Raw genomic sequence first — 60360 nt, forward strand, 5'->3', positions numbered from 1 at the left:
ATAAAGAGTTTGAGTTTGGTATTAGATCTTGTATCTTGTGTTGTGTTTCTGTTGTATGGTTAACTGATAGGGGCTAGGACATCCTTCAGGTATTCTCCTACTTTGTATTGTGTCAAATCTTCACTAGTGCTTTCACTCTTTGATAGTGTAGGTCTAACACTCAATGCATTGAATGCAACCTCAATCCTGGGCAAATCTCCACTTTGTCTCAAGCTTATCTTTGTTGTTTCCAATCTTCTAAGAAGAATCTCTCTTGTGAATTTTTTTTCTGCAAGGTATAACTTGTTTAACCATTACAATCTATTTATATGCAAGTGTCAAAGCTTTCAAGATCTTCCATACAATTTCATCTTTATCCTTCTTTCCATCACGAAGCTTAATTCCTACAAAAAATTCTAATATTCTACCAAAATAACTTATTACAGATTCATCTTCCATCATTTTAGCTTCTCAAAATAAACATATCCAATTCTGCAATCTAAGTTCCTTTTTAGCATGCTTATCACCTTCGTAAGTAGACTCCAAAGCTTTCCAAATTTCATATGATAATCTTAAAGATTTTACTTGACTGTACTCATTATCAGGAAGAGCTCTAAAAAGTGTTTCCCTAGCAAGTATGTTATAGATTAATAATTCTCTTTGTCTTTCAGTACAATCTTTAAGCTTTTCTTCTTCAATCACTTATTTGTTACTTTTAGTGATAAGCCAATATCCTAGACCCTTGCATAGCAAACATGTCTTCATCTTATTTTTCCAACTATTATAGTTGGTTCCATTAAAATTTAGACTATCCTTTTAGAAATGACTAGCTAGAGATATCCCTTAGTTATTAAGCTTTTCCTCCAAGGATCTAAGGCTTTGGTACCAATTGTTAGAAAGTAAAGTCCACGAAGATAATTGAGAGGGTGGAGGAGGGGTGAATAAGTTATCCAACTAAAATAAATTTGATTATCCTTATTCAATATGAAACATGTAATCAACATATACAATAACCACGAGAAGATAACCATACACAATAGCACTAGATTTGTTAGCTAGGGAAACCCTTGATTAGAGAGGAGACCCCTAGGGGGATGGTACCCACAAAATGATGTACTAATATATGTGTTCCTTGTAAGAGGATGGACCCTGTTAGGAGTCAATGAATTACATTAAGTACATATCAGTCCTTGTTAAGAGACTTTGAATCCCTATGAGGAGATTCCAACCCTGTTAGGAGTTATGGAAGGTAGAAGGACCCACTATCCAAATAGTTTCAGGGGTAAGACCACCAAACTTACTATCCAACTAGCCTTAGTAGAATTCCTTTTAGAATAATGCAAGATAATCAACTATCTTCTAGCACTCTCTGATTGATCCAATCCTTTCACTCACTTATTGTGCCTTTGTTGCACCAAACACTTCTTTGAACTCAATATTAGGTTTACAGGATCTCCTATCCAATTTTTCTCACTCACATTACATATAATCCCTTAGATTGCTTACTCGCTATATTTAATTTGCATATTCACACTTCATAATATCACACTTATAATCATAGAGGACTTATTTCCTTTGTACCAAGTCCAAACACTAATTATTGAGTTAGCCTTGAACCTTTACCGATTACAATTGCAATATAGGACCACATTGAGTTAATTCAATACACATTACATTACATCTTTTCACAGTTACATAATATTGTCACCTCATAGTCTTCACAAATCTTCACATGTGCAACATTTGATTTAGCATGATCCACCATGCCATCTTCAGGATGTCTTCTACCTCTATAAAATTGCACTTAACCAGATTCTATCTCTATTAGGAGATATAATCCAATTACTAGAAAGCGCTTCACATGAACTTTATCTATATATTGTCTTCAATATATACATATATGTATATATGTACATACATACATATATGTACATACATACATATATATACATACATACATATACATACATATACATACATATACATATATATACATATACATATATATACATATATATACATACATATATATATATATATGTATGTATATATATGTATATATATGTATATGTATGTATATGTATGTATATGTATGTATGTATATATATGTATGTATATACATACATATATATACATATGTATATATACACATGTGTATATACATATATATGTATATACACATATGTATATATATATATATATACATATATATGTATATATATATATACATACATATGTATATATATATACATATGTGTATATACATATATATGTATATACATATATACATATATACATATATACATATATACATATATATATATATATATATATATATATATATATATATATATATATATATATATATATATATATATATATATATATATATATATATATATATATATATATAGACACACACACACACACTCTTACTGGTCTACAACTAGTTAGTCTCCTAGCAAGTTGCTTTTCCTTGCCCAACTTCTGCTTTTACTACCTAAACTTGGTGAACTTAATGCTCTTCGTTATTTAAGAAAATTCAACCTCCACCATTTTGATTTGAAAAAATAAATAAATTAGAATGTTAGTAGCTCTAAGTGAATTAGTTATGGGCCTGTCTGTGTAGTTGCAAAGGCCTATGCCCTCATATACCATGCTATGTTTATGGTTCAACACTTTCTCCAAAACCTAAACAATATCTCTAGTCAAGCAAAAGTCAAGAGTTGTTGTTCAACCCTTGTTATGACTGCTATGGTATTTTGGTTTTATTATTAAGGTTCAATTTAGTACAACACATAATTAGCTTTAGTATTAGGGTTTATCTTTGTTTAGTATTAGAGCCAAGGCTCAATGTGTATTAACATTAGAGTCAGGGTTCAATTTTGTCTAGAATCTCAATAATTAATTTAGTGTCCTATAGAATCAACTTTATGACTAAAGCTAAACTTTGGGTTGTAGTTTATATTTAAGGTTATAATTTAATTAAATCGAGGGTCAATGTTCAATTTAGTTTTGTACCAGGTTTAGGAATATACATAAAACAATGGTTATGATTAACATTCAAAGTTGGTTAATGTTGGTATAAATAAGTATTTGCTTATTACACTTTACTTAAGTTTACTTAGGTTAATGCATTATTGTATTATATTGCATTATTTTATTATTTCTTAGGTGAGACACTTGGGAGTTTGTGTACTTTTACGAGTTGTCATGTTGACAACACAGAAGTAAGCAACTCTAATTCAGCACACAGTGTCTACAACACTGGAGTTTGCATAATTAACTGAGTTGTCATGTAGACAACACAATTATTTGCACTCCTATTTTAGCACATGGTGTCTAGAACATTATTTTGTGTGCTACACCTTTGTAGGCTTATCCTCTCATCATCGCACTTACTCCTGTGCTTAATGGAGGATAACCCACACCTAGTGGACATGTGCCTAATTGCATGACTTATCATGTTGCTGATTCCTATGCATTCTAGAGGCCTTTATATACAGACACTCCTAGTGTACTTACACATTGAATTGAATACATATCGATATTCAAATCATACTCTTTTTGGTGTATTGTTGTGCTTGTGCTTGAGTTCTTTGATCTTGGGTGAATTTTACCTTGAGGCAAATTCTTACAATGTTCAATTAGATCAAGGGCTATGATTGAATTTGGGTTTAGGATTAAGAATTAAGGCTATTTAGGGTTAGGATTCAATATGATTTCAAGTGCTAGATTTAGGGTATAATTTGCTTTAGTTTTATGAATAATGTTTAAGTGAATTTAGTGTTAAGATTTATTTAAACCATTTTAATGGAATTACTTTTTAAATTGTAATATAAATAAAATAATATTGAATAAAATAATTCAAACTTAGTATACATTGTATTTTTTAAATTGAAAGTAAGATTTTTAATTTTCTTTTATATTTATTTATCGATCAAATTGTTTATAGAATATAAAATAAAAGGAATAACATTTTATTAAATAATAATAGTGAATAAAAAAATGATACATTGATTAGAACAAAGTTATTTTGCATCAAAAAATTTAAAATTCCTTTGATTTTTAAATTTTAAAGTATTATATTCTTTTAATATTATATTCTTATGTTTAATATCTAATAATTTAGAATCTGATTTTTAAAAAATATAAATAAATTTTTTTTTTTCTTTCTCTTATTTTTCTTTTTCAATCGAAGTTATTTAAAGTCTGAAATTTGAAATTAATAATTATAATTCTTTTTTTGATGGGTAACATTTTAATTTTCTATTAATATAAAAAAGAGGAATTACAAATTTTGCCATATGCAAAGTTTGGCCAAAGTCCTCACAAACTTATATCTACCTAACCCCAAGGCCATACATATACAAAAATCGGGCATTAACACCTTGCCATAAACACTAACCACCCAAACCCACATAACCACAAAAAGGTAAACATTCAGGTGCCCAATGGGCTAACACTATCCACCTCCACTAGCCACCTGTGGCTAATCTTTGAACCAATGAGCCACCTTTCTCCCGCGTGAAGGTTGGAGTGGATCGATCATCTGACGCAGACCTCAGCCTTGACATCCCATGCAGAATGGCATCTCGGCGACACTTGCTACTACTTGCTCCTGCTTCTTCTATCAAGGAAACACCCACCCACATGCCTTTTACCATGGATTCTCCCCTTTCCTTTTGATTCTTCCTCACAATCCGATGTCGTAGGGGTTGTCTTGGAGCTAACACACTTTTGCACGATGTTGCTTTCTTGAATCCATGCTTATCCTTAGTTGACATCCAAATCCTCACCTGCAGGAAGTCCACTATCTTCCTCCATCCTTTCTCTACGTGTGGGACGTGCACACCTTTTGGGCTTTCCGAAGACTAGACAACCAGGGGTTGTACAAAAGTCTCCCCAACTCCAATTAATCTCCACAACTCTTGTCCCATCTCTAAGCCCACACTGAACACATCACATTCCATAATCTCTTCCAACCCCTACAGCCACTATGGGTTGACATAGGCTACCACCACCCTACATATTTCCTCCTCGAATTCACCCACCATTAGTGCCAATGCCACAAAAATTGAAGCCACATCCAAATTCAAGCATTGCTTCCAGAAAGAGTCCAGGTACTCTACATCGTGCATCTACTATATGCCCTCCAAAATTTTTGGATCATCGAACATAAAAATATTCTTCAAATGCTGGACTATTATTTTTCCTTTACAAGTTTGCATATGGTTCTTTGATCCCAACGCAAAATTTGCGGATTGCCCTATCTTTCCTCCTTAAATTCACTTGCTTCAAACAATCTAGAAGTAAGCACACGCTGGGGTGCCAATAAATTATTTCATACTTCTGACACCCATTGGAGATTGTGATCTCATGAATGTTGTAATTTCACGAATGCCATCGGGGGAATGGAATCACGATGAAAGTTGTACTCCCTAAATGATCAACAAGAATGCTTTTTTGGCCTCTTCATTGTAACTTCCTCTCTTTAATCTAATTTGAAAGTCTAAGGTCTTCATATATTTCATTCTGGATTTCTAGAGCTGCATTTGCATCCATAATGGCCAGCTTATTTGCCACCCTATTTGCTTCTCGGTAAACATGGGATGCCTTAAAATCTTCAAACTCCATTAACATGCATCTGATATGTTGAATGTATTTGTCAAGTTGCCATGCTTCTAGCTTCTCTTTCTTTATTCCATTAATGATTATCTCCGAGACCCCTTCAAGATGGACTCTTTGGATACTCAGTTTAGCCCCTAATACTAGAGCCTCTTTTGCCACAACACATTCTGCCACATTATTCATGCTATCGCTCAATTTTTTGGCCACAAAAGTAAGAGTGTTGCCCTTATGATACACAACCACACCCAGAGACCTCCGGATTTCCCCTGGTGGCTAGCCCTGTCAAAGTTTATTTTAACCCATCCATCCTCTGGTGGTGTCCAAAATACCTTATCCCTTTTCAGATTAGGATTAAACCTACTAAGCCCATTAACAAGCCTATAATTTTAATGAGTACAATTTAACTTAAAATAAAGCTTTAAAGGAATTAAAGAAAAAAGTTAAAGCACACAAAATCATGGTTAATGCTCATCCATTTGCTGCCTTCGATTAATTAAGAAATTGGCTAATCTCCATCAAAAAAGTACCAAAGACAAAACAAAGTCAAATTTTTCTTTTCTCCAGATTCACAAAAATGTAGTGATTTTTTTCCAATTTTTTCATTGTTTTTGACTACAAACTACACAGATCATGAAGATCAAAAGTTGAAATTTTGTAACAAAATCCATGATGTTTTTGGTCCTTTGAAAATTGGTGAAGTGTACAATTTTGATGGAGGATAGCCACGTCCATTAATTAATCTGATTAGTTGTCCAATTCCAACTCGTAATAATTAGTATTGAGACTAAGGGCCTGTTTGTTTCGCAGAATTAGCAAAACTGGGTTTTGATTCAAAACCTAGTTTTGTCAAAACCAGGTTTTGAAAAAAAGATTTGTCCTATTTGGTTAACCTGGAAGATGAGTGGGAAGATACATCTTCCACGTTTGGTTTGTAAAATTGGAATTGGAATTTATTTATTTTTCCATTTTTTCATAAATTTTAATTTTTTTACTTTTTTTTTTTTCTTAAACTGCAGGAATCGGGTGCAGCACGCCCCCCCTCCCTATAAACTGCAGTGCACTGGATAAAATTTTTAACGTGATCGGTAGCGCTGGCACAACACGCCCACCAGTACCACGAGGACGGGGGAGACTAGAACCCGTGACCAACCCCCTGCAACAAGGAAGATTTAGCCAATCGAGCTAGGGCCCCCACCCTACTTATTAAATTTGAATATTTTTTAATTTTTAATTTTTTTTCTATTTATTAATTTTTTATTTAATTTATGAATAAGGTTAATTTTTCCAAGTTATAAATAAAAGCTAAATTTTATTCTTTGACATTTTATCATACAAAAACTCCAAAAAACTAAAAAATGCTATATTGATCATACAAAAACAAGTTATAAATGAAATAGCATATTAATTTTATCTTTAATATTTACCATACAAAACATTTGCCCAATGTGACGGAACCCATAAACAAGTTTCAATAGAAGTCATATTTTAACAGTTATCCACATACGATCCAATTATGGTTCAAATGAAGAAGTCAATCTCTACACAAGATCATAAGTTTATGCGCATTTTCGCATATGATCCCAGTAAATAAGTCCAAACGTAATACAAAGAAAGCATCGTAGAAAGATAATTTCTGCCTTCATCATAGAAGCAACCATGGCCCTATCCACCTCTCGAGCCTTACATAACTTGCACTCAAATTCCTCGGTATGTTGTATAGTTGTAGCTAGTTCATCCTTGACTGGTGCATCCTTGACCTGGTCAAAGTATCTGCATCCATTATTCCCCTACAATACCAAATCTGCGTTAGTTCTTACAATAATATTAAATTTGATACAATATTTTTAAACAAAAATATATTAACCACCTTTTTTCTATTTGAACAGCACCAAAATTGACATTCGGGATTAGTTGGGGTGTTTGATGTCTTTAATAAGCACGAGACACCACAGTGTCACTTTGGCATAATCAGCATAGCCATCAACCTATTATAATTATTGCAATTTCAAATATTACATTATATAGATGAATATTATGAGGGAAGCATCAATATAATACACATACACATAATAAAGATTTAACATTTGGCAGATTATATTACAGACTAACTTATAACCCAACTGAGCTATTTCAAATAGCATAAGATATGGGGATGTGAAACTTTAGTAGTGCATCATATTCATGTATATAAATCTCGTACAAGAAACTATTGAAAACATATGCAACTAGATAGAGATATATCCAAAAACAATGAACTATACTAATAATGAAAAATAACATGCAACATAAAACATTGTACATATGTTCATCATGTTAACACAACAATTAAAAAAAAAGGCCAAATGAAAGAGATGATTAAAAAGGACATAGATTGTGCACATTCAGAGACAAAATAAAAGCACATGAAATACCAACCAAAATGGATATACTATCATAGGAAATGAAACTCAAGTACAATCCAACCAACTATAAAATGAAAAGCACATTCATAGACAAAATAAATAACTATGTAAGAAATTGATATTGTTAAAGGTAACAACACATAAAATATGAATATGATAATTATAAATCATCACTTTAATGCAATATGATTGTCAAAACATCAAAAAAGGTTTTTTGTGATAGTGAATGTAGCGTTGTCATGTCAAAAATAATCACATGAAATGTTAGAATAGTCTCAAGAGTTTTAATCCATGCTCAATCTATAGTCCCCCAAACTTCAGTTGTACATATCTTGCTCTCTCCCCTTCAGTCATTCTTAGGAATCCTTTGGCTCTTGCGCTTTCAAGCAAAAAGCTATCAAAAGCCTGTAGCATGTTATCTTCACTGAGATTGAGTATAACTTTGAGGGCATCATACACTTTATCATAAAGTGAATCTAAGTGTCCTTTATCCATTCTAATATTTTGAGTTTCCTTCAGACCAACATTTAAACAATTGATAGCATCAGATATAACATCCATGGAACCAGCCATGTTGGCCTTCTTTCTCTTTGCCTTCCTTGATGTATTAAAGTCCATGGAACAAATTGTTTTTTGGTTGCACTAGATTGATTAGAAGAATTCATGTCACTATCCAAATTAGTAGCGTTATCCATTGTTGTATTAAACTCCCCATCATCATCTAGATCAACCGCCTCATCCATAAGGTTCCCTTCTTCATTGTCATGCGTTGTTGCAGTTGTTGTCCCTTTAGCTATGTCATTGCCCACAATGTAGGCTAACTCATTGAAATACTGAAATGACTGCCTTTTATAAACTTTCACATTTTTGAAATCTTTTCGCTGCATGTTGGCATAATCAATGAATTAGTTTTGGACTAAATACTAAATAAGATAGCTTATACTTTAAATCATAAGAATTTTAAATAACATATTACCTTGAGAAGCTCATCCTAAACACTTTCATCAGCATCCATACATTGAGTGGCCTCGTTCCATGTGAAGCCACTTGTATTTTTTAATTCTTTCATAACTCTATAGGCAAGCTTCCATGTTTTTAGCTTATTTTTGAAATTATCTTTTGATAAATGAAGGTTCAATTCCGCATTGAACTTCCTTTCAATAGCAATCCACACATCTTTTCTAAATCTACTCTCTCCCGTTCTACCAAGGTGGACTTGCTCTTGCAACAATTCTAGATATTTGTGTTCCATTTCCTGTGTCCACAATACCTTCCTTGAACAAGAAGGTACATGGGTTGAATGAATTTCTCCATCCATGCTATTGACCAAAATTACAACTTGGAATAATGAGTCAAAATTGCATTAAAAAAATTGCAATCTCATTCATATTTTACTCAATTAGTGATAAACTGCATAGTGTTGTTATACTCAATCAACAGTGTATGAAATAGGAAGAGGATGACAAAGAGGTGAAACAAACACTTAAAAAGCATTTTGGAAGACTTCAAAGAAGCTGGAAAATATTTTATACTTACACTCTATGTTACAGTTTAGATCTAGTTTATGTTCTAATTAAATAATCAGATTATACAGTCACATAGCTGTAAGCTGTAAGGGCTCTGAAAGAACAAATAACACAGAAGACTTTTGAAAAACATGATGCCAGAAAATATATTATCTTCTTGAAGCAAAGTTGCTAGGAATAAAATGCTCCATACCTTCCCAAAATTATTTCTATAACTTGTGTAAATGTTAATCCATTGCCATAATCTATGATGAACCAAACAAAATAGGCTGGTACTTAATAACACAAAAAGAATCTGGTACTTAATAACCCAAAAAGAATAAGAGGCAAGTCTAGAATAGAGCAGAAACCCTCTCATAGAAAATGCAAATCATTACTTCCCTCGTGTACATATGGATTGTTGCAAACCAAAAAAACCAAGATCTTAGAATGGCAATCACTTTTATCATCATTTATTTCAACTTGTAATATAGTCTTGCTATGGTGTAAGAACCCCAACTTGGGAAGGATGGAACTCAAAAGGTCAAAAAATAATGTACGTAAGACTAGATTAAATAGTATTAACATTGGAAACCAGAAGAAAAATAAGTGCTAGTTTATTTCCATAAAGCAAATGATTTGTAATATATATGTGATTAGTATCCCAAATCGATAATATACAAGAGGAAAGTTGCCCTTCCTTACTACTTTAACGATAAGAAAATCCAACAAGTTAGGTTCATTTGCCAAATTCTTGGCAATATACATGTAGTTGCTCTACGCTTTCCTAGAACACAAATTCCTAAAGCCAAGAATCAAGCTATTGTTCAACTTGTAAGAATCTTACAATGGTTACAACATGCAAACAGATTGCAAGACATAGAGTAGCTATAACAATGGATTTGGTGCCAACATACCTCATCACATTCAACATTTTATCCACAGCTTCATGGCTGGCATAAAGAGGATTTATATCAAATATTTTTGTGAGCATTTGGATGTCAATAGGAATATATTCAGGTAAATTTTTTATAGTAGGTTGTTATTGTAATGGAGGAAGTCCATTCAATGCAAACATTACCTTGGTTTTGGTAACTTTAAGTTGTTATTTCTCTATTAAAATATTATGTTCTTTCATCTGTTTGGAAGATGAGTATGGTAGGAGATATTATGTTTTTACATAGTAGAACAACAGGACAAATAGAACATGACACAAATCACTTACATGTGAACAACAAGAAAAATATATGTGAACAACAGGACAAATTCATGTGAAAAACTTGAGATTACTGACTAAGTACATGTACACAACAGGACAAATACATCAAGACACAAATCACTTACATGTGAATAGCTTTTGAAAAAAAATACTATTATCATTAGGACAAAAACAATAGGACAGAAGAATTAAAACAATATTATAGAAGTTACCTTTAAAACATCACTGCATTATACAAGTTATATTTAAAACATATCAAGCCAAGAAGACCACAAAGTCATATCACAATTGACAAGACAATAAATGGCCACCCAGTTCATGTAGCAATGTTTGATCTAAAACATTCACTGACAAAGTGCAATGTTCATGTTTTCTTTGAGAAAACTATGCACGAGATTTGTAGTCTTCCCACATTCTTCATGCTATCTCATCTCGAAATTTTCCCCAATCATCCCTATCTTGCTCAGTCATTCCATACGTCTCAAGTATTGGTACATTTATCGCATTGCGATCATCATCCTCATCAATTTCAATTTCAAGTGGAACACCGTCCTCTATTGTAATTTAGTTGTGTAGAATGCAACATGATAAAACAATCCTAGTTTGTGTCATGATTTGATAAGATGTTGCATGCCTCTAGATAGGAAAACACTACTTCAAAATTCCAAATGTACGCTCAATTATATTCCTAAGTGAGGAGTGTCGGTGGTTATATAACTCCTGTGGAGTGTTTATTGGGTTCACTCTTGAAAACTCCTTCAGGTGATAACGTGTAGACCAAAAAGGGGCAAGAAATCCTGGTACATTTGGATATCCAGCATCCACTAAATAAAAATTTGCTACAAAAATGCACAAGTTGGGTTACTTTTATAATCATTACCTCATTTATCATAAAAATGACTTTCTAACCATTTACAAGATGATTTGACATACTGGGGGGAACTACTAGCGGATCTGATCTCGAGAGAGCTGAAGTAAGAACACGACTATCTATAGCAGACCCTCCCAACCAGCAAGAATGTATTGAAACTTATAATCAAATGAACATGCATACAACACATTTTGTGACAAGTGACCTTTTCTATCATGATATTTAGCTTGTATATCCACATTGACAGTAACTAGTGTGTGGGATCCATCAAGTGCTCGAATACAATCCTATAATAACCACTAGGATGTTCAAATGTGCAATAATATGATTAAATGCAAAGCTAACAAATATGTGGCACTAGGCAATTTACCTTGAAGTACAGATCAAAATGATCCTTCCCAACAATCTCTACAGGACTGTTAGGACTTGGGGGTACTAGATAATCAACATGGCGACTTAAGATACCCTTCAACACTCTATGTAAATATCGACTAATCATCTCTCCTGAGTGACCAAAGTTGTTAGCTATCTTATGATTCCTCAAATTATGGCCAAGGGTATGGAGTAACATCACTAGTTGTTCCTCTACTGTAATGTTTAGTGTATCTTCAATGCTTCCTTTTTGCCTTAGAATATTGGCTAGTTTAAAGAAAGCTCCCCTGCTCGTATGAATTTGATCATGGCAATTTGTCTCATTGGAGTGGAAAATTCTCTTATAAAAAGGAATTTCATCTCTTTGGCACTTACGCCTCTCTCTTCTACCTTCTTGTGCAGATTTTGCTATGACTACTGCAAGGTAGGCAAGAATAGCAGCAAGAACACGAATAAGCCTAGTCTTCTTAACAACGACTGCCTAGATTCTTATATCTTTAATAGGACCCATTAATAACCTGAAAATAAGTAACAAATGATATCAAAATGAAGGTGACACATTGACTTGTTGCTTCTTTGAAGAATGAAGAAGGTTATTTCTCAGATGGATGAATGGGAAAAGATTCCTTATATATCGCCCTCCGAGGATACATCTAATCTTGATCCCGAGGGTCACTTGATGGAGAAGAGGTTATACATAAATGAGCATAAGAAAAAAAGAAGACAACAACAGCAAAAAAATCCAATCTTGAATCTTAAGGACTATTAGGACTATGAAAAGAAACTGAATAGATGTCATAAATGAAGTGTCATTACTAAAGTTAACCGTAAAATAAAACTATGATGAATAGATGTCATAAATGAAGTGTCATTAGTTAAGTTAACCGTACAATCAATACTACTAAGTTCAGCTATATAGATTTAAAATAATGGAGTTCATTTTCTGATAAAAGAATATTAGCAGTTCTTAAAGAGAAACAAAATTGTTTTAGGGTTATATAGGAAAACTCGTTAGGTTATTTTGTTATCTTCATCTGATTCAACAATTTGAGTATCATAATCATCACAACACACTGATAGCTAAAAGAAGTATTTATGTGAAATATTTAACCAAACATGGATGATAAAAAACAACCTATATATAGGTCAATATCTCATGGAGGTAAAATATTTTCATTGCATAGCTGAAGTGCTTCATTAAAAAACAAACAATACTAAACCAGATATTCAAATGCATAGAACCATCTACATTTACACCAGTACCTAAGCATCTCAATTCTAAGTACACAATGACTAATTTCATAATAAAGCATTGAAAGAGCAGCAAACAAGTTGATCAATTCATTTTTCAAAAAATCATTTTCAGTAAATTAGTAATAGAGTATCTCTAATTATGAAGAAAATCAATATCAGATCTATCATCTAAGGTATTTTTTAGTTAGGCGACCAGTTTTATGGTTGGTGCTTGTTACTTGAACAACCACTTCATGAGATGAAAGTGATTTTCTTAACCTACATATAGAAATTTGCACTAAGAAAGGGAATATAGATGAGAAAAGCATCCCAATCAAAGATGAGAATGCCTCAAGATGATGAAACCAACTTCATCTCTTTGGAAGATCGTGTAGCAAGCATTTGACCATCTGTTGGGAAGCTGTATTGGAAAGAAAAGATAACACAATTCCAAATGAGCAATATAGGAGTTCAGCTGAAGAGCTGACAAAAAATTGACCACAAGCCCATTTGAAAGAGTAGTCCCACACCAACCAAACAACTCTAATTTCAACTCCATTCAAAGTAGCAGCCAAGATTAAAAAAACGTCGGATATGAAGTTGATGAAAATAATGAAGAAATTTCACAAAGTAGGTTGGCTTAGCATCACATAAACTTCAATTTATATAATTGAAAAATATAATTTCTTATGCAAGATTAGGAAAGGCTAGTCATGCATATAAAATTGGTTTGAGAATTATGTTTAAATTAAATTTGTATGCAAAAGAATTTTAAAAATTTAATCAAGATGCAGTTATTACCCTTTTTCATTGCTGAGAGAAAATGACTATTGAATGGTAAATTTCCAGGCAGAGATAAGGCCACAATGGCAAGCATGTACAGGTTAGTTCTAAACAAAGTTGTCCCAATGACCAAAACTGTTCTAAATTATGACATCTAGATTAAATATGCTAAATGGATTCATACTCATTTAAGGAGGCTTGTGTTGTTGGCCAAGCCAAAAGACATAGGTGAGGGTGGTCCCAACCCCAAATCTAAAAATTGAGAAGGGGGAATTTTCATTGTCCTATTCAATAACTTGAAAACAACAGGTTGTTCTAAAGAAAAGAGGTGAAGGTAGATAGAAAGGTAAAATACTAAAATATATGGTAGTACATTATTTCTAATAAACTAGAAAGATCCTAGAAACTGTAGATGAGATTTGTAGGAAAATAATCCACATCCATACAAAAGTAGGAAGAATTTGGGTATGAATGACCATTGTTATGGAGAAAGAGTAGGAGGCAATAGTTATGGTATTCGATGTGTGACTCTTCCTCCATTGATTTGTAGCCCAATCACTCCACTTGGGCCTTTTGATCCATTTGATTCTCCATCAAGTTACTATTATTATGGTTGTACTCCATCATCTAGCAATCAATCCTCACATTCGAAAAAGGAAGAACAAAAGTTTTCTTTTGAGGTTTCAACAATGAGTGTGAAGAGGCAACCAGAGTTGCTACCCCTGTTTCCCCTCCATTCTTCAACAGAGTCCACTCACTGATTTGTAGTTTCTATATGCAAGTGTAGTTAGTTTTCTTATGATTATTAAGAGAGTCAAGTGCCAAATAAACATATCCCAATAAAGTTGCAATTAGCAATGGCACTCTTCTATATCAGGTAGGGTGCATCCTTTCTTGATTGAGGATAGTTACATATAGGTATTTTTCCTCTTCTTGTTTGTGTATAATGTGTTTAGAATCACACTTGAGAGCTTCCTTTTTTCTAGGACATCAATATGAATGGTTGAGCAATATTCACTTATTTGTTTCTCATTCACATAATTGTCTCTCAGTTTATGTTCAAATGAAGAGTGGTTGATTTTGTATTCAGTTTATTGATTTAAAGTTGATGTCAATGAAACATCAATGAGAATGGAGAAATATATAGAGTCGAGATAAGATAAGAGCTATTACATATGTATATACTATATAAATAAAATAAAAGTAATAGTTAGTACAAAACTATAAGGGAAAAAACATTTATTAGGTTCTGCAGGCATCAAGAGTAATCATGCACAATGAAGCTGACATGCATAACAAGCAAACAACCAAATTCAAAGATAGGGATGTCCTCAATAGATTTGTCAAAATTTTCCACCAATCAGATACGTTTTTATTAGTGTTGTCTAGGACTAGGACTAGTTTGGCAACAAGGTGCTAAGTGCAAAATAAGAGGACCTGATATTTGTAGAAGTTGAGAAAACCAACTTCACAAATCCTCAAGAACACCTACATGCAAATATCTTGCAATGAAGAGAAGCCAAAAAATGGAAAAAGTAGAGCTTAGAAGTTCTCAAGAATGTGACAACGAAAATGTATTATAAGTTATGAAACAAAAAAATACAAAAGTTCAACCTTTTAAGGTGAATGAAACCCTAAAGGAAATAAAACTAGGTTTGCGCATTGTAATTAATATAAAATATTAATTATATGCACCTAAGAGAGCTAAAGCAACTAGAGTAATAAATAAATTACTCTAACACCCCCCCTTAAGCGAAGCTTAGGAAGAAGCTAACCTAGCAAAGCTATGAAAGTAGAAAAATGGGTCTCGGCAACAAGGCCTAATCAGGTACCCAATACAAGGAAATCTCTATAAACTAGAGACAAAGGAGAAAACCCAGTGGGAAAAACCCCTCTCCAAAAAGAGATGAAAAAACAATAGAAATAAAATGGCTCAAGAGACTCTCTCAAAACCATAAAAAACCCCCCCATGAGAGAGAGATGAGACATTAAAGCCCCCCCAGAATGATGAAGTCCCTGTAGAAATGAACGAACCAATGAAACTCCAATTCAGAAGAAACAAGGGCACAAAACAAGGAAACCACTGAATCACGGGAAGGCCTAACTGACGCTCAAAGGAGTAGACATGAGGATCCTGAAAAGGAATCCCCAATGCAGGTGTGCTGACATTGTCATGAAAGAGGAGATGAACATCCTCTATAGAATCCCCAACAAGTGCTCCTAAAGGCTTGATGAGTGGAGTTGGAGGGTCTGACTGAGCTGAGGAAGAAAAGACTTCAATGGAATGAGGTGTGGTGATCTCAGGAACAATACAAAGGTTCACGTGTCTTGATTGCACCACATGATGCTCTCACGAAAGAGAAGAAGTATGCTCCGATGATGGAGATGGTGGACCAAAGTGTGAGAAGGTGTAGAGACAGGTGGTATGATCAACTGTCTCTGAAGCAATAAGGCCTCCTTTTGCATTATTCCGAATGTAGACTGAATCTGTAATGAACTCAACTATCTTCCCTAATCCACTATGTGTAATTCGATACATTGAGAGAAGGTTGACAGAGAGAGATGGAACATACAATACATCATTGAATGTGCCATCTTGAATGCAAACTAAACCTTTCCCACAGACTATTAAAGCAGTGTTATTCCCCATGAGAATATGAGGAATCGGAGAAGCCTCAATAGAGGAGAGGACCCCTTGAGAAGATGCCATATGGTGAGAAGCACTTGAATCCAGTATCCAAGGGACTTGGGAAGGGAATGCAATGGAAGCCCGTAATGTATGACCCTGTCTAAAATTCAGTGAAGATGTCGAAGAGGTGGAAGAAGACTGAAAAGAAGACCCTGGTGAGGTAGAAGAGGATGGGGATGAAATAGAGCTCTTTTGAAGAAGGGCTTGAAAATTTGCAATATGTTTCTTGTAGCCATCAAATCTCTTCTGAAAATAATGTGCCTCATCATGAGCTCCTTTCTGACAATAGGAACAGGAAGGAGTCTTAGTTTTCTTTTTCTCCTTCTTCTTAGAAGAAGAATATGGACTAGTACAGTGCTGAGAAGAGGAATCAGATATCTACTTCAGCTTCTTCTCATGTGTATCCTTGTTAAGTAATGCTTGTGATGGTGAACCTGTAAGAGAATCCATCTGAGTGAGCTTGGACTACTCACTAGCTAACCTGTCACAAAATATTTCAAAAGAAGGCATTTGATGTTTTTTACCCAAGGCATCCATTTTTTTTTGTGTGTTGAAGGACCTCAAAAGGGTGCTGCATAACAGGTTGGTTCGCATCTAGGCAGGACCATAAGCCTCTTGACATGAGAAGCCTAGTCATCTGTGTCTTCCAGGTGTGATAGTTGTGTGATGTGAGTCGGATCATAGAAGGATCCGACATTGAGAGAAAGAAAAGACAAAAGTAGAAGGGTTTGATTCTGAAACAAATTACATAATAGAAAATGCTCCCCCCCACAACAAATAAAAACATCCCCCAAAACCAAAGCAACAACTATGGAAAAACACAAAAACTAAGAAAAGAACCTGGAATTCGGATGTAGAGAAGAGGAAAAAAAAGCCTCTACTTCAATGCCAAATTTGGAAGCTCAAAAAAATTCAGAATCAAATGAAACCACCACCATTGTCTCTATCTTTAAGGCATCTTTCTGGCACTTCTTTCGGATCGCAAAAATACATCTGTATGCTCAAGTTATGAACAAAAAACTGACTACAGGTCCAAAAAAGGAGCTCACTGGAAAATTACAGACAGTCCTAAATTTGACGCCCTTACAACCGTCACTAGGCTGTCGTTGGAATTTTTTTCAATGGTTGAAAAAATGACATCAGTGACTGAGAAGTGATGTCATTTGGCCGAAAAGTGATGTCATTGACCAGGAAAGTTGTACGACTGTCAGTAAATGACGTCAGTGAATTAGAAAATGACGTTAGCTTGAAATATCTATCACCCGTGCCAAAGTGGAGGAAATAAGCGCTTAGTTGGCGGAGGAGGCAGGTTCTGATTGTGCCGCTGGTGGGGGTGGTGGTCGGGTGGCCAAGCCCAGGTTGAGTTTTGGCAGCGCGGTCGGCGAGCGGCGCGGCGGTGATCGCGCGGTGGTCGCCCGGCTATGGCCATTTTTAACCCCCCCAATTTTTTCCTCGAAAAATGTGTCTGTATGATCTCCCAATGGGCTAAAAAAAATTCTCAGAGGCCAAAAATAGCAAGTTTTTTAATGTATTTTGACTACAAACGACCTTATGGATCCAATGGCGGTGTTCATTTGAGCCCAAAGTGCCCCGAAAATTCATCTTTCACCTTTTTGAAGAAAAACACTCCAAAAAGCTGGGGTTTTTGACTCTGGATCAAGGCTTCAAGAATCTTTAGATAAGGAAGTAGCAGGTTCGCTTTGATACCATGTAGAAGTTGAGAAAACCAACTTCACAGATCCTCGAGAACACCTGCATGCAAATATCCTGCAATGAAGAGAAGCCAAAAAACGAAAAAAATAGAGCTTAGAAGTTCTCAAGAATGCGAGAGTGAAAATGTATTCTAAGTTATGAAACAAAAAAATACAAAAGTTCAACCTTTTAAGGTGAACGAAACCCTAAAGGAAATAAAACTAGGTTTGCACATTATAATTAATATAAAATATTAATTATATGCACCTAAGAGAGCTAAAGAAACTAGAGTAATAAATAACTTACTCTAACAATATTTGTAGTGGCAAGATATAAAGTTTGAAAATGGGCTGTGATGAAATTTGATGTGCTTATCACCACTTGTCCTTAGCTGATAAGCTTTTGCTAGTTTCAATCACAACCAAGATGTCCTTGATTTGCATATGGTACGCAATTTGAAGCTGACCTTGGTAGTTGTACTAGTAGAATCTGTGTTTGATCTCATTTTAGTGGGTGAATCTAAAGATTGCATGTTTATGTTATGTTACTTTATAAAGTGTGCTTGCACAATACACCTTCAATTGTGATTGTTGTTCTCTCAGAGGACTCAAAAATTTGACATATGTGCTAAAATTCTCTGATTATTGCTTTTAGAATGAGTTTTCAATGTAGAAGTAGAAGTTATTTTAGCTGCATCTCTCTTGATCCGAAGAAAAAAGTCAGTTTTCAAATGCCAGGACACTAACCTCTTGAAGCACGATGATGTTTTCTTATTATGTTATTAATAATGAACAAGGCCTGATTTTGTGACATGGGATTGACCTAAAAAATGAAATAATGAACAAGTTATTTCTATATGCCTAATTTTTCAAGCACATGTTTTGATCTCTGCCTATTTACTGAAGCCACCTTATTGAGCAGATTAAAATTCTAGAATTGATAACAGAAGGGTTCAAATGGTACTGTAGTAAAGGAATCAGTCCTATTGGACTTTAAAAATTAGACAACATAAAAGCTCAAATAGGCTTGGACTCAAAGAAGTGTTTCTACTAGTTGATATCAATTACAAAACTAGTGTAAATTAATCTCGTTACAGTTGGAATCAATTAAAATATGTTTCTTTTTTGTTAAATTAATCTCGTTACAGTTGGAATCAATTTAAATATGTTTCTTTTTTGTGTACATGAGCTACATAGAGGAGATGTTGAGATTGAAATCAATCATTTTTTTTTTCATTTCCTTTGAACTATTAATTAATTTTCTCCCTAAACGCATGCTCTGAAGACTAAATATAATCCTATAGAACTCAAGTTCTATAATGAGTATCCTACTAACTCCAATAAGCTCCCTGAAATCCTTGAAATCTTCAATAGGTAGATGTTTCTATTCCACATGCTCAATTTCAATTTTGCATAGGCACTTCCTCAACACGAGATTCTCTTGCAAGCAAAAATTTGCACACTCCTCTTGCTTCATTGGAGATGCCATAAAATATGATAGGAGATAGCATGAGAATAAAGTTGTCTCATGAGGGACTTGTTCATACATTTGAGGCATAACATGTGAAAAGAGTGGTCTGATGGAGGACTCCAGAGGCACAATGATCTGGAAACAACATCAATGGGTTTCCCTCAAGCTACTATTTGTGAGGTGATTTATCTATTCTAAATTTTTGTATTGTGAGATTTTATATACCACAAGAGAGAGAGCATTTTTCATTGCGACTAAGTCTTTGAGTGCTCTCTATTTTCTTTTCTAATTTGTGTGCGATATTGTTTCTCATCAGAATTTACAACCAAATCGGTCAGGGAATAAATATAGAGAGTGTCAGTCTCTCTCCCTCTCTCCCTCTGTCATGTTTCTATTAAGGTTTTTCTATTTCAATATGATATATTTTAAGCCTGGAGTCAAAAGTTTGCTGCACGACTCCCTCCCTTACCTTCTGTCTATTCCTCTGTACTCTTAGTGGACTTCAAAGGTTACAAAGAGGGGTTTTATATTTAATGCAGCCTGTAGTCATAATAGAGAAATCATAACAAAAAAATCTAGGTGTAGACACAGATCCACAAACAAGTGTATCAGTCTTTCCACAGAAATGTGATAAAAGCGGGAAAACGGGAAAAATGTGATAAAAATGCGAAAAAACCTCCACCATTGTTAACAAAAAAGTGGAAAAACCTCCATTTAACTGAAAATAAAGATCTAAAGATGCTAAGAAACAAATTGTACCTGTAATGCTCTAGAGAATGGCAGATGAATTTCAAGAAGAAGACTGCAGATATTTCAGAGAATGGCGGATGAAATACCAAATGGTTCTAGGCTTATTTAATCTGCCTCTTTAATGCAAATACTTTTGGGCTTCTTTAATCCGCCTCTACAATACCTGCAAAAATCAGTATTGCCTTTCAAATACCCTTAAAAATCGACAAATCTAAGCAAATACCTGCAAAAATCAATAATGGCCACCAAATACTTGCAAAAATATATGATCTCGGATTACATAAAAGCATGGAACAAAATGAAAGAACCAGAGAATGTTGAAACCCTAACCAGAGTTGGATAATGGAGCCAAAAAAACACTTTGTTAAGCCATTGTTGAGGAGAAATTTCAAACACTTGCACGGGAGAGAAGATGCCATGAATAAAAACCCAAACACCTGCATAATAGTGGAAGAAATGGGAAATAACTTACCAAAACAATAGCTTGTGCCACAGAGAATGGACAAAACATAGTCCAATTGATATGGTGAAAAGTGAAAACCTTGCAGCAGGTCACGAGACTTCAAAAAAACATTCATTCTAATTTTCATCTAATCTCCAAAAAATGAAACTTAGAATTGAATTCTCAATTCCAGCTATTGAGATGGAAGACTAGAAATCTTGTTTTGACCAAAAATTAGAATACTGGAATTCTAATTCCGTTTTCAAAATTTCGCCCCAAACACCAACTTTGTCAAAACTAGGTTTCACGTATCCCAATTCCAGGCTAACTCCGTGAAACAAACGGGCTAAAAGAATAGTGTGCGCGAATGCATATGCATTCCATTTCACATGTAAACAAAGCAACAACAAATAAACCCATACATAATTTTGAAACCCATTTGTCACCTGGGGGTGTTCTATGCCGTTTAAACCCTAGTTAGGGTTTAATCCCGAAAGCATCGTTACAAGCTTTTTGCTCCCTCTGATCTAAAATTTATTGGTTTTCATCTCAAGGATTTATACCCTTCTGCCATAATGACTCCGTTCTTCAAATCATCAAGCGGATTGAATTTACGGAAGAAAAATGGTCGGTTTGCATTCAGCAATCAGAGAGCAAAGGCGTGACAGGAAGTCCGTAACTTCGGAAGTTGCTGAGCTCGATTCATTTCTTTCAGACGACCAATTTACGGATAAACCTGACACGCTTAGTTCATCATTGCAAGATTTTGAAGACTTGGATTTAATAGACGATTGGATATGCGAGCCCGATTCCTTTGAAATGGCTGATAAACAGGCAAGTTTTGATAAAGATGTAGCATCACCAAAAGAAATCAGTGAGAGAAAGAAGGCACGTGAAGAGTGTATCTCAATTTCTTCTGTAATAGAGGCCGAAGGTTCCTCACCCAGTGACGTAGACAATGTTGGTGTCATGATTGGAGAGGTTTGCTTGGATGGGGATAGAGATATTCTCTCCGAGCATACATGTGAACACACTGTAGTCCGAAATGAGTGCCCAGATGGTAAAGCTGGTACAAGCGGGTTTGGAGATGGAGAAATCGAGTGCCCCCGTGTGGATAGAGGTATTTTTTCAGAGAACACATATTTTGAGCATTCAATAGCTCAAAATGAACTCCCAGATGGAATAAGTGTTGTTCAAACAAAGAAAAGAGGGTGCGAAGATGGAAAAATTGGGTACCCCGATGGATCAAGTAGTCTATCTGAAAAAGATGGAGGAATCTTAGCGGGACTGTCAAAAGATGTGACTAGTTCTGGGTTTTCAGGAACTGATCTGCTTCTTAGAGTCAGGGCTAAGGAAGAATTTGTACAAAATGTCAGCTCAGTTAAAAGAACATGGAATAATATAGAAATGAGTGTTTACGAAAAAAGTGAGGCTAGTTTCGATTCTTTTAGAGAGTTCGAACACCGGGTAGATAATTTTGTGAAACGTGAGGAACTTCCAATAGGAAAATCATATAATGTGGAAAACAAAGGCAATGGTCTATCTGAGATTTTGACTCCTGATGGGGCGCTTAGGTTTAATGAAGAAAATGCTGACAATGCCAGTCCGATTCGTGGCAGAGGAGGCGACATCCCTGCAAGGAATGTTTTGAAAAACGGCCGGTTTGGCCTGGATGAGCATGGAGATTTTGAAAGTTGTGGAGGAAATGCCCAGTGCCCAAGTGGTGAAAGTGAGGAAGCTTTAATGGAGACATCGAAAACTTTGGCAATCAGTGGTAGCGGTGTGCCTGGGCTTTCAGTTAGTGGACATAATGAAGACCATGCCAACATGGTTCCGGGAATTGGGCACATCACTAAAAATGAGGTCAAAGAGTTTAAAAATACAAAAGTGTCAAGAATAGACTACAGTGATGTTGAGAGTGGGGAGATAGTGAGTGAAGATGATGGGGAAGAATGTACCGGTCTAGTGAAACCAGACTGTGATGACTGCATTGATATGGTCGAAGCAGAGAGGGAGCACTGTATAGATATGGTAGAACCAGAAGGTGAAGGTTCTGCTGGTATGGTGGAACCAGATAGTGACTATTGCTCCGATTCTTTGTTGAGTACTACTGATAGCGACTACAGTGAAGAAGATGAGTATATGGAAGGGGAAGGAGGAGGAAAAACTAAACTTGACAAAGGAAGAAAAAAATTACATGCAGGAAACTTGGATTATGATTTTGGCAGCAGTGACGAGGAGGTTCCCAAGGGACCTATACGGTCAAAGCACGAGCTTGAGGTAATTTTGTTTTATCTGCTTTGATGATATTTTCTGGACATTCATGTCCTGCAAAGAAAGCAATCATTTTTTTCCTGTTTGCTAAATCTTCTCTCAAAAAATTAATCGTTCCTTTTCTGTGTGCTAAATCTTTTCTCAAAAAATTAATCATTCCTTTCCTGTTTGCTAAATCTTCTCGCAAAAATTAATCATTTCTTTTAGTTGCTTTGATTATATTTTCTGGACTTTCATGTCCTGCAAAGAAATCAATCATTCTTTTTCCTGTTTAGTAAATCTTTTCTCTAAAAGCTAAGTAGGGATTTCGTATGTTTCTGAAAATTTTAATATGCAAATTTTGGTCTTGTATACTGGGTTCTGTCTTTTTTTCCACTGGGATGATGTGAATGTTTTCTGCGCTATTTAAAGACAAGGCTTTCAATAGTTTGCAAACATTAATTTTCTAATTGTTTATATCTGGTAATTATTTTGTTAGATTACTCAAAATCATGTTGATGCCATATTGCGCTAGAAGGTTCCTCTGAGCGCAGTTGCTGATATAAATACACGAGTTACTAAATGTATTTTGCCATTGATTGCATTAGCTTTCAAAACTGCTTCCTTGCCTTTTTTCACCACAGTGCAAATCCCTGCTGTCTGGGAATGTGCTTACCATGTTAGAGTTACCTTTGTGATGCCTATCTGACCATAACACACTTCTTTTATCAGGGATATCTTTAGTTACACAATGTACTGTAGTTATTGACTTTGCATGCAGAAATCTTTTTACAAATTTAATATGATGCAGGATTTACACAAGAAATTGGTGCATTAGTTATCCACCTCATGCTGATCCAGGAACTCTTAAAGAGTACTGTATTATACAGAGAACATAAAAGTTTTTAAAAGATTATTAGTAAATGTCTGATTAAACTTTTAACTGTTTTCTCACTCTTCTTGTGAATTTGTTTACTTCCTGCATAATTCAGTGCTTTCGGATTCAGGCAAACCATTTGTCCTGTTATAATTTTATGATTTTGTTGAAGTAAAAAGGTTTTACAAAAAATAAATAAATAAAAACATTTTTTACTGTTAACATTTGAGGAAATAAATTTGAAGTTAATATTTGTGATGATGAAAAGCACGTGTTTACGTTTTCAATTTTTTAATATAAATAATCTCTTTTTTTTTGATCAGTAAATGGCCAAAGCCTTGTATTATATTGAATAAATTAAATTAAATTTATTTATATAAATAACCTTTATGACAAGAGTAAAAGTTAGTTTATTCTGAATAATCAACTCAGAATGGACATTCGTAAGTTATTGAGCAAATGTAGCTTGAAAGTTGAGGGTAAATCCATACAACTGCTTAAGCATTAGGAGAATATATATGGTCAATGGGGGAAGTTCATAAATTGGGAATTTTAGTTGTTCTACTTGATTTCAACATCTTAGTCTTCTTGTTCTTTGAAGACTGGTTTTCCATAGTGCAGTTTGGGCAAGGGCTGGACCTCTATAGAATTAGTAGGAATTTATATATTTTTGGTAAAGAAAATTGATGCCATCTTTGGAAAATAGGCATTTGCATCTTCAAGTTTATGATAAGAGTACACAAATGTTATTGTGTCTTGAGTAGCATTGTGACCTTTTCACACTATTGACCCATTGCAAATGGGGACCCTCTCTCTTCGCATGTTAATTGTAGGGCTTTGGCAGAAGAGTGTTAGTTTTGAGCTTCGAAAGTTTGAGGAATGGTTAGGCTTCAAAGTCTCCAAGTTACAAACATAGAGAAGTCATAAGGGTTTGAAGTCAGTAATGTCATGATGCAAAGATTCTTGAATTCAAGGAATTTCTCCTAAGTATCATGGTGCCTTGGTGGTAAGCTCATGAGCACTATATCTTGATCTTAACTTTAAATTTGGGCAAATATCATGAAATAATGCGTGTTGAAGTGGATTTTATGATGTTTAAACAAGTAGTCCCCATTGGGACCAATTTTCCACTCATGGAAAGGATAATAAAATCAAAATCCACAAGAGTCCCAATGGAGGTCAATTTCCCCCCTTCAAAATGCCTAGAAAATATTGGGAAATAAGTTGGGAATTAAAAGTCCCTATGCATGTGGAATTTCCACTTTGTCCTCATGGAGATCAATTTTCCACTTTGTAAAAACCCCAACCTGAATATAGCTTCAAACATATATCTTAAGCACACAATTTCCTAAGCTAATCAGAGGTTTGACATTTTGTCAAACAGTTTGCAAGCCAGCTCTCCAACAAGACAATAAACGGTTGCAATTTCAAGCTTTGCAGTTGCCAACTGAAACAGTTTCTTAATTGTAAATAATTTTCAAAAGGAAGAACCAACTAAATGTCTAATGAAAAACCAGCTCAATGTATTTTAAATTTCAACAACTTCACTTAGTTCTCAAAACCTTCAGCACTTATTACATTCACAAAATTTAATGCTTTATCTGAAGCACAAGTATCAACACCGGAATAACAGTTGGAACTGATTTAAGCAATTGAATAACTTGACTTAGTGTTGTGAATTCCACCTTGAATTGATCAGCAACCTCTCTTCAGTCTGATCACAGTCCTTCAACATCCACGTTGGCCAATGTTTGTAGAATGATAGCTGGAGATATACACTTGGCAATCTCATATTTAAGACAGCTCCTCCCAAAACTTCAGACGCTGATATCCAGGTTCAGCTGCCCACCTCCAAATTCCAAACGCAGGGCTGGTGTCATTCACATGCAAGCTTGAATGTGGTTTGCAGACCAAAAAGAAATGGTGCAGGCCTATTTGGAGTGATCGCTGGCCTCTATCAATGGCCAACGCTGCCTTAAATGAACAACACCAATTATTCTTCCAGATCGCATGTCAAGAGTGGGATTTGAGCATTTAATTCCACCAAATTCTAGCGTCAGATTTATCAAATGAAATCAGAACTTCTCACAACAAATCCAATACAAACTTCAGCAAATGACTCCTCCTTAGTCACAATAGATACAAAAGGAGAGAGAAACTCACAAACCACTTAAAACTCCCAGCCACAGTAAAAACAAAAGGGAAAAGAACAACTGCAATACCTCAGTTGCAGATGAAATACTGACCCTCAGATCAGACCACTATACCTTCAGCAGTGGAGTGAACAATCAGCTACAAACCCTTATACTTCAGCAAGGGCACAAAAAAATCAGAACTCAGAAAAGCCACAAGCATCAAAAGCAAATAAAATATCCTAGCATGCTTTTCTCAACAAATGGGCTTGTATTTATAACCTCCAAATTCCCTTTTGTTGCCAAAATGTAACTTTACTAAAGAAACTTCACCACACAACATTAATTAGAAGCTTCTTTTAGATTCTCTCACTTGACTTGGCTTAACTAATAAAAAAATGACACTTTCCAATGATAACTCAATTTTCAACTTAAGTGAAATTATAAAGTGAAATTATGACTTTATATTAAGCCATTTAATAATTAATAATAATCTGGCCACTAAAAATATAATAACTCTCAAAATACTCATGATTTAAATATGCCTTCTGAAATAGGAGTCATACCTATTATTTCTCTATGTGACCAAATGCACTTTCCAAAAATAGTAAGGTCCATCTTGATCAACTTTAACTTACCGCAAATAGTAAGTACATAAAACTAAGCCCAAACGAAGTCCAATCTGAGCCAAACAAAGACCAACCCATAGCTTACTGAAATGTGGAGAAGATAAGACCCTCCCAAGCCAAGCCACTGCCACAGAAGACCCTCTATCCACAATAATTAGCCTACGAGGATCACAATAATAGGCTAATCCCTGAAACTCCAATGCTGGGAAAAATGTGGACATTCCACACTTTGTCCCTATGAAGGCTAATTCCCCACTTTGTGAGTAACATGCTAAGGACTGAGTTTGCCTCAATGTATAGGGATTTTCTACTTGTCCCTATAGGGGTTGATTTTCCCCTTCCTATTAGTTCCAAATCCCCACTACTCCCTATGAACATCAAATTTCCTCTTGGTGATCGTAATGTGCGAAAGATGAGGAGTCCATCCTTGTGAGGGTCGATTTTGCACCCTCCACCCTATTGGTAAGAAAAAGTGGAATTTCATAGGGACTAATTTACCCCTATTCCAATTGGATTTCCACTAAGTATAGAAGTGCAAGAATTGATTGTCCCTAATTTTCCAGAGATGAAGCAATTTGAAAGCATAACCCATCGTAGTCAAAGATGTAGAAGATTGCCTTGAAGATGAACATGGCAAGGAATACCAAATAATGAAGGTGGAAATTCAAAGGATTCAACTGCTACAAAGTGAAGACATTTAAGAAAAATAATTCCAAGAAGAATGGAAAACATTCATGGAGATGAAGCCTTTTGGAAGCATAAGCCATCATAGTCTTTTGTGAGGGAGACAGTTTTAGAAGAGTTCATTAAAGATAGAGAGGTATCTCTTATTTGTGAATTGAGGGTAAGGATAAGCATGCTTGGGTGGTGTGCATCATCTTCAACCAATAAAACGATTCCAACTCAACATGTGCAGGTTTATTCAATCAAATTCATCCACAAGTGGACATGTTGAATGCATCCTCAAGTGGACATGTCTTTCAAAGTAATGTAATTTTCTCATTGGCACATAGATTGGTGCCTTTCTGTCATTGGTTGACATTTTATTGCTTGTAGACAGTAGTTGCATTAGGGTTTTATGTGATAGTCTTGGCCATTGTTTTCAAATCAATCTAGGTCATTCATTGTATGAAAGACTTACATAAACCTTGCTCCCCTCATTTATAAAGTGAGTTTGGAGAATTATCGCTTTGATGCTGCCAAAATTGAAATAAATCATTTTAGTTGGGTGATTTTGTTTAGATTTTGGAGTATTTATGTGGTTCTTTGATTTCACAAACATAGTTTTTTTGAAGTATTTTAGTTGGATGAAAAAAATCTTGAATGAACCTTTGTGAAACTTGCCTATCCATACTGCTTGTAATTTGCTGATTGTAAATTGCTTTGTGTTGTCAATTGGAAATTTAATATAAGCTTTACTTCGATTGTTACCTGCTCATTGATATGCATCCTATGATGGTGTTGGTGTTGTTGGTACTGATTTGAACATCTATTTTTACCTTAGAAGATGACAAGGCTAAGTCTAGTAGACTATTCTATGATTAGAATAGGATCTCTAAACCCTTGCTCTTTTTGCACTTTATTTCAAAGCCTTGTTAGAGTTAGATTCAAGTACTTGCATTGCCAAATCTTCTGAATAGAAAAATTGATATTCTATTGAGTGAATAGTGTAAGTATTCACCTGGATACTAACAAACCAAATCAAAGAAATTAAGTTTGTCCAATGGAAAATTGTTTGTATGCAATGTAAACCTTGGAGTTGCTTTACCTGATCGCACAATGATTTACTTTGTTTAACTTGTAAAGCTTCCTTGTTCAAGAGAGGATTAGATATTTGGTGTTTCATCTTGGAATACTTAGTGTTTTATCCAGGATGTTGAGTTGGTAACAACACTCACATCAACAAGTAGTAGCTTTGAGATTGGAGCTGACCTAAAGTGAAATTTTTTCCCTAGTAATATGGGAGCCTTATTTTATATAGGGGAGCTCAGGGTGGGGATTGCCTTCTAAATGATATGTTCATCTTCCCTGCATGTATCTCTCTAATTCACGGATTAGGTTTCTCTTACTTTTTCCTACTGAATGGTTGTAAGTAAAATTTATTAGAATACTATTCAGACTAAGACCTAGTAAAATTTATTAAATTAGGTTTCTCTTTGGTTTTTTCTGTTGTGGTGAGTTTTTGAAATGACTTCTCTTGAGTCGTGGACTAGAAAATCAATCCATTTGGACACCAAAAATTATAGAAATTCAGAATTTAGAATAATAGGTAAAATTTTTGTTGGAATTGAAAAGTGTAGACTAAACTGGACAAATTTGGCTGGCACAAAAAATCTGATTCAGTTGGATTTGAACCAGATTTTACTGGATTTAGTTACAATATATTTACTACTTATTTCATGTTAGTACCCTGTTTGATGAACAAAAATCCCTGCGAACATGTAGCCACACATGGTGATTAATTGAAGCACATGATGTACCATAAGGCTTATTCATTGCACATCAACATGCATAAGTGAAATGAGTCTTTACTCAGTTTTCTCTTTTAGTGCAATTAATGTTGCAGTAGCATTTTTGTGGTCTTTTCTGCTTCCTCTCTCCAATAATGCATGAGTTGATCGGGTAGCTTTATTTGAACAGGGTCAAAGGGCTAAGTTGTAGAGGAAATTCTACGAAACGTTCCATGGTAATTGGTATTTTACTATACCCAAGGTCTTCTTTCAATGTCTTCAATATAATCTGTGCTGATCAGAAGACGAGATATAGGTCTTAGAGAATACCTGTAGGTGTTGACTACTTAAAATTCCATGTTTCTTGTATCTACTGCTATAACAATGCAATGAAGTTCTCCCTAATCTATTAATCGATAGGCTAGTACAAGACCTATGGATGATTTGTATCAATGAGCCATGTGATTTTGAGTACCCATTTTCAAATTTGGTTAATTAGGCGCAGATACAAAATGTTTCCTTGCCATCACCAACTATGGGAGGTTGCTCTACCCACCTGGGATGTTTTGGTCATTTTGGTGTCGTTCTGGGAATTCCCCTCTTTGCCTTCAGTTGGAGATCCCTCTGAGTACCTAAGATTGCTTTCAGACTTTGAGAAAAATCCAAACAGATTCCATGAAAACATTGTATAACACATTAAAACTGTTACTATGCAAACTCACAATAAGGGAGAGTTGGAATTACCAGAAGAAAGTTATGACATGCTGACATACTAATATTTGTTGGATCAAAATCTTTCTTGTTCATGGGGAATACTGACGATCAAAATGAAACCATATGGAGATGAGTGCATGGATAAATATACAGCTAGAAAATACCTTATGTTTTTAGCCTTATTCATTAAATATGAGGGACTGAAATTTATTTATATTTATTTCCTTTGCTTTGTATGTAACAAACAGTTTTTCATATCGAAAATAAAGACGGTTTAAACAAAGAATTTCCAACATTCATAAATAGACAACTGAAATCCTTTTCATATGACATTGACTGTTTTTTAATAATTAACTGAAATAACTATAACCATATCAATGTTCAACTGAAAATAACTAGTTTAATGATTAACTGAAGATAACTGTATCCATAATCATCTGAAAAAAAACTAGATTAACGATTAACTAAACATAACTATATTCATGATCAACTCATATAACTAATTTAACGATCACTTGATAATAAGTGTATTTATGATCAACTGAAATAACTAATTTAACGATGAGCTGAAAATAATTGTGTTTATGATCAACTAAAATAATAAGATCAACTATCATACAAGTAGATGCTTAACAAGGAAATAAGGAAAGAACATACAAGATTCATCCGGAGGATCTTTAGCTGGTTGTGCAAGCCTCGGCTTTGGTGAGAGGAGAAGCATTGACATAGGCTTAACCTTTCAACCTCGGATCATACTTATCCCCACACATTTTATTAAATTAGAATGGCCCTCTTTACCTCGGGATCGAGCTTGGGATGTTCTTAGTTTAGCGACCTGAGCAACCTGGTGTTTAGAATGTCCGCACAGTTATGAAATAGACATGCTTGCATAACTGGCGCCACTGACATCAACTGATCATTAGATGGCAACCATGCCTTAAACTACCTTGGCCAAGGATTTCAGATGGTTCATTGACCTGATCACCATTGCTCGACTGACAACAGGTTTCATTATAGGGATGAGCATGGGCTATTAAGTATATTTCATTTAAGTTGTTCATGTCTGATTTCTCTTCTACTTTCTTGCAGATTTATTCCACCTCTTCACCATTCATGGCTACACATCTGGTGAATCCTAGGTGTTTTGGAAGATTATGAGCATTCTACTCTTTGCACCTCTTCACCAACTCACGACTACACTGCATCTGGTGAATCTTAGGTGTTTTGGAAGATTATGAGCATTCTACTCTTTGCACCTCTTCACCAACTCATGGCTACACTACCGGTGAATCCCAAGTGTTTGGAAAGTTATGAGCTTTCTACTCTTGATCATTGTTTATATCTTTTATCATGAATTGTGACAAAATAAAACATGTTCTTGAGATCAGAATCACTCATCTAGGTTCTTATTACACTTGTAAACTCTTCCTTAAGAGATACTATTCAACCCTTTTTATGATGATTATGTAAGCTATGAAAGTAAGAAGAAAATTTATTATAAATGATGAGGATTATTCAGCAAGCTAAATAACATGATCATAGATATAAAAAAAAGAAGTTCCAGTGCCTAGCTGATTGTTGTAGAACTTGTATTTAAAACAATGGAATGGTAACTCATGACCTGATAAGAATTCGGTATTGTTTGAAGAACTTTTAAATTGTTCAGTTCCGTCTAGTTGCTTGAGACATCACTTCAATGCATAAAATCTTTGATTCTTGGCCTCAATACTTGCAAGACAAGGAGTAGAAAATGTACTGCTGAATAAGGCTTAACAATCGATATTGCAGTGAATCGGCGGAAGTAATTATTGGTAAATATGTAGAAGTCGGGTGTTATGGAGGCAAAGAGATTTCTGAAAAACATAACAGCAGAATGAACATCGGGTTTATGGAATATGTGTTATCCGTCTCTTTCACAGCTTCCATATATGGAGAGTGATCGGGACTTCTTGGCTTCCGTAACATAAAAGATTATTTGTCAATTCAAATTGCCCAGTGTGAAATCGGTTGAAAAGAAAGGAAAAATACAAGGTTGGAAGAAAGAGTTGGAAAAATTATAATTCAGTTTATTTTTATAATATATATTTACGTACATTCATGTAAATATATCAATGGGGTGACATCATTTTATTAAGTTATTATAATATAATGGTGCCATTTCATTTTTATATTTATATTTATATGTATGTGTGTGTGTATACCATATAATATGATGAAAGATCAAATAAAATCCCTTGAGGTACGTTTTATATTTTAAATATCTTATTTTATGTTTTCTTAGATTATTTTCTTAATAGCTCATGCTGGTCCCACAAATGTATCTTGTGTTCAAGTCGTCGGGTCCTTATCAAAGAAGTTTAAGGTCATACTTGCCAATCTTAATGACTGAATTAAGCGAGCATCCCATTCCGATGATCTCGTTTAGCAATGCCCCCCCCCCCCCCCCCCCTTCATCTTCTCCTGCAATCACTTATGAAAACACTTCTGCCATAATAACAATTCTAAAATAATTTCATATAATTTTTTAAAAAAGACTTTAAATTACTAATCATAATTTCAAAATCAAGCAATTGCTAACATCGAATAATAGTTAATGGTTAACGGCCATCTTCATTAACAGTTAATACAATGTATATAAATAACTACTTACTTCACATGATCATGAAAGAAGAATCTGTTAAATCCAACGGTTATCAGCAAGTTTACAAATTAGGTCAAAATTTTGGGATGTAACATTGTACATATGGCAAGCTCGAGTGAGATATCTACTATATGTAATAACACTTGCTGTTAGAATGCAAGCAGTAATTGGGAAAATTTCTCACCTTTGCCTGAAGATATATTTGGACATTAAAACTTGTTTATTAGATATGCCTGTAATAAAATCATTGATTTGGTAAAGTACCAACCTATTTAAGTTGCCGCTGTTCAGAGTACTGGTTTTGTCAGCATCTAGCAACTTTTCTCGGTATGTCATGCTGATATTTTAGTTTGGATAGGACCTTATTTTACATTACAAAATTGACGCAAATGTTTGCATGCAGGTCCTGCCACCTGTTCCGCCAGTGAACATAGTGTTGAAGAGTCATCATCAAACTCAACCTGCTGGTGTAATTGCCTCTGTAAGGATAAATGTTTTGGTAATTGTATTGGTAATTATTTTGATGATATAGCATCTTAAAGTTGCCTTACTTCTAATTGCATTAAAGACAAATTGCTTACATCCTAGGGAATAATTATTGTTACTTGAATATTTTTTTGAATGGTTTAGGTGGCTTATGTTCTTTCTAGAAATGATTATCTTATGCTCATAATCTAAGTTATTGTTTTTTGAACACATGTTTGAGATACAAGTGGTAGCTCTATCCTTTCTTTGTATTAGCATATCCTAAAGAGAGATATTAGTGGTAATCAACAGCTTCAGAGTTTTGAATGGTCATCATGATAAAAGTAGCATTTTAAAAAACATTTCATGGATAAGTACATGGTTGCTGTTGTAAATATGGAGTTTATTGAACTGTTTCATGGAACAAGCTGAGAGAGGCTACTTTTATCATGCTGATTTGTTAGAAATTAGTACCAGCATATAACAACACATAAACTGAGTGTAGTGCACATTGTAAACCTTGGCTGCTCAATGATTCTACTAGATGAACTTGGTACTATGTTGAAGCAATCTACTAGATGCTTTGAATTTTTTTTTGTAAAGCCCCCTTTTATTCTAGGATTTAATAATAAATAACAATAAAAAAAATATGATTAAAAGTTTATTAAGTTTAATGAATGGCTGAGAAGCATGCAACTTAGAGTCGTGACTCCTTCAAACATAAGATATAAAAGGGAGAAGAGTTCATTTGCAAGGGGATATGGAGGAATGAAGGAGGAATGGAAGAGAAGAGAGGAATGAGAACAAAATAAGAAACCGACTCCTTCAAAAACAGAATTTATGAAGGGCTATGATTATTCCAAAGCTTGGTAATTATTAAAGATTATGACTCTTTCAAATTGCAGAAATGATGTTACTCTTCAAAAGGGTTTCAATAATGGAAGGTTGAGACTTTTTCAAAGTGCAAAACTAATAATGGAAGGTTGAGACTTTTTCAAAGTGCAAAACTTTGAAAGGGTGGTAGTTATGAAAGGTTGCAATGCTCTCAAAGGACGACAATGGCAAAGGGTTGTGACTCTTTCAAAGAGTGATAATCATGTAAGGTTGTGGCTCTCAAAGTACAACAATGATGAAGGGTCCTTACTCTAAAGAGTGGTCATTTTGAAGGGTTGTGACCATGCAAAGAGCGTATAATGAAGAGGTGTGACTCTCTCGCACGTTGGAAGATAAAAAGGGGAGAAGGATTCATTTTAGAGGACATCGAAGAAGATCAATTTGAAAAGTTATATATATATATATATATTTTGGTAGGTAAATAGTTGCCAAGGGGGCAACACCCAATATATTAATCAATAGTTAGTTAAATTAGTTTCCTTCTGATGATAGTAGGGGTCTACCTAGGACCATCCCACCTTTATGTAACCAACACCATTACAAACAAATTGCCCAGCTGGCAACATCTCTTCCACACCAAAACGCAAAATTGGGAGTACCCTATACAGATAGAGATATCATATATTGGGATTTAGCCAATGAAAGACACAAAATATGGCCAACCTCCCTACAACCTATAAGTCATTGTGAGCATTAGGTGAGAGGAGATTTCCCATAGGTGTTACAAGTAATTGGCAAAGGCTTGACAAGGATTGGATTCATCCACTATGGAAAAATGAAAGTGATTTCGGATTGGTCTTAAAGTTGCCAAGGTAACATAACCCTCATTGGAGCAACTTATATCAAGATTGATGTTGATAAGCGTTTGCTCCTGAATAATGAGAAGTATTTTTTGACTATTATATCTTCAGTATTATCCTTATTTGTTTTTTGTGGTCAACCTCTTATTTGTATTTCTCTATGTACTATAAGAGCAATTTACCTGGTTCTTTTCTTTGTTCCTTGAGGATGTTCTTGCAAGAAGAGAAGAAATGGTGCATTAGGAATGCTGTTGAGGCATTTTTCCGGGTGATAACATTTGGGGTTATGAAACTAAGTTAAGACAAGGGGCTCTTCTAATGAGAGGGAGCAAACTACGATGGGATTTTGTTCAAATCAAGATGGTCTTATAACTATTTAGTCTACAATTGATCTTATGATAGTAGCAAAATTGTCTTGCATTTAGCACCATCAACCATATATGAATCATGTTAGATAATAAGAGACTCTTGAAGCAAGATATCTCTGATGATTAGGATATTAAGAGGGAGCTTGACATTTCATTAGAGGAAACCTTGGACAAAGAAGTAAGGAGGTTGATGCATGTACTTAAAGCTTTAGAAAGGAACCACATTATCTTAAATGTTTGGTGTTGCCAAGCCTGAGGATAAATCCACAGATTAGTACATTCACTCATGTTACTATGAATCAAGGTATGCTTTCGTCACAAAGGGAGTAGATAGAGGATATGCTTTAGTTGACCTTTGAGATATTGATCATTTCTATTCAGAGGGAGTAGACCATGTCGAGATGGATTCTATAGTGATCAAGAAGCTATAGCAATCAGTGGACTATGATTCATGAGATGAAGTTCCTTATGTGTAGATTGAAAGGCCTTCATGCAAATGCCTAAACCATAGATGAATTCTTGGAATGATATTCATTCAGAGTACATTATAATTGAAGATCTGACAATCGATACTTTTTCCAAAGCTTTCAACTAAAGTGAAGTTTGTACATTATTGACGATAAGCTTGGAGTTATAGATTGGAGCCCTTGCTAAGAGGGAGACTCAACATTAATGATTTGCTGAGATGCGCCTTAATATCCTTCATCCTTCTCTACGAGAGTGAAGTGTGAGGTGAAAATCCTTATTCCACTCTTTGGGAATATTCATGGTGGATGTCATGTGAGTTATTACACGATCTTGTGAAAACTTCTTGAGAGGTGACAATCTTTCAGTGAAGTTTACTTTTGGTTACTATTGTAGGGTGACAATCTTAACAATAGTTGAACCTGCTATCATGATGCATGTCATATGGATGATGTCTATCGAGATCATGATAGTGCATATCTCTAATGTAACTAAGTAGTGTTCACACTACTATGAGTTATATTACTGAGATGTGGCATGGCGGATACTATGAGACGTAGTACCAACGAAGACACCATGAGCAAATATCTTCTCCAGTAGACATCATGAGATGTGATGTTAGCGCACATACCAAGAAAAGATATGAGTATGGTGAGTATAATATGGTTGATATTCTTGGGCATACCATATTGTTGATATTATTGTGAGGTAACAATAGTACATTGTGTTGTTTATTTGGATAGAAATCATCCTCCCTAGCTAAGAGGGAGTGTTAATGATTGTAGCTTTGCTATGATGGTTCCAATTGATGAAATCAAATGTCTAAATGGCCTATTGGCCTTAAATATTTGATATCTATCCTTCCCCATTATTATCATGGAGCATTATTATTATTGATAATAAATTATTAAGTAGATATACGTCTATATATCTATAAAGACAGCCTGAGTTGGCCTAGTGGTGGAGAACTTGTACTCTTGAAAGAGAGGTCACAAGTTCAAATCCCACTGGGGGGTAGGGTATGTACGCCTCGTTTGTAGCGCCAAGCGCCTCTCGAAAAAGAGTATGAGGTAGTCCCATATCACTGTCACCATATGTAAACCCAAAAACTATGGCATAGTGTCGTGGACTATAAAAACCACCTTACCTTACCTTACCTTATATCATAGTTGAAAATTTGGGTCTCGGCAATATCTTGGCCAACCCAAAAATATTCAAAATCTTGGAATTGCCAAAAACTCAGTGAAAAACTTAGCAATAAATTGACACTTTTATCAAATTAACTAAGGTTAGTTTATTTTCATACTTAAACATCATCACCCAAGGGAAATGTCGATCATGCCTTTATTCAAGGAGCAAGTATTAATAGGCCTGAACATATTTGAATGATCTTGTCCAATTAGATCAATATAATATCGAAGTTACAGATTTAACACTCCCTCTTAACTTGATAATAATACTGAGAGATAACATATCTAGCATCATCAATTATGATGAATAAGCATAGAATGGTACTCTATATCTATTTGAATCTTCTTAGCATATGGTATCATCAAACACACGATACTATGTCATATTACTATACCTGTGATATGACATATCACTGATACTAGTGATAACGGTATTGAAAAGAATACAATATACAGGATAACATCCGGAGAATAATTAAATTCTTCATTTATCCAAGTTGTGACTCATAGGTACTGGTAGTTCTATGTCACAACATGCTCTTGAGTTAGGATCTACCAGAACACAGGATAAACTCCAGAGAATAATAAAATTCTTCCTTTATCCAAATTGTGACTCATAGGCATCACAATGCGATCTTGAACTCATCTAGATCTAACAGTAGATCTCTACTTTCTAGCACATTATCTAAGAGATCGTCATCTCTCATAATGTCTTTCATACAAGTGTTCATTATCTTAGAGATCGTGACCTCTAAAATAATGAATACAAATGGTTGTACCCATAACAATCAATAGCCGGAAAATAAATTTATTTTATTAATAATTTAAAGAATACAAATGAATTACAATTCAACCATACCAAATATTTTTCTGAAGTGATCAATATTCACTCGAGAGAGAGGTTTGGTGAAAATATTTGTTGTCTGATTTGTAGTGCAAATTTATTCTAATTTTATAGTATTCCTATCTACCATATCTCTTACTTAATGTTAGGGAATTTTGATATGTTTAGACCTGTCATGAAAAATTGGATCCACAAAAAGCTTGATTGAACCCTGATTATCACAACGAATAATTGTAGAATTCATGGCTTGACCAAATAATCCCACAAGTAATTTTCCAAGCCAAACTGCTTCCCGAGAGGCCATCATTGCTGCAATGTATTTAGCTTCTGTGGAACTTTGTGCTATTGAAGATTGCTTTCTGCATATCTATGATATCATTGCCGAGCCTAAATTGAAACAACATCCTGAAGTGCTTTTCCTGTCAGTAACACTTATGGTCCAATCTGAGTCTGTGTATCCATGTAGGTCTAATTAAACTTTCTCATACTTTGAGCCCAAGGTTAAGAGCGCCTTGTAAGTATCTCATGATGTGTTTGACTGCAACTAGGTGAATCTCCCTGGCTCACACGTAAATTGACTTAATGCATTAACAACATAGCAAATGTCAGGTCTTTTATTTACCAAGTATAGAAGGGACCCAATCATCTCTTTGAAAAGAGTAGAATCTATCGAAGGTGATTTTGCTACTGCTTCCTTGAGTTTATGTAAATTAGTCTCCATGGGAGAAGACATAGGCCTGGAGTTCCAAATTCCAAATCTCTTCAAGATGTCTAATGTATACTTTCCTTGATTGAGTATGATGCTGTCAGAATTTTGCCATACTTCCAGTCCTAGAAAGTAATGAAGGAGTCCTAAATCTTTCATCTCAAATTCTCTGATTAGATTTTTCTTGCATTGATCTATAGATGATCATCACTTGTTATTAGTAAATCATCAACATACAATATTAAAATTATCATATCATCTTTATCTCTTTTATAATATAGATTTGGATCAGCTTCATTCTTGGAGAATCCTAAGTTGGTGAGATACTTATCAATTCTTTCATACCATGCCTTTGGAGCTTGTTTAAGTCCATAAAGAGCTTTCTTGAGCCTGCAAACAAATTTTTTAGGGTTATCAGTTTCAAATCTTTCAATGTGCTCCAAATATACCTCTTCTGTAATCTTTCCATTTAGAATGTTGTTTGTACATCCATTTGATGTATTTTCCATCAGATGCTACAATAGCTAGGACTACTCTTACGGAGGTGTATCTGGCAACAGGAGCAAGATTTCTTCATAATCAATCCCCTCTTTCTGAGAGAATCCCCTGGCTACGAATTTGGCTTTATATTTATCAATGCTACCGTCAGTAGCATGCTTGATTTTAAATATCCACATGGAAGAAACAACAGATTTTCCTTCAGGTCTTGGAACAATTTCTCAAACATCATTCTTCATAATGGATTGGTATTCTTCTGTCATGGCATCCTTCCAAGTTGTATGTTAAATAGCATCTGAAACATTGGTTGGTTCTGATTTAGACAAATCACTCATGTTTGTTGCATAACTAGAAAATCTTTTGGGTCTTTTGCTTTCTCTTGAGGTTCCAGATGGTGCAGCAAAGTCTTGTGCTTCCTCTACTGTCTTAATGGCCCAAAGTGATCTTTTTTAGAATTTTTGGTTTCCTCAAGATTGAGGTTTTGAATTCATCTTCAATTTCTTCAATGTTCTCCCTCTGAGACTCAGATTCAGTATTTCGTTCAGAACTAGGTAAGGGAGAGGGTTCTTTAGAACTCAGAGCTCTTTTGAATGCTAAATCATCTTGAAAAATTACATCCCTACTAAGTTCAATATTTTTCTGACCAGTTATGAAAATCCTATATGCTTTAGATGTTTCACTATACCCAACAAAAATACCTTTCCTCCTGGAGGGTTCTAACTTAGTTCTCTTTTCTTTTGGAACATGTATATATATTGGACACCCAAAAATCCTAAGATGACTTATATTAGGTTTGACCTTAGTAAAGACTTCTTCAAGAGTTTTATCTCTAAGGTAGGAGTGTGGACTTCTGTTTTGAATATAGACAACAATACAATAGGCATCTACCCAGAGATAGTATTCTAGATTTTGATCAAATATCATAGCTCTTGTAGCTTGCTATAATTGTCCTATTCTTCCTTTCTACTACCTCATTTTGTTGTGGGTTATAAGGAACAATATACTCCTTCTTAATTCCTATTTCTTTACAAAACTCTTTAAACAAATCTGAGGTATATTCCCCTCCATTATCAGTCCCAAGAGTTCTAATTTTATGTTGTGATAAGTTTTCAATTAAGGTTTTAAATTCTTGAAATTTTTTAAGGATTTCTTATGATTCTTTACATTTTAAGAAGTAAATCCAAGTTTTCGTAGAGAAGTCATCTATAAAAAGTATATAGTACCAGAATCCTCCAAGAGAAGGAACAATCATAGGTCCACACAAATTTGAGTGGATTAATTCCAAAACATTGTTAGCTTTTCTAATGCTATCATGAAATGGACTTATGGTGTTTTTACTGAGATTGCATCCTTTGCATATGCTTGAATGATCTTTATTTAACTTAGGTAAACCAGTAACCATATTCTCCATAGTAGATAAGGTTTTGAAATTTAGATGTCCTAATTTAGAGAAGGTCTTGCTATAATTGTCCTATTCTTCCTTTTTGCTACCCTGTTTCGTTGTGGGTTATAAGGAACAATATACTCCCTCTTAATTCCTATTTCTTTGCAAAACTCTTTAAACAAATCTGAGGTATATTCCCCTCCATTATCAGTCCCAAGAGTTTTAATTTTATGTCTTGATAAGTTTTCAATTAAGGTTTTAAATTCTTGAAATCTTTTAAGGATTTCTTCTGATTCTTTACATTTTAAGAAGTAAATCCAAATTTTCGTAGAGAAGTCATCTATAAAAAGTATATAGTACCAAAATCCTCCAAGAGAAGGAACAATCATAGGTCCACATATATCCGAGTGGATTAAATCCAAAACATTGTTAGCTTTTCTAATTCTATCATGAAATGGACTTATGGTGTTCTTACCTAGATTGCATCCTTTGCATATGCTTGAATGATCTTTATTTAACTTAGGTAAACCAGTAACCATATTCTCCATGGTAGATAAGGTTTTGAAATTTAGATGTCCTAATCTTTTGTGCCATATTTCGTTTATATCAGCAACTTCATGAATTAAGGCTTAACTGGGTCGATTAGGTTCTGAATTTATTTCATACAAGTACCCCTTTCTTTGATCAATCAATTTTGCTTTCTTAAATGAAAAGTTCTTAGGCCAGGTCATTACTTTACCGTCCATGAATGCAACATTATGTCCATCATCCTCAAGTGTTATAATTGAGATTAGATTCCTTTTTATTCTTGGTACATAAAGTACTCCTTTGAGAAGAAGAGTATTAAGATAATATCTTATACTTTCTATAATAGTCAACTACTTGTCTGTAGTCCGTCTTCAGTCCAGATAGGAATGTTTCCTATCCTGTCTCTAGTTTTGTTTCTAATTCCGTCTTCAGTGTACGTTGTTTCTAAAAGAAACAACGTCCTTGTAATTCTTTATAAGGAACACATTTGTTCCTCTGTTAATCAATGAATCATCCGGAAATCCGTTAATCTGCCAACTCTTCTTGAATCTTGTAACATGGTATCAGAGCTATTACTTAAATTTTTTCGAAAAAATTTATAGTTTCTTCATGAAATTATTTGTTTAATTTTTTTCAAAATTATTTCTGCTGAATTTCTCTAAAACCCGCTTAGGGTTTTCGGCCTAGAGAAATTCTGAACTCGAGCCTTCTGAATTTGTTCCTGTTTTTTTCTGGGTTTGTTGATTTTCTCCTCAAAAATCATTTCAAGTTGTCTGTAATACGCAAGGTTGTGTGAGATTCTGGGTTTTACCGTTTTTTCCACAAAAATGAAGTTTTGTAATTGCAACTTATTTTGAGTCATAGCACTCTTCTGACAAAGCTTCTTGGTTTCAACATTCTGTAGATCCAGGGAGGGTCTCAGTTATCACAGAATGTTCCGTCATCCGTACGTTGACCATTAAGGGAGGGTATTAAGATAATATCTTATACTTTCTATAATAGTCAACTACTTGGCTGTAGTCTGTCTTCAGTCTAGATAGGAATGTTTTCTATCCTGTATCTAGTTTTGTTTCTAATTCCGTCTTTAGTCTATGTTGTTTCTTTTAGAAACAACGTCCTTGTAATTCTTTATAAGGAACACATTTGTTCCTCTGTTAATCAATGAATCATCCGGAAATCCGTTAATCTGCCAACTCTTCTTGAATCTTGTAACAAAGAGAACTGCTTGACTTCCGTTTCAAGGTGCAATTTCCAATTCCTTTGACAGAATGTGTTGAATTATTACCGATGGTGACTTCGCCATTAATTTTTTCTGATATATAGTCTAGTGCTTCTTTGTATCCTGTAATATGTCGAGATGATTCACTATCAATCACCCATACCTTACTTGAGACTTCATTTGATAGTGTCGAATACAATACAGGATTCTCAGGATCATAGTTATCTTCTCCCCTAGTAATGTTTGTACAGTTCACTTGCTGTTTAGAATTCTTAGGGCAATTAGATCTTTAGTGTCCAAACTTTTCGCATTTGAATCATTTTATTTTGGATAGATTTTTTTTTAGGTTTGTCCTTCTTTTGATTACCCTTTTTCTTCTTAAAGTGCTTCTTCTTGCCTTTATAGGAATTTGTGTTAAGAACATGGAGTTCTTCATCTTTAGTTTTCAACTTTCCCCCTTTCTTAAGTTTTCTAGATTCTTCTTGAAGACAATCTCCTTTAAGTCCATTGAAGTCAGGAAGATTGTGTCTGGCACTTATTCCTTGTGTGAATATTTCCCATGAATTTGGTAATCCATCTATAACAAGTTCATCTCTTAGACTGGCAACCCTTGGGAAGTAAGAATTCAATGATTCCCCCTTCTTTATTTGTATATGATTTAGTTGCCTTTTTAGTGCAAGAACTCTAGTTGCATTGTTAACCTCATATGCATTTAATAATGCCTTCATCATATCAAATGCTGTTTGATGTTTCGATATCATGTGTACTATTTCATTTTTCACTCCATCTGATATGATTTGTATGGCTTTCCTGTGTCCTGTACTCTAGAGAGTTTTATGAGGTTCAGTAGCAGGTTGTCTAGATGCTGAATCAACAAATTGTTTTACATCATTTTCTTCAAGAATCATCATGATTCTAAATTTCCAAGCATCAAAGTGTTCTTTCCCATCAAACTTGTCCTTGAGTTTGATTGTATATGCCATTGAAGAAAGAAGAATGATGCTAGATATATTTCAAGTTTGATGAAGTCTGATTATTTAATTTGCAGAGCCTAGGTTTGAATACCAGAGCTTTGATACCATGTAAAGTTTCTGCAAATTCTAAGTGATCAAATCTGAGACATACCTTTCTCTATGTCTTTAATATATTTATTATTCTGAATTTCTTTATCTTTGCATTAATTTGTAAGGGGCAGACTTGCTTAAAGGAGCAGACTTGTACTTTGTGTCCTTTAACTACAACCAAACCCCACAAATATAAGGTAACCAAAGGGCATGTCCCTTGAAGGGACATGACCCTATCTAGGTCGGCCTTTGCTTGACTTTTCATAATCGACACTTAAAGGAAGATAAGATTATGTTTGTTATCAAACTAAGGTTAGTGTAGTTTCATACTTAAACATCATCACCCAAGGGAGACACCGATCATGCCTTTATACAAGGAGCAAGTATTGATAGGCCTTTCATGCAAGAACATATTTGAATGATCTTGTCCAATCAGATCAGTATATTATCTAAGTTACAGATTTAACATGAGAAGTGGGAGTAGGTGCTTCCAATGGGTTGAAGCCTGTGAACTATGGGAGTTGTAGCTTCTAGTGGGTTGGTGCTCGTAAAATAAAGGTTGGAGCCTCTTGTAGGTTGGAGCCTACAATTTTTGTAAAAATCAAAGATATATATATATATATAAAAGCAAATATTTTGCTGTGGTTTTTCCTGCATTGGATTTATTGGAAATCTATGAAATTTATTGGAAATAACAGTGAGCTCGAACAGTCCAACATCAACAAAGTACGAGCCTCAAAAATTGCATATTGAGTGGGAAACTCGAAATGTATATAATTGTCTCATTACTCATAGATCAAGTTTATAACGGATAAATTTACTAGACTGTTATACACCATTTCAGAGTAAGGTTATACCCCAAGACATATTAAATTTAGTTCAGTCCATTAGCATTTTAATCAGTAATCAACTTGGTTTATTTGATGCTATACTTTTCTTGGTAAGCATTAATTTCTAGACTGTTATTTTAATTCAGTCCTTAAGCATATGATTCCAATAGCATTTTAAATTCATATAGTTTTATCCAAAACATGGAGGAAATAAATCCACACAGTTGATATCAGAAACTATGCACAGTAGTTTTATAAACTTCAGAAGTATATATTAGGCTTTTCAACTCACTTGTAATCAGTGTTACACGGGGAATCACACCCCCTCCCAAACCTTGGAGTACCTGTCCCTGAGACGTCCCCGCACCTGGTACTTGTGTACCCAAGTACCCCCACCTCTGCCATTCCTCAACCATGTTGCTGCTGGAATGGGGACTTGGATATCTATTTGAATTTTGATTTTTGAATGTTACTATTGGGTATGTAATATGTTACTATGTTGAATGTTAAATGGTTGTAGTTCATGTTGCAATTTTGCTATGTTCAAGCATTTTAATTTCGTATGTTCTACTGAAACATCATTTCAATTTCTATTTGTATACTATACAACATCCCGTCTCTCACTGCCGCTGTCCCCCCGCTGTCCCGGAAATGAGGCCCATTTTCCCCATCCCGGAAACTCCTCCTAACGTCCTGACGTACCCCAATACTGCTGTTACACATTTGAGACCTCACAAATACAAGAATGAAGTTATATACAATGTTGAATGTCCAATACAATGCAAGAATGAGGGAGAAGAAAATATAATTCATTTCATGAATTGACAGTTTTTTAATTCTGATCTTTTATTTCAAATTCACACGATCATTTAATATATTATTATTTTTTCACTCATTTACAAAATATTACTGTCTATCATATAATCATATTATCAAACAACACATTTTAGCTATTTTGCATTGTTTCTTTAATTATTAGACTGTTATTTTGCTGCTTGCATATATGGTGAGCATCTCATACACAAATCTAAAGACAATTCACAAATTATTTACACTTTACAGTGGCTACAAAACTTCCTTACCTGCATGTACCCTGCAAAATCTGTCACTTCCTTTACTGCGAGTGCACCCTGCAAAACTCATTGCACAGCGATTTTCGTCCTAAAAAAACAGAAAAAAACGAGCATATAAAACTTGTTTTTCAGCACTTAAACCCTATTTTTATTTTGTCTTTTCCTGTTGACTACTCCGCGATTTTTTCCGCTTGGTAATATCCCAATTCAACGGTAAAAAAGCAGTGCGATGTATTGAAAAATTCGCTGCCGGTATTTTGGGTGATAATATCGTCCTCCAATATGTTGCACAATATATCGCTATTTCCGACTATGATATATGTGTGTGTGTGTATTTATATACATATATAATGTATGTATATTAGATGACATATATTACACACATTATCTATATCCCAGCCCTACAAAACCCATGGCACAGTGATTTTCTTCCTAAAAAACAGACAAAAATGAGCATATAAAACTCTTTTTTTCGGCACTTAATCCCTATTTTTATTTTGTCTTTTCCTGTTGACTACTCTGCGATTTTTTTCTGCTTGGTAATATTGCAATATAACAGTAAAAAAGCAGTGCGATGTATTGAAAAATTCGCTGCCAGTATTGTGGGTGATAAGATTGTCCTCCAATATGTCATGCAATATATCGTGCTATGTCCAACTATAATATGTGTGTGTGTGTGTGTGTGTGTGTGTGTGTGTGTGTATCATATATGTATATTATATGAGATATATTACACACATTATCTATATCCCAGCCCTACAGGGCGTGCACCCTTTTATATTATAATCGTGATAATATATTAAGCAATTATCATTTGTGATATATGTTAAAGTGATAACTAATGTGAGTTAAGATATTAATGAGTGACTTGTCTCTACTGGAGACATGCTTCTTTGTGTCATATACATATTCATTTGGAAGAGTAACTTGAAACACACAAAAATCAGTAAGTGGTATTACAAGTTACAGCAGCAACATACCATATAGAATCCAATTATGAAATTTCTATTGCCTTTAAATCTGATCAATAACTTCACACTTTCTGGAACCAATCTGACTCACAAGGTTGAGATTGTTGTCATGCTAAATCACAAGGTTTGAATTCAAATTCGAGCTTTTTGATCAAAAAGTTTGGATGGAATTCCGCAAGGGTAAATTTCGAAAGAAAAATTTGGCATAAAATTTACCTTATATAACTTTACTTATTTTTAAATATAAGTGATATATCAACAAAATTGTCAAAATAGTTTGATGTTGCTAAATAGTTAAACTAAACAACTCAATATTATTTCAGAATAAAATAATATTATATTAAATGTCATAAAATTTGGAGGAAGTTTGGAAAACAGTAAAAATTCGTTGAAATTTGAATTTCATGAATGAAATTTTGACATATCCTGTGACTTAGTTGTCATGTGAGTGAAATCAGCTCATTTACAGATTGTGGAGAGTTAATGTCCAACTTTACAAGAGTGGATTAGATCTCCTATGGATTGAATTCAGCATAACTAGGGAGGGATTTCCAAGTGGTGTACCTTAATATGCATTGATATCACACAAAATGGACAGTTACAAACTAATTGTAGGGGCTTCCATATTAATAATTTTATAAAATGCACAAAATACACAACCAAGTGCAAACTGATGAGGCACACTCAAATAAACAAGAGTAGAGACATAGTATTTGCATCTTGACATAATGTTTTAGTACATAATCCAAAGACAAGTCATAAGGCAACTATTTCCTTTACATGAGGCCATAAGGTTGAATACAAGAGTACAAACTTAAAGATAACCCTGACAGAAGCTCCTAGCGTATTACCTCCCCAGAGCACACCATGGGTTAGAACATTGTCAGAGTGCTTTACTGCCCAACTGTGAAGCACCACTCTTCCATGGAATCCTTCCTTACATGAAGAATACCCAACCTGGCATGAGAATCTCTAGCAACTTGAAATTGGCAGGACGATGGAATTTGATGCAACATGATATTTATATATTCTAGATGCTAATGTAGCAGAATCATGATTTGGAAGAGAGTGTGGAATACCATGAGCAAAGAGGAAGCATATAGTTAAAAATATTGCTGAAAGATCAAATAAGTTTTTTGGTCAAAACATCTTTTGAACTGACTATCAGCAGATACGTTTAACTATAAATACAGACTTACACTTCTTTAGAATTTTCTCTTCTCCATGCTTCATATACAACAACTGTTGGATCTCATTTTAAAATGATTATAAAAGCACATGAATACCAGCTCTTTATATCTTCTTGTTAAACAATTGCAAGTATATATCTAGTTTAAAACATAATTTTTACATAAGATATCTCAAATGTCTATCGAACACACAGTTGAGCTTATTAAGAATTTCACAGCATAGTTTTATAGGCATACAAAATCTTATATAAGCATTTTTCTCTTATTTTAGTCTAAAATATTAAGGATTGAATGGTGCGTGTGTGTCTCCCAAGGGGGACTAGTTTTACCCCACTCACCCCAAAATGGGCTGCTGGGCAGGTCTTGATTTAAAAAAACAAAAAACAAATACACAAATGTTGATTGTAAGGATGATTGATAATTTTCTCCTTAATGAAAAGATCTAAACTTATAATAAGTAGACATAACATAGATCATATAATGATAGTCCTGTAACTCTCAATTGCTTTATAATTATAATGCTTGAAAAGATTTGGAGTCATGTCAATCTGTTAGAAGGTCTGATCTGAAATCATCAATCTTGTAAGCAGGAAGATTTGAGCATTCTATGGTGAAATTCTAACATCAGGTCACCCTTTTGGTTTGATAATTTTGATAATTCCTTATCATCCTTAATTCCCAAGTTGACATATTTTGGGGGAATATGTAGGCAGAGTAAATAATTTTGTTGAAAGGAGTACATTAATATGGTTGCAATTTCTCGGGCATTGACTGATCCTTTAGTATCTATCATGCACTTTGAAATTACCTTAATTTCTTTTTGTGAGCTGTGTTCATTATAGACATAGAGTTCATCTTGACCATAAGAAAGCCATCTTTGTATAAGAGCATAAAAATGAAATCAGAGACGAGGTTTAGATGCTTTTATACAAAGATTACTCTCCTATGGTCAAGGCAAGTGACCCGATGTCACAGAAAGGAATTAAGGAAAATTCAAAGTGCATGACAAAAAATAACCGAAACATAAGTATATGAACAGTGTACTGATGGGGGGGAAATGGTGAAGTTAATGGAATACTGTACTGATGGGGGAAAAAAGGTGGAATTAATGGAGATGATAGCACCAGAATTACTCTGAAACAAGTTTGGGAATCTTCATCATCTTCAATTTGATACAAAATTCAGGCAGGGGTTTTAACGTAGATGATTTCTTCCGACATCTCTCAGAAATTACGTGCATGTTTAGACAAGAGGTTAACAGGCTTGCTTGAAAAGAATTTCAGTCATCTTATTAGTCTGTTAGAAGGTTTGATCCGAAGTCGCCAATCATGATAGTGCAAAGATTGCAGTATTCTGTGGTGATTTCTAGTACAGTTTATTTGTACCAAACAGGGATTGATTTCATGGATCCGTCCTGATATGCGGTAAGGGTAAGTAGTGATTTGTAAGAAGAAAAATACATCGTGTAGTTATCTAAATTCCAAGAGCTCTGTTCCCCTTTTCTTGCAAGCTCATCCCTTGCTAAAATATATGGGCTTAAATGCAATAATTACCTGCTACCTCTCTATAACACCTCCACTATGACTAATTTAGAGGGATTTGGTGGCTTCACTTACCTTGTACTCCAATTTTAATTTTAGGAGTAAATAATGACAACTTAAAGATATTGAAATTAAATGCCACTCACCTTCCGCTTCAGTCACTCATTTTTCTAATTTATTTTCCACTGCTTGGTAATACTGGAACAATTAAATTGCTAAAAAAAGGTTTTAACTATTTCAAAATTCAAATGTGAGCAATTAAATTATTCAGAACTATTTCAAAATTCAAATGTGAGCAATTAAAGTATTCAGGACTATTTCAAAATTCAATGTGAGCAATTAAATAATTCAGACATGAAATGACAAATGAAACATTTTAATATATCCTTTTAAAGTACCGAATGTTGTTTTTGCAATAATTAATATTAAGGATTGCGAGACAAATAACAGCCAAATTCAACTTGTTGACTTAGATCTGAAGATCGTCACTAGACTAAGGACAATTCGCTGCCTCACTAATATAGCTGATATGGCTGTGTGCAAGCATGATCCACGTACAACATATTTGTTGACTGTTCATGGGTGCATAAGGACTACCTAAATTAGCTACAGATTAATAGGGTTGTTTTTTACATGATGGCGAGATTGGAGTATGGTTCTAGAATGGTGCCTATTCATTGATTCATTGGCTGCATGAAGGAGAGACCAAACAAGAATAAAGCAGAGTAACATATTTGGTAATCTAGGCACAATTGTATATGTTTATACATAATATGAGAAATATTATTACAAGCTTTGTAGTGTTTTCAAAATACTGTCATATTTATCTAACTCAAAATTACATTTGTGCGAGCAGCTGTGGCAAGGTAAAGTAACTATTTGAGAGTATAGTTCTTTTTAAGTACACACAGTGTCATGAAGACATGTAAACAAAATCCATTTCAAGACTTGTCTTCTTCTATCCCAACAACCTGTGCCTGTAAAATGAAGAGGATTGGTGCTGATGGTTGCCCTCTAACCTCCTTGGAGTCCAAAGACTCCATCAAGTCAACCTCATTTCAAAATGATAAATAATCATGCCTTGTACACGTAGTTTGTCAAGCCCTAGTCAGTACATATTGTAGCTGTTTGAATTCAATTCCCAAGATTCATTCACACTCAAAATGGGTGCCCTGGATTGATGGAGTATGTCAATATTTACTTATGGTGGTTGGTGAAATGATGCCATTAATATGAGTTGGTGAAGCCGGTGAAGAAGAAGTGCATTGTTGAAACTCATAAAAAAGATGCTTTTTACATTATCAGGCCTTTGAATGATTTCACATTAAAAATCACAAACTCTATACAAGAATATTTTTTGGTGGTCAAGTTGTGGGGCTAATGCCTATCACATGGCAGACATATCCCAAACAAGTTGGATAGAACAGGAGATCTCACCGAGCATATTGCTATCAGGTCGTTGGACATCAAACTTCAGGCCTGACATTTATATTCTTCTCAATTGGGCAATAAAATAGGTGGAAACATTTGACATGTCTTTTGTTGAGGGTCGTGCAAGCCGAACCTCTAAGCTTTGGCACAATCAGCAACCAATAGGAGAGTGCAACACCAATGGGCCAATGCTTATTGAGGGTTGGGCATCGAGCCTAAGCCTCTAACATCATCAAAAGACAATATGGAGGTAAAGAGGTTAAGGCCAACACGTTAATGACTGAGAAGAATTTGACAAAGGATGAGGTAGACGGGCTAAGATTGGGAATTGATAGGAAACAATTTTAACAGGGATGTAGGAAACTCAATCGTTGTCGAGGGAAGAGTCAGACATTGGGGATTGAGGATCTATAAAATATCAAACATACGAAGAAAAATAGTTGGACACTAAGATGCATTCCCAGTAACCAAAAGCTGAAACATTTAAGAAAATATCTAACATACGAAGAAAAATAGTTACACTAAGATGCATTCCAAGTAACCAAAACCTGAAACATTTAAGCATTTTTGAGGACAAGGCATCAAATATTGGGAAGTGGGGGTTGATGGAGAGGGGAAAGAAAAGGGGAAACTCCAATAGCTGACCCCCTGAAAAAACAATAGCTAGGTTAGGAATGAGGTGTGGTTGAGGAGAACCTCTAAACTTATAATGAAAGTTCAGGCACAAGATAGAAGCCTCGATGCTGAAACTCAAAACAGTAGGAATTTTTTAAGGCATCAATTATTGGGGAGTTGGGGAATTAGAGAGAAGTTGGTGATAGAGAGGAAAATGAGGGAAGATGGAAGGCCAAAACACTATATGCAGTTTCGAAGGCTTCAAGTAAACTTTGATAGTAAATCCCATGTGCATGTACACACCAGTCAGGTATGTCTTTATTAACACATGTTCGTATATATATATATATATATGGAGGGCTGAAACACATTGTGCAGTCTCAAATGCTTCAAGAAAACTTCAATAGTGAATCCCACATTCATATACACACCAGTCAGGCATGTCTTTATCTACTCATGTTCATATACAAACACATACATTAAAGGACATTATATTTCTTATTCAATTATTTATACTTACAAAGGTTCTAGATTGTGTATGATGAATGCTTGATCAATGTTATCTCATATGAATATTTTAAATATCCATATATTCTAAAAAATTCTCTACTTTATAATAGCTGCCCCCCGCCATTGCTTTAAAAATGGCCTTAGAAAAATCTGTTGCAGAAAGGCATATCCCTGTCTTCCGGTGTGGCATAGTATATATGCTTTTAATCAACATTAGATGCAACTTCCAATGCTTGCTTGAGTGCTGGCAATATAATCAAACATACAAAAAACAATGGTTGAGACGGTACACCAGACAAATTAAAATGGTTTTATGAGGGTCAGACAGGATATACCTTGGAAAAATTTCATGCAGGGGAACTCAGAATGGAGATGTGTCTTTTCTCATCTCCACTACTAATGGCACAAGAATTACAGCCTGATATGCTCAAACTGAGCAACCATGAACACCGAGAGACTTTTGTGTGCCTTCTAGAATGCTCTATGAGCGTGATTTATTCTGCTATCAGTTATGACGATTCTTCTTTTGAGTATTTGTTAATACTAGAATAACCCCTTTGCTCTGTTTTACGAAGCATCCATGTTATTATTTTCTTGGAAATAATCAATATGCAATAAATGATTTGGTTTTCTGTTGTAATTATTTGTGTTAATTCCTTTGTATTCAGACTGCTACGTAATGCATCCTTTCAAAATTTGTTGGTTGTTTTTGATCATTGCTATTTACATATTGCAGCCTTTCAAAATCCGGGTTGTTTTTGGTCCACCTTATTATATAATTCAACCTTTTAAAATTCAAGTAAAACCATTAATTGCTTTTTGTTCAATTACAGAGCACCCATGTCAATGAAGATATACCCAATTTTTTTTGATATAAACATCTTCGACTCCTGAAATCAAAGAATGCAATATTGAGTCTGTTATTGGTCTTTCTGAAATTTCTTAGTTCCTAAGTAAACTGGACTTTTTTCATTCTTGTGTCTTTTCTTTTCAAATATAAATCAGTAAAAAGATTAAGCATCCTCTCCACCTGTTAATTCCCCTCTCCATTTTATTTTAAATTCTGTTTTAAGAATTCTAATAATGCACTATATAATTTGGGGAATTTAAAATTTCAGGTGCTATGTACTTCTATAGTTGTAGAAGGGAGGGAGTGCAATACTCCTCTTAATGAAGGTACAATACTTTGGAGTGAAGAGAAAAGGTTGCCCCTAGGATTCATTGATGAGGTGTTTGGACCAGTGAAGAGTCCATTCTATCTTGTTCGATTTAATACTGTCAACGATGTGCCTGACTTTGCCAAGGAAGGAGTACTTGTTTCATACGTGCCGCAATTTGCAAGTTATGTGCTGAATGATCCAAATTTGCATAAAAAGGGATATGATGCGTCTGGTGATAATGATGAAGAACTATCTGAAGAAGTTGAGTTTTCAGATGATGAGAAAGAAGCAGGGTATAAAAGAGAAAAAACTAGTGCAAAAAGAGGAGCAAAATCAACACAGAATGTTCAGGAAAAGGATTGTGGCAGAGCTAGGAGAAGGCCTGAATTTGTTGATTATAGGAAGAACAAATTTGGTCATAGCAGATTCCAACAGAATGCAAACTTTGCAAATGGGCTGAAGGGGAGAACTCAGGTATGTAGAGATGTATGAACATATTATTATATGTTTTTGTATATTTTATGTAGTAGGTGAAATATGCTATATCTTGGGTCTTAGGTGATATTTTTACTATATTTTATGCAGGAGGTGAAATTTCCTTCGAACAAATCATTTGAAAACAGTTATCATGATGGGCCACATGTGTCCACAAATCAGGCAAAAAAATTCAGTAGGCCTGGGGCTACTAGTTTTCTACATGTGCCTCAGTCTGCCAATCAAGGTGGGCTTCAGACTTCTGGGGTCAACCATACACAAAAATCTTCACAGCATTTGAACCATCAAGGTTCTGTCAAAAAAGTGCCAATCCAACCTACAAAGTCTGGAAATCCAAGGCATGGCCTGCATTTCTCCAATGGGGCACCCTCTCTTCATGGAAGAGTGACAGGAGGGTTTCATCCTTTGGGGCCCTCTTTTGTTGCTGGGAAGTCTCTATGTGATGGTGATTATAAAGCTAGCTCATCTTCCAATGATCACAGTCCATTACATGATCAGGCCCAATTTTCACATCTTGGACAGTCTTATGGTAAGCCCATGCATGATTCATTGGGACAATCTTCCCCAATGCAGCAACACACTGGGACTATTCATGGTCCAATGGGGCGAATTCCCCAAGGGCAATCTCAATTTAGGCCTGTACGTGGTCCAGCACAAGGTTTTCAACCGGCTGCAGTGACAAACTCAGGTCAGCCACCTGGTGGACCAATGCCAATTAATCAGCAGACAAATGTAAATCATATGGGTTTTGCACCAATGCCCGTACATCCTGCATTCTTGGGACAACCTGCACAAAGCAGCATTCAACAGGCTATGGCTTTTATGGCTTGGAATGCTGGACAATCTGGCCATGTAGCTGGAGGGTCTCAAGTATTACCATCAAATGCAAATCAAGGAACTGGAAATCCACTAAATTTCAATCAGATGCACACCTGTGTTGGAATACCCATTTTACAACAGCCAGGATTATACACAAACATGGGTGCGCTTCCTGCACATAATTTAGTGCCACATCCCATCCCATGGGGACAACAGACAATTCCTCAGGGGAATGCGAGTCATCTGCCATCACAAAGCCTAAGCAGTCCTTTCTCTTATCCAAATAATTTGTCTGGTACTAGACCACCGTATCTATCTCAAGCAGCTAAAGATAGTCCATCGCCACATAATTAGAGAGTTCTTGTAACTGTTTAAAGAAATCTTGACAAGTCTGTTTTATCTCCGTTTTGACAAGTCTATTCTGAGTGTATACACTTAAGTGTACAGTTTGGAATTAAATATGGACTTCCTTTGTCTTACTAAGGCAAGTTGGGCATAAAATTTGGAGTCTCTTGTATGCTGTCATTTAATTTGATCATGCCTTTCATCTTTTCACTGTAGCTATTGTAAAATATGGTTTCAGCTACTTGGTTATCAATGCAATCTGGCATCATAAGCTTTTGATTTTCATTAGTTTGTCTTTCATGTATGAATATATTTAGCCGACAGGTTTTTTCATCGGGGGGTTCAGCCCGCGTGGAAAGTCTCATGCAATCAGAAGATTTTGACGGCAAACTATTTCTGGCACCTGTTACCGGCTAGTTGTAGGACAAAAGTTTTCATAGATTTTTAATGCTTTATGTTTTATTTCTGTGGTAGACACGTGTACAGGGTCTGCAACGTACTCTGATGCATCTCTGCAATACACGCATATAACACACTGTTCTCAAAAGGTTCCGGAGAATTTGCCAGTTGTAGTTGTATGGCTACCATTATTGACAGTACAATTAATCTATTTTACAATTAAAAGAGGGGTAAATTTTTTATTAATACTAGATAGACAGGACAACAGAGGAGACCAAGAGTGGTAAACATCTTTTATCCTGATCAACAAGTTGAGCCAGCTTATAAGTCAAGTCAGGGAGAAGCATCCTATGATCAACAGTCAATCTATTTTATAACATTTGTTGGTATTGTTAAAAAAGTTATGAATTTAGAAAAACAAAATGATTTGATTTCAATAACTGATTACTGTTTTTATTAATATAATATATTTGATTTAAACATGATGCACATTTTCTTATATTATATAATTTTAATATGATATGTAATTTTTAGTAATATTTATGATTAATGTTATATATATATATATTTTTAATATTATATATAATTTTACCACCCCGTCACAAATCATAGGCATTCATACCGTGAACCGCCTCATTCACATATTGATATAAATCAGAAGCTACTACATTTACATATCCATTCATAAGGGGCAAACCGAGCACCTAAGCAATTTTAATTTCAATTTTCTTAGGTTTGTTGGGAACCTAAATGGACTCCAAATTACTTGGTCTGCAAACAAAGTCACATTTTTAGTTCTTGCCATGGCAGAAACTATTGCCAAGGCTTGAAATTAACTGGTCATTAATCAGAATGAATCCAACCAATAAAATTGCAACAATTTTCTTCATACATTCTATTTTCTTTATGAACATTTTGAAAGTCGCATATTTTTTAACTATATTAAATAAATAATTTATTTAGTCTAACTCTGATTGGCAATATAGACGGTTACATAAGTTTTTCCATTATCAATACAGGAGAACACACGTCTCCAGATGCAGCGCTAAAAACAAAGTCTGACCAAGTGTGATTCTGACAGTGATTTCTTTTTTTATTGCCTTGTATATGTATTACAATCCCCACAAAGTGCATAGAAATTATCTGAACAGCTTGCATTTTGGTTTTTGTTTGAGATGCAATTACTTCCAGTTGTCATTTTGACATTTTCACTAGAATGCAAGATAGCTACCTGTCATGCCTAAAATATTTTGTTGGCACAGTTTTATGTGTGCACTTTATATAACTGATGGTGTATTTAAAAACCATTCTACTAGCAACTATTACACCTGTTCTAGAATAAGGTTGCAGAATAACAGAGATCATGTGAGTATGGTGACAATATGAATTCTAGCATTCTCTTCCTCATCTATTTCTTGTCAATTTTCTCCAGAACATTTAGGGTTTCGTTCTACTTTTTCCTGCTTCTCTTGGCAGTGATTACAGATGAAAGATTGTGCGCTTTGGACTTCCTCTGGGGTTGTCTGTATTTGTTAACATGCAGATTTTCATATATAAACACGCATTCCAATAGTTACATTATTGTAAAAATGAACGAAATACTATCTATACTTGTTTTCTTCTATGATTATATGAATTTCTAATTTCAGAACTTCATGTTTTTGCATATTTAGTATATCGCCCGATTGGAGTAGATTTCGTTAGGGAATTTTAACGAAGACAAAGTGTAATAACCATAAATGATATGCTTATTCGTGCGGTGAGTTCTTTAAATATTTCGTCTATTTTATTACCTTATTTTATAACTTGTGTCTGTTTAATCTTCCCCAGATTTGGAGTCTACCAGACTGGTGCTGCCATTACGTTTTTTGCCCCTACAGATGATGTGTTTTCAACTCTTTCTCCAGATCTTTTATTCTCTCCTTTTTCTTCAATGGTTACTTTCTAATTCCGCTGGCTTTCAAAGCTTATGAGAGTTTTTGTATATAGTTAGTAGCTATGATTTGTTAGTTTCTAATCTTGCAGAAAAGCTCACAAAAATAATTCTTGCTTGCCTGAGATCGGATGCCAAAAGCCTCTACAACTATCACTTTAAAAAGTGCATATCAAGAATACAGATAAATGCAAAAGAAAATCTAGGAGGAAAACTGAATTGTCATGCAAAGAATGGGTGCCTCACAACTCACAATACTTTACCAAGATGATGTGGAAGGGCTCGATATTTGATCACCGGAGGGTAATTAGTATGACAATTTCTCTCCTCAAACTATCATTTAACGATTTTTGTCATTTTGTCCAATTAAGTTGGACAGCTAGAGAGCAAGGGGGTGTTGGAGATGTAATCTGGCATTGGCAGTGTTCCACCAGTAGGCAATGGCATGGTTATGGTTGTCCAAGGAATATTAATGAGCCCTGGATCTTCATGTCAGTACCGGAAGCCCCTAAAATCTTATAACCCACACAAAAGTGGGATGTGCATTTCTTTGGGGTCATTCTTTTAGACGTTCTTTCTTGTAAGTCTCCAACCGTTCATGTTTCTTCTTCTGAGATGGACTTGGTAAGGTGGGTGCAAGTTTGCATTGAGGACAAAAAGTCTATTCCAGATGTTCTCGACCCTATCTTAGTAGAATAATTGCAAAGGGAAGACGAATTTCAAGGTGTGCTAAAAATCGCTCTAAGGAGGCCATCTATGAAGCATGTTGCGGAATTGCTCGACAAAATTGGAGGTGCTAATGCCGCCATTAAATCTAACCTCCATCCATTTGAGCTCTATATCGTGACCAGAAAAGCAAGTCAGAAAGAAAGCTTGCATTCAAAGACTGTTGTAGGAATTTTCTCTAATGAAAAACTTCTCGGGTCACTTTGATATGGATCGGTATGACTTTGAGTGGTGACAAATTTGTGAAGGGACCAACCTAGAATCTTGAAACTCGTGTAAGCTCTCCACTTGAACATGTTCTGAGGTCATTTTTTTATATGTAGTACATTGTGTCCAATGCTGACCTGTTTAATAATATCTCCTTGGAGGATCTCTGGCTCAAGAAAAACTGTAAACATTTGATTGATAAAGGTCTAAATCATTTGTTTTGTAGATAAGATTTTGGTCTTTCTTTTATAAGCAAACAAGATCGGCCCCACTATTATTTGGTTCTAAAATTTTAAAAAGTCAGATTTTAGCCTCGTGTGCACTAAAAATTGCACTAACCCAAGCGGGAAACACAATCATAATTTTGTTCATAGATATTCATATATTGTTAATCAAATGTCTAACTCTCTTTTAATAATTAGTACTAAGGCTTGGTGTTCTATTGTGCTCTATTGCATAAGTTGATCATGAGGCTAGGTGTTCTTTGTGTTCTATTACATAAATTGATTATATTAAAAAATATGTCTTTAGCAGATTTAGATTATGAGACATAAAACATCAAGAAATAGCAGATTTAGTTTTAGATTATCACAGGATTATCATTAAAGCATCATGACAGGATTATCATTAAAGCTTGGAATTGAGGCTTAAGATATATAATTTGATATTGTTCTAAACGATTTGGTTTAATGTTTTACTAAATGATTTGGTTTGAACTAGCAGATTTAGTTTTAGATTATCACATGATTATAATCAAAGCATTATGACATGATTATCATTAAAGCTTGGAATTGAAGCTTAAGATATATAATTTAATATTGTTCTAAACGATTTGGTTTAATGTTTTACTAAATGATTTGGTTTGAACTAGCAGATTTAGTTTTAGATTATCACAGGATTATCATTAAAGCATTATGACAGGATTATCATTAAAGCTTGGAATTGAAGCTTAAGATATATAATTTAATATTGTTCTAAATGATTTGGTTTAATGTTTTACTAAATGATTTGGTTTGAACTAGCAGATTTAGTTGGATTATCATTAAAGCTTGGAATTGAAGCTTAAGATATATAATTTAATATTGTTCTAAACGACTTGATTTAATGCTTTACTAAATGATTTGGTTTCAACTAGCAGATTTAGTTTTAGATTATCATAGGATTATCATTAAACCATTATGACAAGATTATCATTAAAGCTTGGAATTGAAGCTTAAGATATATAATTTAATATTGCTCTAAACGATTTGGTTTAATGTTTTACTAAATGATTTGGTTTGAACAGTTAGTGTTCAAACGAAGTAATAGACCTTCCTAACTAAACTCCTCTTTTGTAGCTCTATCCAAGCAAAGTAATAGACCTTCCTAATTCAACTCCATCTTTTGTAGCCTTATCCAAATTATTTTTCTTCTTCTAATTGTTTTAAAGATTTTTTCTTCTAATTTTAGCTCCATCCAAACCAAAACAGCTCTTCCAAACTTTGGCTATTCTTCTAATCTTTGGCAGGAACTTGGCTGCCTTGTAGCTCATGTCTAATGGCCTCCACTACCTGAAATCCCTCAATATACCCATCTTTAATATATTGCACAATTAGATTTGCAATATGAGTGTGATGGTGGAGCAAAATAAAAATTATGAAATCTAATTAATTTTTAAGAAACAACAATTTTAAAGATTGAAAATGTAGGACTTTTATAAATTTTTAATAGAATATATTTTATGATAGAAATAACTTTTAAATAAGATTTTAGTTATAATTATGAATACATTTTATATTTGCCTAGGTATATTAAGATAGATGTTATTGGACTACTTAGAAACTTAAATTGGAAATTTAATTCTAGTCAAATAGTGTCATGAGATCAAATTCATAAAAATATTTCATATATCAATCAATTACGACATATATATTTTATAGGTTATGTGAGGAAGAAAAGTGGTCGGATAGTACAAAAGACCATCAAGTCATACTATGCACTCGTCGAGGAGGGTTCACCTTGTCATGTCGGGCACTTCCCTTTATATAAGGGTAATCAAAAATTGGGAAGGCGAATAACAATGTAGAAAATAAACTGCCATACGATGAGTCAGGGTCCCATGTCACAAATGGTCAGCAGGTGCGTATGTCATAGGAATGATATTAATGGAACTATTTAGTTATAGTTAATTATACTTGAGAATATTTAATTGAAAGGAATATTTAGTATTGGTAGTATCTTTAATATGGAGTAATGTTATTATTACTTAGTTTATATGATTTATAATTTAAGAGTTTAAAGTAGGATTAAAGTAGAAATAGTTAGTTATAGTAATGAATGTAGACCATTTCAAATGTAGTGAATAATTCAATACAATATGAACCTTTAGAAATGAATTGTATTGGATTTGTTAAAGAATATATAGATCTTTTAGAGATGACCTTCAAATATGATGGTTAGCTAACCGAGGAACACAAAGGGTCTTCATAGAAGATTATGAAGCCTGACTTGAAAGGTAGTTTCAAGAAAAAAGGCCAAATAATTGAAGACCATTCCTCAGAACATAGGGGATCCTCACAAAGGGTTAGGAAGCCTAATTGAAGGAATCCTTAAGGATGTGTATAAATAATGACATTCCTAGATATTAATAGACTATGTTGCTAATAATTGTTATAGGTAAATTTGTCCTAAGGAGTGGGGACATTAAAAATAGTCAATGACAATTGTATCCACACTGTGACCTCTGCTAAGTCTTCCATTTATTCTCATGAGAGATGAGTTCGTGCTAACCACTACTCATGAACCATGAGTCAAATAAGTTTGAGTGAATAAAATTACACAATCGAAACTTGAAGAATTACTGATTTAAAACTTGTAAATACAAAAACTAAAAATTCTATAAACCTAAAGACAATTGTCATCTTGCATAAATCATACAAGAAAATATTTGTTTGAACATTTTCTTTTCAACAAGATC

General features: G+C 34.5%; 1 protein-coding gene and 1 long non-coding RNA gene across 2 annotated transcripts; both read left to right on the forward strand.

The window, feature by feature from the left end:
* The first annotated feature begins 21358 nt into the window (after positions 1 to 21358).
* Positions 21359 to 54295, forward strand: LOC149564577 (uncharacterized). Its single transcript, XM_089818123.1, has 4 exons — positions 21359 to 23318; positions 33138 to 33215; positions 52439 to 52954; positions 53066 to 54295. Exons 1-4 carry the CDS (start codon positions 21663 to 21665, stop codon positions 54146 to 54148), a joined length of 3333 nt encoding a protein of 1110 aa, XP_089674249.1. The 5' UTR covers positions 21359 to 21662; the 3' UTR covers positions 54149 to 54295.
* A 1549-nt stretch (positions 54296 to 55844) lies between these two features.
* LOC149564578 (uncharacterized) lies at positions 55845 to 57567 on the forward strand. Its single transcript, XR_016361856.1, has 2 exons — positions 55845 to 55903; positions 56369 to 57567. It is a non-coding gene; the product is annotated as an uncharacterized LOC149564578 (long non-coding RNA).
* The last annotated feature ends 2793 nt before the right edge of the window (positions 57568 to 60360 follow it).

This window comes from Cupressus sempervirens, chromosome 3 (genome assembly GCF_028749045.1).
Source record: "Cupressus sempervirens isolate cs-2001-9-10 chromosome 3, ASM2874904v1, whole genome shotgun sequence".
Classification (NCBI taxonomy): domain Eukaryota; kingdom Viridiplantae; phylum Streptophyta; class Pinopsida; order Cupressales; family Cupressaceae; genus Cupressus; species Cupressus sempervirens.

Coding starts and splice junctions, on each gene's coding strand:
- LOC149564577 (XM_089818123.1), top strand. CDS start 21,663: ATGGTCGGTTTGCATTCAGCAATCAGAGAGCAAAGGCGTGACAGGAAG. Junction 33,216..52,438: donor CTGCTGGTGTAATTGCCTCT/GTAAGGATAAAT, acceptor TTAAAATTTCAG/GTGCTATGTACTTCTATAGT. Junction 52,955..53,065: donor GGCTGAAGGGGAGAACTCAG/GTATGTAGAGAT, acceptor TATTTTATGCAG/GAGGTGAAATTTCCTTCGAA.